This window comes from Bos javanicus, chromosome 3 (assembly GCF_032452875.1).
Source record: "Bos javanicus breed banteng chromosome 3, ARS-OSU_banteng_1.0, whole genome shotgun sequence".
NCBI classification, from domain to species: Eukaryota; Metazoa; Chordata; class Mammalia; order Artiodactyla; family Bovidae; genus Bos; species Bos javanicus.
The window spans coordinates 98,358,553-98,430,641 of record NC_083870.1 but is presented as its reverse complement, the minus strand read 5'-3'; the positions used below and the strand labels follow the sequence as shown (position 1 = coordinate 98,430,641).

At 40.4% G+C, this 72,089-nt stretch overlaps 1 protein-coding gene across 3 annotated transcripts; it reads left to right on the top strand.

The window, feature by feature from the left end:
- Positions 1–28,726: 28,726 nt before the first annotated feature.
- LOC133244624 (selection and upkeep of intraepithelial T-cells protein 9-like) lies at positions 28,727–65,677 on the top strand. 3 transcript variants are annotated; one of them, XR_009735458.1, is made up of 7 exons: positions 28,727–29,506; positions 34,420–34,616; positions 54,357–54,638; positions 56,546–56,650; positions 58,798–58,893; positions 64,763–64,885; positions 65,276–65,677. XR_009735458.1 is itself a non-coding variant. In XM_061412055.1 (7 exons), exons 3-7 carry the CDS (start codon positions 54,410–54,412, stop codon positions 65,302–65,304), a joined length of 582 nt encoding a protein of 193 aa, XP_061268039.1. In that variant the 5' UTR covers positions 32,312–32,480; positions 34,420–34,616; positions 54,357–54,409; the 3' UTR covers positions 65,305–65,677. The 3 variants fall into 3 exon arrangements, 1 of the variants encoding a protein (XP_061268039.1); XR_009735459.1 differs by lacking the exon at positions 28,727–29,506 and adding an exon at positions 30,323–30,902; XM_061412055.1 differs by lacking the exon at positions 28,727–29,506 and adding an exon at positions 32,312–32,480.
- The last annotated feature ends 6,412 nt before the right edge of the window (positions 65,678–72,089 follow it).

The following is a 72,089-nucleotide window of genomic DNA, read 5'->3' as shown; positions in this document are numbered from 1 at the left end:
GAATACCAGACCACCTGATCTGCCTCTTGAGAAATTTGTATGCAGGTCAGGAAGCAACAGTTAAAACTGGACATGGAACAACAGACTGGTTCCAAATAGGAAAAGGACTACGTCAAGGCTGTATATTGTCACCCTGCTTATTTAACTTCTATGCAGAGTACATCATGAGAAACACTGGACTGGAAGAAACACAAACTGGAATCAAGATTGCTGGGAGAAATATCAATCACCCCAGATATGCAGATGACACCACCCTTATGGCAGAAAGTGAAGAGGAACTCAAAAGCCTCTTGATGAAAGTGAAAGTGGAGGGTGAAAAAGTTGGCTTAAAGCTCAACATTCAGAAAACGAAGATCATGGCATCTGGTCCCACCACATCATGGGAAATAGATGGGGAAACAATGGAAACAGTGTCAGACTTTATTTTTCTGGGCTCCAAAATCACTACAGATGGTGACTGCAGCCATGAAATTAAAAGACACTTACTCCTTGGAAGGAAAGTTATGACCAACCTAGATAGCATATTCAAAAGCAGAGACATTTCTTTGCCAACAAAGGTTCTAGTCAAGGCTATGGTTTTTCCAGTGGTCATGTATGGATGTGAGAGTTGGACTGTGAAGAAGGCTGAGAGCCAAAGAATTGATGCTTTTGAACTGTGGTGTTGGAGAAGACTCTTGAGAGTCCCTTGGACTGCAGGGAGATCCAACCTGTCCATTCTGAAGGAGATCAGCCCTGGGATTTCTTTGGAAGGAATGATGCTCAAGCTGAAACTCCAGTACTTTGGCCACCTCATGTGAAGAGTTGACTCATTGGAAAAGACTGTGATGCTGGGAGGGATTGGGGGCAGGAGGAGAAGGGGATGACAGAGGATGAGATGGCTGGATGGCATCACTGACTCGATGGACGTGAGTCTCAGTGAACTCCAGGAGTTGGTGATGGACAGGGAGGCCTAGCGTGCTGGGATTCATGGGGTCACAAGGAGTCGGACATGACTGAGCGACTGATCTGATCTGATGGACTTAACACACTTTTTTTTTTTTTTTTGCTTATGCTTATCCAGTTGTCCTAACAACATTTGTTTTTTTTCTCCACCAAATTACCTTTACATCTTTGTCAAAAATCAGTTATTTATATATGTGTAAATCTGTTTCTGGACTCCTAGTTCTAGTCCATTGACCTGTATACCTATTTGGATTCCAATGCCACACTTTTGATTACTGTAACTTTTTAGTAAGTCTTGAAATCAAGTATAATTATCCCACTGGTACTATTCTTTTTCAAAGTTGTTTTAGTTCTTCTCAATTCAGTCGCTCATCATGTCCAACTGTTTGCGACCCAATGAATCGCAGCACGCCAGGCCTCCCTGTCCGTCACCAACTCCCGGAGTTCACTCAGACTCACGTCTATCGACTCAGTGATGCCATCCAGCCATCTCATCCTCTGTCGTCCCATTCTCCTCCTGCCCCCAATCCCTCCCAGAATCACAGTCTTTTCCAATGAGGTGGCCAAAGTACTGGAGTTTCAGCTTTAGCATCCTTCCTTCCAAAGAAATCCCAGGGCTAATCTCCTTCAGAATGGACTGGTTAGATCTTCCTGCAGTCCAAGGGACTCTCAAGAGTCTTCTCCAACACCACAGTTCAAAAGCATCAATTCTTCGGCTCTCAGCCTTCTTCACAGTCCAACTCTCACATCCATACATGACCACTGGAAAAACCATAGCCTTGACTAGATGGACCTTTGTTGGCAAAGTAATGTCTCTGCTTTTCAATATGCTATCTAGGTTGGTCATAACTTTCCTCCCAAGGAGTAAGTGTCTTTTAATTTCATGGCTGCAATCACCATCTGTAGTGATTTTGGAGCCCAGAAAAATAAAGTCTGACACTGTTTCCATTGTTTCCCCATCTATTTCCCATGAAGTGATGGGACCGGATGCCATGATCTTCGTTTTCTGAATGGTGAGCTTTAAACCAACTTTTTCACTCTCCTCTTTCACTTTCATCAAGAGGCTTTTGAGTTCCTCTTCACTTTCTGCCATAAGAGTGGTGTCATCTGCATATCTGAGGTCATTGATATTTCTCCTGGCAATCTTGATTCCAGCTTATGTTTCTTCCAGTCCAGTGTTTCTCATGATGTACTCTGCATAGAAGTTAAATAAGCAGGGTGACAATATACAGCCTTGACGTAGTCCTTTTCCTATTTGGAACCAGTCTGTTGTTCCATATCCAGTTCTAACTGTTGCTTCCTGACCTGAATACAGATTTCTCAAGAGGCATTAGTTCTTTTAGGTCCTCTGCATTTACATGCATATTTTAGAATCAACATGTCAATATCTGCAAAAAGGTTTTGGGATTTTATTTGGAATTTCATGAGTCTATAGATCAATTTGGAAATAATTGACATTTTTAGCTATGGTTAGTCTTCTGTCTTATGAACAAGATATATCTTCATTTATTTAGGTCATCTTTACTTTCAGTAATGTTTTGGAGTTTTAAGTGTATTTTTTTTTCATAACGTTTGTCATATTTATCCTGAATTATTTAGTACTTTAAATACTTTGTAAATGTTTTAAAATCTTTATTTCTGATAGTTTTTTGGTAGCACATAGAAATACAGTTGATTTCTTTATATTGATCTTGCATCCTGCAATTTTGTTAAACATACTTATTAGTTATAGTTGATTTTCTGCACATTCCACTAGATTTTCTATGTAGACACTCATTTTGCCTGCTGCTGCTGCTGCTGCTAAATCGCTTCAGTCGTGTCCGACTCTGTGCGACCCCATAGATGGCAGCCTACCGTCCCTGGGATTCTCCAGGCAAGAACACTGAAGTGGGTTGCCATTTCCTTCTCCAGTGCGTGAAAGTGAAAAGTGAAAGTGAAGTCGCTCAGATCGCGAAGTCGCTTCACGATCCCATGGACTGTAACCTACCAGGCTCCTCCATCCATGGGATTTTCCAGGCAAGAGTAATGGAGTGGGGTGCCATTGCCTACTCTGTCATTTTGCCTAGGAATGAGAATAATTTTACTTATTCCATTCAGTTTGGATTCCTTTTATTCTTTTTATTTAATTATTTTATTATATAATGTTGAAAAAAGTGGTGATCCTTTTTTTTCTGATATTTTAAACTTTTTACCATTAAGTAGAATGCTAAGTATCTTTTTTGTGTGTGTAGATAATTTGTTTTGAATTGAGGAAGTTCCCTTTTGTACCTAGTTTGTTGAGTCTGTATCCAGATTGATTGGATTTTATAAGCATGTTGGGTTTTTGTTAAATGCTTTTTCAGCATCTATTAAGATGATCATGTATTTTTCCTGTTTTGGTCTGTTAATATGATAAATTGCATTGATTTAAAAAATGTTTAATTATAATAAAAAACACATGAATAACATTTACTGTCTTAACCATATTAAAGTGTTAATTACATTCACATTGCTGTGCAACAGATCCCCAGTATTTGCAATGATTTCTGAATGTTAAATCCACCCTACATTCCTTGGGAAAATTCCTCTTGACTATAATATATTATCTTTTTTAATATGTTGTTAGGTTTGATTTGCTAAAATTTTGTTTAGGCTTTTTCGGCTGTGTTTTTGAAAAATATTGGTTTACAGTTTTCTTTTCTGGTGATAGCATTTTCTGGTTTCATTGTCACAGCAATGCTGGCATCAAATAGTGAGTTGGGAGGCATACCTTCCTTTTCAGTTTTCTGGAAGAGTTTATGTAGAATTGGTATTGCTTCTTCCCTAATGTTTGGTAGAATTCACTAGTGGTTCCATGTGGCCTAGAGTTTTCCTTGTGGGAGAGTTCTTAAACTACAAGTTCTATTTCTTTAATAGATACAGAGCTATTAAGGTTATCTATTCTTTCTTGACTAAGCTTTGGTAGTTTGCATCTTTTAGGGAACTGGTCCATTTCAGCTGAATTGTCAAATTTATAGGTATAAAGTTATTGAGAATGTTCTCTTATTTAAAAAAATATCTGTGGAATCTGTGGTGATATTACATCTCTCATTCTTGATTTTATAATCTGTGTTTTTCTTTTTTTTCCTTATGAAGCTAGCTGAGAGATTAATCAACCTTATTGAACTTAAAGAAACAGCTTTTGGTTTCATTGATTTTTAAAATTGTTCTAGTGTTTTTTATTTTACTGATTTCCACACTGAACTTTATTATATTATTTTATTTCTTCTTACTTTATGCTAATTTGTTCTTTTTTAAAACTGCTATGCCTTCAAGTTAACTAATCTTCTCCTCTGCCATGTTTCAGTTCAGTTCAGTTCAATCTCTCAGTTGTGTCCGACTCTTTGTGACCCCATGAACCGCAGCACGCCAGGCCTCCCTGTCCATCAGCAACTCCCAGAACCCACCCAAACCCACATCCACTGAGTCGGTGATGCCATCCAACCATCTCATCCTCTGTCATCCCCTTCTCCTCCTGCCCTCAATCTTTCCCAGCATCAGGGTCTTTTCAAATGAATCAGCTCTTCGCATCAGGTGGCCAAAGTATTGGAGTTTCAGCTTCAACATCAGTCCTTCCAATGAACACACAGGACTGATCTCCTTTAGGCTGGACTGGTTGGATCTCCTCATAGTCCAAGGGACTCTTAAGAGTCTCCGCCAACACCACAGTTCAAAATTATCAATTCTTTGGCGCTCAGCTTTCTTTGTAGTCCAACTCTCACATCCATACATAATTACTGGAAAAATTATAGCCTTGACTAGATGGACCTTTGTTGGCAAAGTAATGTCTCTGCCATGTTTAATATATCCTAAATTCCACAGCATTTTTCATCAAAAATGTATTTTTCACATCTAGAAGTTCTATTCGAGTCTTTTTGATAGCTTTCATGTCTCAACTTTTTGAATACATAGAATACATTAAAACAATTATTTTGAAATCTTTGATTGCTAGTTTTAACATCTGTCTCAGTTCTTGGACTATATTGATAGATTGATTATTCTCCTTATTAGGGACTGTGTTTCCCTGCTTCATTGTATGCCTGGCAATCCTCAATTAGATGCCAGAAACAGTGACTTTTACTTTGTTGGATGGTGAATCATTTTTGTTCTTATAAATCTTCTTGAATTTGTTCTGGGATACTACTTGGGAATTATTTGCTTTTCTTGGGTCTTACTTTTATGATATATTTGGTATACCTGCAGCAGTCTAGGGTGAATTATTCCCCACTACTGAGCAAAACCTTCTTGAATACTCAAACCCAATGCTCAGGAGTTATGATTCCTTTCAGTCCGGCTAGGGGAAGATGCAGTATTCTCAGCCCTGGGTGAATGTTGGACTTTATTTTCTAATCTTTTCAGATAATTTTTTTCCTTGGCCACTATATTTCTTCACCTGAATTTATTGATCAGTACCCTCCTGAATATCAGAGAGGTGGTCCTTTGCAGATCTTTGGGGTGCTCCCTCTGTTGGCTCTTCCTCTGTTACTCTATCCTATGAATTCCCACTTGGTGATCCAACTCTCAGCATCATCTCTTTCATTCAGAGTTTTGTTCTCTGCATCACAGCCTGAAAACTCTGAAGACATCAAGCTGGGACAATCATTGACTTACTCCTTTGTTTCTTGTCTCTCAAGGATAACTATCTTTTGTTAAGTGTCTTGAAAAATTGTGTGTTTTTAAAAATATTTTATGTTTCTATTTTATGTTTTGTTTGTTTAAGGCAGGAGGGTAAATCCAATTCCAGTAATTTAACTGACTCCACTACAATGAGAGAATAGAAATCAGAGGAGAAGGTGACAGCTCTGGTGGCCACGGACCAAGTAAGATGGCATCCAGATGGAGAAACACTGGGGGCAAAGATTGTTTCTAGGACAAAGGGAGACACGGTTACCCCCAACTTGGGGTTCTCAGTGGTGGAAGGCGTCGCATAAAAATGAACGTCTCCCTCTAAAAACACAACTCCACACCCCATACTATTTAATAGGAGACTGACACATTGCCAGAACCCAGCAACAGCAGAGAGAAACAGGTCAAGGCAGTGTGAGAGCAGGGACCTCTTTCCACCAGAGATAAGAAGCCACTTATTTAAAGTGACCTCCTCTTTTCCTTTTATTCTCCCTTCTTCCCTTCTCATGGGAGGCACTAGACTGAGAAAAGAAAGGAGAAGGAGTAAAAGACAAGGAGACAAGAAGACAAGGTCAAGTCCCCTTCCCACTCTCGGAACTTGAGTTACAAGTCTGGCAAGCTCTGAAGAGGGGAAAAGACTTGGATATAATATTGAAGTTGTAAACTGGACTGGACTTGAGTAACTGACATTGATAGGAAAGTGATGGCTGGAGTCTGCTTGGAGGTTCCTTGGGCAGTGAGACCGAGAGGCTGGACAGAGCTAGTTAACTGAAGGGAAAGGAGAAAATAAATTGATCTTTATTTATACCTCCAGTGAATTGAGGCTTCTCAGTAAACTGGCTACATCTGATCTGTTAGCAATAGCTCCCAAATATTGAGACAGGCACTATACTGAGTGATGTACTTACTATATTTGTGCTTCATAACCAACAAGATAGTTATCATTTTATTTCCTCCATTTTGCAGGTGAGGTGAACTGAGACACCGCTTGTTTGCCTAAATACAGAGTGTAGAAATTTCAGACCTGAAATACTGATGGGAACAATTTCGTGTGCATCATTCTGGTCTAAGGAAAGCCCATTCTACTCAGCTGCACTGCTCTTACACACGATACTCTCCTAAACACTCAGCCGTGTTCAGAGTTTGTTCCACTTCCCCAGGCTATGTTCTGTTGACCATTTCCTAGCGAGACCCGCCCGGTCAGCTCAACTACAGAGATGGAGGCAGATGAGCAAAGGGGATATTATGGGAAAACATTCATTTTAAGAAGACGAAATGTTGGATCAGGGCTCCCGTCTGAGTGAGAGACATCAAATAGGTGGGTGGCCTTGGACAAGTCATTTCATTTCTTTGTGCTTTGTCTTCCTGACATGTCACACAAGGACAGTAATTGTCTTAGTCCTTTTGGGCTACTGTAACAAAACACCACACAATGGAAGCTTGTGAACAACAGAAATTTATTTCTCACCATTTTGCAGGCTGGAAGTCTCAGGTCAGGGTGTCAGCGTGGTGGAGTGAGGGCCCACTTCCAGATCCAGACTCCTTTTGGTAGCCTCACCTGGCAAAAGGTACTGGGGACCTCTCTGGATTCTTTCATAAGAGCACTAACCCCATTTACCAGGACTCTGTCCTCAAGACTGAGTCACTTCCCAAAGGTCCCACATACTCATATCATCACTTTTTGGGGTTAGGGTTTCAACATATGAATTTGGGGGGACCATAGCAGTAATAGTATCTAGCCCATAGCACTCTTGTGAAGAATAAGGTATGCTGCTGCTGCTGCTGCTAAGTCGCTTCAATCATGTCTGACTCTGTGCGACCCCATAGATGGCAGCCCACCAGGCTCCCCCGTCCCTGGGATTCTCCAGGCAAGAGTACTGGAGTGGGTTGCCATTTCCTTCTCCAATGCATGAAAGTGAAAAGTGAAAGTGAAGTCGCTGAGTCGTGTCCAACACTCAGCGACCCCATGGACTGCAGCCTTCCAGGCTCCTCTGTCCATGAGATTTTCTAGGCAAGAATACTGGAGTGAGGTGCCATTGCCTTCTCCCGAATAAGGTATAGACAAAGCTATACCTTTGGAGGAGTCAGTATAGACAAAGCTCTTGATCAATATCTGGCCCATGGCCTCCTCTATCCAAGGGTTAACCATTATTGTTATCTGTCCTCTATTACTAGGTAACTTCCTTTCCCCTGCTGAAGGAAAATGTATGAACGCACCCAAACATAGGCATCTAACTTTTTTCTCTGTATTTTCAGGTCTTCTCTCTCATGTCCATCATCACCCCAAGAAACATATCTTTACTTAGCAAAACCACTCTCCCCACTCACAAGAGCAAGAAGGGGGAGAATTTTTGCTCCTCCTGGAAAGAACCCACATCTGACAGTGGATTTCTGCCCAGCTTCCCTGAGTATACTTCTGGTTGCTCTGCTGGAGGCTGTCAGAGTGAGTAGTTAAGCCCATCTCTGCCTGGTTACCCAGATGAGAAGCTCTGGAGTCTTGTTCCATTCCCTCTGCAAGGGCCTGAGTAGCCAGGTGGGTCCCTACAGCACCTTCCATGTGCGCTAGGCGGCAGGTGCTGCATCTGAAAAGCGGGTGGAGCTGCTACACAACCAGTTTTCCTGGCGGCACCAGAATCCCCTGCGAGATCTGTAACAACACAGATGCCTAGGCCCCAGCCCAGGATACTGGTGCTGTGGGTTTGGTGTGGGGCCCAGGCATATGCATTTTTTAAAGGCTGCACAGGGAATGATGGTTCAGCTGGTTGCAGAGACCTGCATCTGGAAGCCCCTGCTTTAGTGTTCCAGGGAATGGCAGCCACACATGAGCATGAAGGGCAGCACAGATCACCATGCTGGGCTCCTGGGCCTCAGCGGGTGAGGGCTTTTACAGCATGACAGAGTTGACAGGGACCTGACGGCTCACTGATGCAGCCCAAAGTAAGGATCAGGAGACTGAGGCCAGGAGGGCTTGCCTGCGGTCAGAGCCCTGCTCTGTGGTGACGATGCTGCACACTTCCCCGCAAGCCCAGGGACCCAAGAATAATTTTGAAAGCTACAGAAAGACTCTCCTGCCTGAATGAGTGTCTTTAGCTGCTATTGGAACATCCCCAACTCCCCAATAATTCAAAACTCTATAGAACATGTTTTGACCTGAACTGGGATTCACCCCTCGGTGTTCTGGTCCCACAGACCATGTTCTTAATTGCAATGCATCTCTGCCCTTCCTCCAGGACCCGGGCAACTCTCCCTGCCTCCCACTCTGTACCCAACTCTGCTCCTGCCCTGTCTTCTCGCAGTCCTTGGGCAAATCAAGACTTCTCTGGGTGTCAGCTTCCTCCTCTGTGAGACAGGGATAATGATTGCATGAGAAAATGTAGGCACTGCTGTGTGTAATTGTAGAAAAGAGTTAAGGCTTATCTTGCCTGTAAACCCTCTCTGACTTTCAATACTGGTTTCCTAGAGGCCTAGGACCTTGGGAAAATCTACATCCTAAACCCCTAAGTTTATAGAAACTGAACCCAGAAAGCTGAATGACTGTGAGAGGGGAGTTCGAATCTAGGTGAACTCACTCTGTACCCCTGTCCTTTCGTCCATATCACAGGCACATGGCCCTGCAGCCCTTCCATGGAACCTCTTAGTATTATTGTTTCACAGATTCCTGACTGCTAGCTGGTCGTCTCCCCTCACTCCTCTTCCCACTTTCCTTCTGTTAGCCTTTACGGAGCACTCGTGTTAGTGTGTATTAGGCGGTGTTGGAGAATCTCATCTATAATATATGCTAAGTAAGTGTTTGATGGTGGTTTATTTATTTCCAGTTAATCACATATCCTGGAGAAGGAAATGGCTACCCACTCCAGCATTCTTGCTTGGAAAATTCCAGACAGAGGAACTTGGTGGGCTGCAGTCCATGGGGTCGCAAAGAGTTGGACATGACTGAGCACACACATGCACACAATCACATATTTAGCAATAAGCACTTGTTTTGTGCTAAATTCTTTTCAGGGAAGCTGTGAGGGATCCAAGAGAAGCAGAGAAGGACATGATCCATGCCCTCTGTCCTCAAGGATTTGGCAGAGTTTGAAGGGAGCACATACATAAGCACACGCAACACAGACACAGACAGATACACATACACACACACCTCAAGGACACTAAGCGTCAGGCAAAAGGTGTAGGGGCTACATGTCAATACTGCTGTGTTCAATGGTGGTGATGGTGGGAGGGTAGGCAATCTGGCTTGCGGTTGGGAGGCTGCTGTCCTGTGCTCCCCCCACCTCTGTGATGGTGCTCCCTCAACCTACTCTCTGACTCCCCTTCTCTTTTAACCCCTTGTCTGCCAGGTCCCTCAGGTTTCTGTCTTCTAATCTTTTCTTAGTCTGTGTGGTTCTATGTGGTTTCATCTGTTTCCCTGAGTCAATGATCATCTACTTCTTTCTGCTTCTGAATCTGTATCTGCAGAGAGAAGAGGCTCTGTGAGTTCCTGACCCTTGTATCCACCTGCCTCCAGAACACCTCTGACCTGATGGCTTAACTGCACTTGTCCCAAACAACGTTTCCCTCCCAACCGGCTTTTCCTCCTTGAGCTCCGGAAAACCTGGAAGTCATTTCTAACGCCTCCCTCTCTCCTCTGGCATCCCGGTGATCATGATGTTCTTTGAATCACAGAATCTTGGAACTATAACAATCCTCACAGATTCTTTTTTCTCCAACCCTTCTTTTCTCACCTGGGCTATTATGACAACCCTTACCTAACTGCTCATGCTCACTCATCAGTCCTCCACACTGGATACAGAGAACTCTTCTCAAAAACAAACAAGAAAACAAAACCATTCCATCATTGACAGCCCTTCAGTGTCTTCCCTCTGCCTGCAGGGTGAACATCCTGCTCTCAAAAGTGGCCTCTATAACCCACGTTATAAGTTGAGTTGTGTCTCCACCAAAAGCTGTGGAGATCCTAAGCTCTGGTACTGCAGAATGCAAACTTCTTGGGGAATGGGGTAGTTAAAATATGTGCATGCTCCGCTGTCCATGGGATTTCCCAAGCAAGAATGCTGGAGTGGGTAGCCATTTCCTTCTCCAGGGGATCTTCCTGAACCAGGAACTGAATCTGCCTCTCCTGCATTGCAGGCAGATTCTTTGCCATCTGTGCCACCAGAGACGCCTGGTTAAAATGTGATTAAGTCAAATGTGTTAAGATGAACTCATATAGAAGGAGGATGAGCCCTTAATCCAATATGACTGGTGTCTTTCTAATAAGGAGGAATTTGGACACAGACACAGATGGAGGAAGGCCATGTGAAGATGAAGGTGGAGATTGGCGTTATGAGGTCCTGGGGCTGCTACCAGAAACTGGAAAAGTCAAGAAGAGAAACACTCCTAGGTACTGTGGAGGGAGTGTGGCTCTGCCAAAATCTTGATTCTGGACTTCCAGCCTCCAGGATTGTGAGACAACAAATTTCTGTTGTTTTACCCACCCAGGTGGTGGCACTTTGTTACTGCAGCCCTAGCAACGTAATACTGCTTGTCATAATCCATGTATCAACTACTAACCTCCAAATCTCTTTCAGCTTCATCCGCAGTCTTGTCCCCATTATCTCAGCCACATCCAATTGCTTAGAGCTCTCTAAACTCACCAGACACACATCTCTGCTCACGCTGGTCCCTTGGCATGAAGGCTCGTTCCCCTTCCTACTCCCACCTCTCCTCCAGGCCTCACCTCTCTGCTCCTTCAGGGCCTTACAAGAATTCCCAGGCCCCGTACTGGGTCATGGCCTCCTTGAGAGCAAAGAGTCTGTTTCTCTTTTTTCTTTCTCTGTGGTGCCTTAGCACTGAATCTGACCAGCGTGATGTGACAAAAATCTGAGTTGGGTCATTGTTCTCCCACAGTTTATAATGTTGGTGGGCAGTGGGGTTCAAAATACTCCTTCCTCAACCCTCACTGGGTTGCCAAAGAGGATGCTACCCTGATTTCATACAATACTCGCCAAGAGCGAATCAACTGCAGGCCATGACTTCCAGGAAACCTCCCCCCAAACTGCCAAATTCTTCTCCCCATGCTGTTGCCTGGCTCTCGAGCAGGCCTGAGGGAGGGGGACCCAGGGCAAGAGATTTCGCTTGTTCCTTTGAGGTCAACACCTAATCACTGTCCCTCTTCAAATGAAAAATGGGGAAAACACTAGCTAACTATTGTTTAGTGACCCCAACCCCCACCCCTTTAAAATAAACACTCTTTTCAATTAGGAAGATTTGTCACCGGGGACAGTAATTCCGTGTCCTACCAAAACAAACACAGTTGTAATTAGTTTTATCCAGGAAGAAAATTAACTCTGTTTATCTTAGCATAATTAATCATTGACCCTTTCTGTCCAGGCAGCTTGGGGGAGGGCGCGGGAGTGGGGGGTTATGATCTACAGCAATGGGGCATTCCAGGACCCATCTATCTCTCCTCTTGGTTACTCAGCTGTCTGCATGAGTTATTTGAAATAATATTCCTGGCCAAGAGTTATGGAGCTGCCTCAGAGCTCGATTTGAAGAAACACTAAATAAGGCTATGATCTTTATGGTTTCAGTCTGCTGAGAATTTTAGATGAGTATGCATCAGATGGGCATGAAGGCCTGCTGGGGCCCCAGGATTTACTGGACTTCTGTTGTGCCTTTCATAGTGACCTCTGCAAGTCCTGAGGGTGAGAAAGGAGCTGCGGGCAAAGGGTTTGGTTCTTGATGATGGGGGTGAGGCTCTTGCTTCAGTGAGAAGGGCATAAGCTTTGAGGTTAGAAGAATTTGAGTTCTACTCCTAACACATCTTCTAGCTGTGTGACTTGAGGCAAGATACCTTATCTTTTGAAGATAGTCACCTCCAAAATTTAAAAAAAAAAAAAAGGTTATGGAGAGATCAAGTTTAGTAACTGATACCCTTGGGGATTTGGTAAGATTAGAAGTGAGGTATGCCAAGCCACTAGCCCGTTGCCTGGTACTAAGAAGTTGTTCAATAAACACTGGTAAAGTTTGTTATTCTTGTATGAACTGAGGATTCAGGGGTGGAAGAACATACGGAAAGTCTTCTCTCTATATTTTAAAAGTCCCTGCAACTCACGGAGACCCTACTGTGTGCTGGACTTTGCGTTAGGCCCTGAAAATAGAAAGAGGGTCTAATCACAACCCACCTTATGGAGTTCACAGCCCACTGGGGAGAGACAGACACACCCAAACATTCTCAATCTGTTAACCAAATGCTAATCCAGAGATGTGGAGTGATATCATCGTGGTGGAAGAGAAGCAGAGACTAGCTGAATTTGATTTCACAGCCAGTTAACATGTAATACCTCAATTAACCCTCATGATAATTCTAAAAACAGACACAATGGAGGGTGACCTAGGGACAGCATAATTCAGGCTCACAGATGTTAAGTCATTGTACCCAAACTGCATGGCTGGAAAGTGGTGCAGCTGGGATGTGAAGCCGACTTCTCTGACGTGGAAGCCTGGGCTTTGTCAGTTTCACCTCGGTCGGAGGTCCTGGCTGAGTTTTAATGGCTGGTGTCCTGCTTCAAGACCCCGAGTCAGGGGATTAAAACAGCGTGCTCCCTAGGGCTGGTGTCAGAAGTCTCCGCGATTAAAACTGCAGCTTCTTTGGCATCAACCTCTTCCAAATAAAAATCTCTTGCAGGGGGATCATTTTAAATAACGATCTATGGTGATTTTTACGTTCTTGTCATCTGTCAGAATCATAAAAATCTACTTTTTTCATAATGTTGACATGGCTAATCTCAGAGAAGTGCTTGTCCTCTATACTTGGGGACAAGAGAACTGTGAAATCAAGGAGACCAGTGTCCCGAGATGAGAGAGTCAGAGAGAGAAGATGGGTGGGGCGGGACCCCTTGAGAGGGGCCTGGTGAGCTCCCGCTGGGGTGAGGGGCTGCCAGAGGCGGGGAGATGGATCACACCTGCACTGAGCACTAGGTCTCCTCCTTATTTCCAGAGCAGCAGAGAGCTGCAGAGGTAGTTTTGGAAAGTGGGAGAGCTTCAGGTTCTGCCCACTGCAGACAGGGAGCAAGGCAAGCTTTAGTGATGTGCATGTTGCTGGCAGGATGTGGGGCTTTGGCCTCCCCAAACTTGGCAAGGAATCAGAGTGGGGACCAGTTCATTTTTGGTGCTGCAAAGGAGCCCATGGAAGAGAGCAGCCACAGATTTTTGAGGGCACAGAGGATGTTTTCCTGGGCTGTGGTGATGCCTGGCTTGCAAGGGTGGGCACCCCACACATCCCAACAAGTCACACAGGCTGACCGGCTAGAAAGAATTATATGCTGTGTCCCTTTTTGCCAGCAACAGGCTGTGCATGCTTGGACCACTTCCTCCCCTCCTAAGTGCCTTGGTTTCCTCATCTGTAAAATGAGATAACAGTACCTCTCTTGTCAGACTTGTGAGGACTAGATGACTATATTGTACACATTATCTCACTTAATCTTCGCAGCAGCTTCTGAAATAGGAATGCAATTATCATCAAATTTAGTTGAGTGAGAGGGTTCAAATGACTTTCCCAAGGTATATAGGTTTTAAGTGGCAGAGCCAAGGTTTAAACCCAGCTGTGTCTGACTCTAGAACCTTGCTTTGGCCAAGTTCCATGATGCCTCTTTACTAGGAATGAATGGATGAGTTCCCGCACAAGCAGTCACCCAGCCTTGGAAGTTTTTCTGACAACGGTGATTGCCCCACCTGTGATTCACCCCCGGCAGCACACAACCCTGGCGGATGCCACTTCCTTCACAGGGGCCCTTTCACTGCTGACAGCGTTGGAGGCTGTGTGGCACAGCAGTTTCAAGCACAGGGTGTGGAGTCAGGCTAAACTGATTATAATATTGTTCAGGAAGTTCTGGGACTGAAGGACTCTACATGAGGCAGACACTCTCTGATGACGGGCTACCCCAGGATCCAAGATTTCTTGGGGACACAGAAGTAGGTCAAGACAGAGCTTGAAATCTCCATCAGAATTACTTACACTCTCCCCAAAAGGCTGCAGCCAAGAGATAAGGGGCTACATCACTGAAACCAAAAATGGAGTCTAAGTTTCGTAGGAAAGGATGGGAGGTGGGTCTCACAGAAATGTTTTTACATTTAAAATCTTCCATTTACAACTTTATACGCAGGATTTGAACATCAAGAAATCCAGACAAGACATTTTTCTCACTGATGCTCTAAGAAGCCGTTTGAACTGTTTCTCCAGTGACCCTCTTCAGTCCAGCAAACATTTATGGAGAATGTATTGGGCACCAGGCACTATCCTGGGGATACAGAAATGAAACTGGGACAGACCCTGTGCTTCAGAGAGTTTTCTCTCTGTGCTTTCAGAGAGCTGCACGGCATGGCAATGCGTGTGTGTGTGTGTGTGTGTGTGTGCATGTATATTGGGTGTGCATGTATATTGGGAGGGTGGGGAAGGGAGGGAAGGGGCTGTTGCACAACATGAGAACTGTGTCCTCCTACAGTCCTGGGAGGAACTAGTCACTCCATCTGCTGGTCAAGATTAACTGAGGTCATGCCTGCTGAGAGTGGGCAGGTGATTTTTCATTTGGAAACTGGTTAGTATCTACTGGAGAAAACTCTTGGAGATGGACTCTTTTCGTAAGAGGTTTTTGAGGACTTCCCTGGTTGTCCAGTGGTTAAGAATCTGCCTTCCAATGCAGAGGACACAGGTTCAATCCCTGCTCGGGGAACTAAGATCCCACATGCCATGGAGTAACTGAGTCCATGCAACCACTGAGCCTGCACACCAATACAAAAGACCCTGCATGCTGCAGCAAGACCCAGCACAGCCAAATAAATGCACTTAAAAAAAAATCTTTAAAGAAAGAGGTTTTTGAGATCAAGAGAGCTGAGCTCTGTGGGTATTGGTTAACAGAAAGACACCCACCTGTGGGTTGGGAGAGGTCACGGGGGAGTAAGAGAGGGAGAAGCCGCAGGGGAAGGGGTGGCTGGTGGATTTGGTCTGACTTTATGTCCAAGCTCCCAGCTATAAACATCTAGTCTTAGGGAGCTCAGTCTTTTGCACTAGTCATGTGAGAACCATCTGAGAACTGGATGCGACCACCAGGTGAACGGGAGTTAACAGGCTGACTGAAGCGCAATGAACCAGTCTCCTTCAGATGTGGAGACCACACATGGGAGGAGAGTTTACCAGGATGGGAGGGATTGGTTGGTTAAAATCTCAAGGAGAAAAGACTCTGGGGGCTGTGTCTCTGATCCAAACCTCTGAGGGCTGAGGCAGAAGCAGTGGTAGAGGGCCAAGCTTTAGCTGAGTAGAAGGACAGCTGTCCTAACCGTGGGCTGCCTGGGGAGGCACTGAGTTCCAAAGCTGGCAATGTTCAGTGGATCCTGGAGGCAAAAGAAAGCTCATCAGTGGGGCTGGGCAGGCAGGGAGTGTGGGAAGGGAGAGCCATGACGCTGCGGATCCCCTGACAGAGGAGGAATCATCTGGTGGAAAGATTGGTGATAAACAGGTCCAGTTGAGACACTGTTCATCTCATAACTGGAGAATGTAAAGTTTACAGTTTAAAGTTTAGAGTACAAGCCTACAGAGGAAGCTAACTGGCAAATTCCTACCTTCCCTAGAGATGTGGATACTCTGTGCCCCAGGACTTCCTGCATGATTTGGCCTTTTGGGAAAGGCAAGAGAATATGATGCTTTCCTAGTCCATTTGGGCTGCTGTAACAAAATACCACATCAGATGAGATCAGATCAGATCAGTCGCTCAGTTGTGTCTGACTCTTTGCGACCCCAAGAATCCCAGCACGCCAAGCCTCCCTGTCCATCACCAATTCCCGGAGTTCACTGAGACTCACGTCCATCGAGTCAGTGATGCCATCCAGCCATCTCATCCTCTGTCGTCCCCTTCTCCTCCTGCCCCCAATCCCTCCCAGCATCACAGTCTTTTCCAATGAGTCAACTCTTCGCATGAGGTGGCCAAAGTACTGGAGTTTCAGCTTGAGCATCATTCCTTCCAAAGAAATCCCAGGGCTGATCTCCTTCAGAATGGACTGGTTGGATCTCCCTGCGGTCCAAGGGACTCTCAAGAGTCTTCTCCAACACCACAGTTCAAAAGCATCAATTCTTCGGCGCTCAGCCTTCTTCACAGTCCAACTCTCACATCCATACATGACCACAGGGAAAACCATAGCCTTGACTAGACGGACCTTTGTTGGCAAAGTAATGTCTCTGCTTTTGAATATGCTATCTAGGTTGGTCATAACTTTCCTTCCAAGGAGTAAGCGTCTTTTAATTTCATGGCTGCAGTCACCATCTGCCCTGATTTTGGAGCCCAGAAAAATAAAGTCTGACATTGTTTCCATTGTTCCCCATCTATTTCCCATGAAGTGGTGGGACCGGATGCCATAATCTTCGTTTTCTGAATGTTGAGCTTTAAGCCAACTTTTTCACTCTCCACTTTCACTTTCATCAAGAGGCTTTTGAGTTCCTCTTCACTTTCTGCCATAAGGGTGGTGTCATCTGCATATCTGAGGTGACTGATATTTCTCCCGGCAATCTTGATTCCAGCTTGTGTTTCTTCCAGTCCAGCGTTTCTCATGATGTACTCTGCATATAAGTTAAATAAGCAGGGTGACAATATACAGCCTTGACGAACTCCTTTTCCTATTTGGAACCAGTCTGTTGTTCCATGTCCAGTTCTAACTGTTGCTTCCTGACCTGCATACAAATTTCTCAAGAGGCAGATCAGGTGGTCTGATATTCCCATCTCTTTCAGAATTTTCCACAGTTTATTGTGATCCACACAGTCAAAGGCTTTGGCATAGTCAATAAAGCAGAAATAGATATTTTTCTGGAACTCTCTTGCTTTTTCCATGATCCAGCGGATGTTGGCAGTTTGATCTCTGGTTCCTCTGCCTTTTCTAAAACCAGCTTGAACATCAGGAAGTTCACGGTTCACATACTGCTGAAGCCTGGCTTGGAGAATTTTGAGCATTACTTTACTAGCGTGTGAGATGAGTGCAATTGTGCGGTAGTTTGAGCATTCTTTGGCATTGCCTTCCTTTGGGATCGGAATGAAAACTGACCTTTTCCAGTCCTGTGGCCACTGCTGAGTTTTCCAAATTTGCTGACATATTGAGTACAGCACTTTCACAGCATCATCTTTCAGGACTTGGAACAGCTCAACTGGAATTCTATCACCTCCACTAGCTTTGTTCGTAGTGATGATTTCTAAGGCCCACTTGACTTCACATTCCAGGATGTCTGGCTCTAGGTCAGTGATCACACCATCGTGATTATCTGGGTCATGAAGATCTTTTTTGTGCAGTTTTTCTGTGTATTCTTGCCATCTCTTCTTAATATCTTCTGCTTCTGTTAGGTCCATACCATTTCTGTCCTTTATCGAGCTCATGGGTAGCAATATAGATGACAGAAATTTCTCAGTTCTGGAAGCTGGAAGTTAAAGATCAAGGTGCCAGCTGGTTGGTGTCTGGTGAGGGCTTGCTTCCTGGTTCATAGATGAGCTGTCTTCTTGCTGTGTCCTCACATGGTGGAAAGACAGCTCTCTGGGGTCTCTTTTATAAGAGACAGCTCCTCCCTCATGACCTTATCACCTCCCAAAGACTCGCCACACTGGAGGTTAGGATCTGAACAAATGAATTTGGGGGGAAGAAAAACATTGTCTACATCAGATGAGGAAAAGAAAGAGGGGAGAGGGACTTCCTTGTGATCTGATGGTTAAGACTGTGCAATGCTAATTCAGGAGGTGCAGGTTTGAGCCCTGATGGGGGAACGAAGGTCCTACATGCTGTGCTGCTCAGCCAAAAGATTAAAAAAAAAAAAAACCAGGATAAAAATGGGGGTGGTGGGAGAAAGGGCAGGGGGAGGGACAGCAGAAGGTAGCATCCAGTGTTTAGTGGGCACCTACCAGATTTCAGGCACATTCACACCTTGGCCACATCGACTCCTTGTACAAGCTTCTGTGTTTCACAGATGATGGTCTGAGGTGGACTGTCAACCAGGAAGGCTCCAGGTAGGCCTGGCTGAAAAGCCTGCTCAGTTCTGGGTACGTCCTGCCTTCCTCGGGGTGGGTAGCACAGCACCTGAAATGTTGCCAGAGGTCATTTCTTGACCCCTCCCCCCAAACTGGCTTCCTGTAATCCGCTTGAAGTGAAGTGAAGTGAAAGTCGCTCGGTCGTGTCCAACTCTTTGTGACCTCATGGACTATACAGTCCAAGGAATTCTCTAGGCCAGAATACTGTAGTGGGTAGCCGTTCCCTTCTCCAGGGGATCTTCCGAACCCAGGAATCGAACCAGGGTCTCCTGCATTGCAGGTGGATTCTTTAGCAACTGAGTTTGTTATCTGCTTGCCCTCGCCTTGATTCCTCCAAACTGTGGGTCTCTGCAAAAAAGAATGGGGCACTTGGCTCCCTCTTGTGGTTGGATTAGTCAGAAGATGGCTTGGAGGAGCAATGCTTGTCAGGAGCACTGAAAAAATCACTGCAGTGAAAAAGGTTTGTTGTAATTGTTTAGTTGCCCTAGAGTTAACTTGGGATCAGTAGTATGGCTGCCTGTGGCCCAGGGGTAAACTTCATTCATTCATTCAGATGTGCTCTTTCTGGGCTGGGCACTAAGGGTAGAAGATTAACAGTTTCTGAGTAGATGTGTATGTGCATGCTCAGTCACTCAGTTGTGTCCGACTCTTGCAACCCCATGGATGGTAGCCCGCCAGGCTCCTCTGACCATGGGATTTCCCAGGCAAGAATGTTGAATGGTGGAATGGGTTGCCATTTCCTTCTCCAGTGGATCTTCTAGACCTAGGGATAAAACCCATGTCCCCTGCATTGGCAGGCATGTTCTTTACCACTGAGCCACCTGAGAAACGTTTGGCTAACAGCATATTCCAGCAGTGGAGTTCTCTGGCACACAGTAGGTGTGCTAATCTGAAGAGTCACTGAATGAAATAAGACTTGGAGTCCAAGGTGGGCCATTGGGGAGGTCGGGGGGGGGGGGGGAAAGCACACCTAAATATTGAAAACTGTTTCATTCAGCAGACATTCTGAGGACTTCAAGCCTGGCAGGCTAAGGGAGGAGCCAGGATATATGGGAGTTTTTGCAACAAAGGCCAGATAGTCTGAACATCAAACGATTACTGTTAATTAAAGAAAACCAGATATCTTGAGTTAAGGAGTTTAGTGCTTTTCTGTGCATGGGAAGGTGCAAAACTCTGGGCTTATTGAAATCATTCCTTGGATATACACCTTAGCTACCCAGGGCCAGCATCCTATCCTTTTCCACCCTGAGTTCCCTCTGAGTTCACCAGTGGTGGGGAGGGCAGGGCTGCTGTAGCTGAGGACTTAGCTGCATGCAGTCCCTTTGTCTCCGCCAGGGCTTACCCGATGGTTCAGCGGGTTAAAGAATTCACCTGCAGGGGACACAGAGGACCGGGGTTTGATCCCTGGGTCAGGAAGATCCCTTGGAGGAAGAAGATACCTTGGATGAGGAAATGCAACCCACTCCAGTATTCTTGCCTGAAAAGGTCTGTGGACAGAGGGGCCTGGCAGACTAAGGGTTGCCAAGAGTCGGCCATGACTGAACACACACACACACACACACACACACACACACACACACACACTGGACTTCCCTCAGGGCTCCCCCTCAGGGCAGCTTTAGTGGCTTGATGGCTTTCACATCCTCTGTTTACTGATAAGGCAGACACAGGGTAAAGGGAGAACCAATGAGGGAAGAGTGCCAGCCTGGCAGAGCTCGAGGCTCCAGACTCTGCTCTCCAGCCACCCCTGGGAGCCCTACACAAATCAGTTACCCTCCACCGGAGGGCCTCGAGCCTCCGCCTGCAAAATCACAGAGTTGATTTATGTTGGTGCTGTTCATTCTAGGCTGTACTTATTAATCACCTGGGAAGTTTGAAAATATCCTGATAACTGGGCTCTCTCCCTAGAGATTCTGACTTAATAGGTCTGAGGTGGGGCCTGTGCATTGCTATTTTTTAAAATTTCCCCAGGTGATTACAGTATGTTGCCACGGCTGAAAAAGGCGTGGGTTATTTTTCCGAACCCCCAAACTCCCATTGCCTGTAATTCTGAGATTGCTTTTAAGGTATTTCACTAAATTTAATTTGTATCCTGTAGTAGTAGATGATGTTATTTCACCATTAGGACAATGGGCTGATATTTGTCACCAATAAACCTCAAGATAGTTCTGGATGTTTGTGTCTGTGGGGTAATCCCATCAACGGGCCATGAGAATATGATTTATCCCCCGTGCCTCTAATGTAATTAAGTGTGCATTAAAAGAAGGCTGCGCTGCTGAGATGCAAATTAGTGATGGCAGTTTACCTTCAAATTGCCGTTTTGTTAAGGTTGCCATTGTGTTGTTTCAAGTGCTTAAAAGTGCATTATTCATGTAGCAAACACAGGAAGTCCACCGGGAGAGAAAGTACAACACACTCAAGAGACATTGGAGGCCTCTGGACTTTGTCACGTCCATAAGAACTATTACTTCATTCCCTCCCCTGTTTGTTCTCCCTGTATCCTGTGCCAGAAACAGAACAGTGGTGGGGAAAAGGGAAAGAGAAAGGAAGAACGGTCTGCAGCTTGGGCAGCTGCTCTTCAGATGCACCACTTCCAGCTAGTTCATATTAGAAATATCCAAAGGGTAAGTGTTGTTTTGAGACATGCCTCCCTGCTAGAGAACCTCGTGCATTGAAGGGGAGGAGCGTGTGAAGAACATTTCAGAATTCTGAGCTGCGTCTGCGTCTGGCAGCCTGGCCTGCCTCTCTGCCCTGCAGTCTCTCCCTCCATCCTGAGAGCGCTCTGGCCGAACCAGAGAGTGGGTATCACAGAGAGGATGCTACAGGGACCCGGATGAGCCTGCTTTTAAGTGAAATGAGCTCTAGCTTCAGTTTTATAGAACCCCCACTGACTGAGCACTACCATCATCCAGATGCAATGTTTAAATGATCCTCTTCGCCAGTCTGAGGCATCAATAAGGTTTACAAGACGTTTCACTTCTTAATTAATTGTTCAAGTCTACCCTCCTAGAATATCTACCTCCCTTGAGGTCCAAGAGTATCAAGAACTTTCGAGAACGTCACGTAGCACAGAGGGTGGAGTGATGCTTCCAAGTGCAGTCCGTCCGTCAAGGAGACTGTAATCTTCCTGGAGATTCCTCAACTCCAGGCAAGTTTATCTCCTTCTTTTAAGTGGTCAGATCTTGGGAGGTCTTGCAAAGAACAGTCTTTGTGAACCTGAAGGTGTTCTATCACATCCCATCCCACATCTCAGTGTGTACTTGGTGCCTTTCGTTTGTGATAACTAAGAGGTGTGTCTAAAGTGTTCAAAGGAAAACCAAAGATCTACTTCAAGGTGATAAAAACAGTGTGTGTCAGAAATCACTGGCAATTTCTCTTGATGAAAAAAATCTTAAGTTCCGTGTCACTTGGCAGTCTATCATACATGTGTACATAATTTAATCCTGTCAACAATTTTGCAAGGTAGGTGAGTTAATCTCAAAGCTTGAATTTTTATTATTATTAGAGTGATAGAAAAAGCTAATAAGTTCTTACCACTTTCTTTGTTTCAAGAATTGTGCTAGGTCCTATATAAATAATAAATACTGTCTCTAATTCTTACCATAAGACCACAAGGTAACTATTATCATTCCATTTAACAACGTAGAAAATCAAATCTTAGTAATTTGCTCAAGATTAGGTAGTTTGCACTTTGGGTAAGTAGCAGAGCTAGGATTCAGTATTACATCCTGCTGAGTTTCAAGCCCATGATCTGCACTGCATAATGACCTGCCTGCAAAGGTTCACCTGTTCTGGAGATGGTGGGACATGGTTTTCAGAAGATCCTGTCCTGACAAGGGCAGGGAACACTTTTCAGAGACATACAGTGTGCTCCAACCAAGGGGACCGGAGGTTGCACAGTGCCCCTCCAGCCCCAGGGCTGACTGGTTGTGAGTCAGCAGGCAGTCTCCTTGTTGATCAGTCTGGATCAAAGAATATGTTAAAAAATATTTGTTGAAGATTGAAAGTGCTCTGACTTGGAACTGAATTGATGATAAATAAACTATCTTAGAAAAAGTCAGAGAAAGGGAGGTTGCTGTGGTCTGCAGTGGTCAGGGAAAATGGAGGCAGATGTTGACCCAAGATGTGAAAAAAATTCCTTAATGACATCCATCAGACTGCCAGGATTAGGGGGTCTCTGGGAGCATATCTCTGTTACTCCTTTTCTAACAGCAGACTTTTAAAAGCCTGCCCTGTGAATTTTACCTCTAGATGGCACTCATGTATTTTTTAGCCTTTGCAGCTTGGCTTTCAAAGGAACTCAACCAGCGGCTCCGGCCAATGTCTGTCCGAATTTGCATCCAACTATGTTTCTCTAGGTCAGGATGTCCACTGATGGTTAATAAAATGCCAGAGGGGGGAAAAACATGTTTTTTAATCTTGTTTATTCTTACTTCATCCATGTACACCTCCTCTCAGCCTGTTTTGTTTTTGTTCAGTTGCTAAGTTGTGTCCCACTCTTTGTGAAACCATGGACTGAAATACACAAGGCTCCCCTGTCATTTGAAACTGAACAGCCTGGCATCCTGTATGATACATATTTGATCAGATGACACAGATGCTTTTGAGACAGTCTTTCTGGTGATTCCACCACCTCTCTGGATCCTTGCAGAGCATCAAGCCTTGGACTATGAGGCTGAGAGAGGATAAGATCCCAGCACAGCCCTTCCCTGGAGTAAAATAACTGTTTTGTCTCCAGTGACAAGCAGAGAAAAACTGTCTTCTTCAATTCCATGTTTATTCCCCTTTACTGTTACTCATTCTACTCTTGAAACATAGATCAGTAGACAGGATGAAAGTAAGGCTGAGTCAAGATCACAGTCATGAATATCGTGTTTGGAAAGATCATGAAAAGCAGAGACTCTGAAATATACCAAAAGATGTAACAAACAACAAATCAGGAGTAAAGGAACAGGAGGTGAGGCAAGAGCCGTTAAAGACACCCTGTCATCTTTAATTCTCTAGCCATGGAGAGAAGCAAGTGGATTTGAGGTTAGATGAGAAGTTGTGGGAACAAAGCGTAGCCTGGGCTGGTTGAATTTTGTGCTGGAGTCAAAGCATCTCTCCTTCTCCTCACCCTGCTCAGTGTCTCATGGTCATGCCCTTATTCAATGAATATCCGAGCACCTCTCCTGTTACAAGAATTGGTAGAGGCACTGAGGATATAACTGTGAGGAGACGAAGGTCCAATCTCTGGGTCAGGGAGATCCCCTGGAGAAGGAAATGGCAGCCTACTCCAGTATTCTTGCCTGGGAAATCCCATGGATAGAGGAGCCTGGCAGGTTACAGTCCATGGGGTTGCAAAGAGTCAACCTTCCGAGGAGCAGTGGGTCCGGGGCCTGGCCCAGCCCTATGCCCACCTTTGTTGTGCTCCCAAGCAAACCCTGATGCTCCTGCCACAGAGGAGACTCTTCTGAGAGGTTCAGTGTCCAGGGAGCTCCTGTGTACACGAGGTGAGCACAGATTCCACATGGGTGTTTCAAGGCTTGGAATCAAAAAATCATGTTCTAACACGACTAGGAAGAGTAAGGTGTCAAATATCCTGTCTCGGGTTTGTTCTAATTCCTCACCATGGATTTGTATACCTAGGACCACGGATCTTTGCTGTGTCATCATAATCACGTCTGATGTTCATCCTAACTTATGATTCATATTCTGTATCTGAAAATAGTCCCAGTATTAATAATACCTACACACAAAACAATTTACTGTTATAACTTATATCATCACAAAACATTAACAATCTTCTGTAGACCAAGCAAATATTTTTAACCATAACTGTTGTGCATAAAATTCACAACCAGAATCCCCCAAATCAAAAATATTTGCACAATAAAAATAATAATTTAAAATATCTGGGCTTCCCTGGTGGCACAGTGGTAAAGAACCTGTGTGCCCATGGGGGAGATGCAAGAGAGGTGGGTTCGATCCCTGGGTTGGGAGGATTCCCCTGGAGTAGGAAATGGCAACTCACTTCAGTATTCTTTCTGGGAAAATTTCTTGGACAGAGGAACTTGGTGGGCTACTGTCCAGGGAATCACAAAAAGTTGCACATGATTGAGCACACATACAACTTAAAATACATAGACATATATACACTCACTTTCATACACTTCCAGAATTGTGCTTGGGGAACCCATTTGTTGAGTGCCAGTGAGGGCATATTTTTGCTAAACTGCTGCTCCAGGTATTTTTGTTTGCAAAATCTCTCACAGTAGGGCACAGCTGTATATTTGATGAGCAGAAAAGAAAAATATGCTTGTGGCAACCAGAAAGTTTAAAGGTCTTTCCAGTTGTATAAAATGGACCTGCAGAAATGTATAAGCGTTCTCAGGATGCAAAGTTGGAGCTGAAATGTGATATCGAAGCAGTTGTAGAAAGTGTGCAGCAACTATCTCATGAGGTCAAAACTGGTACCCAGATATGCAAGAAATGTTCAGGACATGTAGCTTGTTGGCTTTGTTTCACATGTTGCATAATCTGATCTTGTGTGAATTTCACAAAAGATTCAAATTGTTCTGCTAGATTGGTGTTGAGGATTTGCTCATACTCCTCCTGAATTTCATCTTCATCATCTTTTAAGAGACACTCATATTATGGCACCCCACTCCAGTGTTCTTGCCTGGAGAATCCCAGGGATGGGGGAGCCTGGTGGGCTGCCGTCTATGGGGTCGCACAGAGTTGGACACGACTGAAGCGATGATAATAATAATAATAATAGCAGCATATTATTCCAATTTGTCAGAGTAGGTGGGCTCATCCTTCTTCATCCATGAGAAAGCTGGAGAACTGTGAGTACTGTCAGTGCTGAGGAGTGAGGCTGACTTTCCAAAGTACAAGCTTCTTTGTGAACAACTTCTATATGTCTCCATCTTCAATAACAACTATATTCTTTATTTTTTTTATTCTTTATTTTTTAGTTGGAGTATAATTGCTGTACAACAACATGACTCAGCCATATGTATACATATACCCGCTCCCTCTTGAGCCTCTCTCCCACCCCACCCCATCCCATTCCTCTAAGGTCATCACAGAGCACCAAGTTAAGCTCCCTGTGCTATACAGCAGCTTCCCACTACTAGCTATTTTACACATAGTAGTGTATATATGTAGAGTATATATGTCAGTGTTACTCTCAATTCGTCCCACCCTATCCATCCCCGGCTATATCCATGAAGTTCATTCTCTAGGTCTGCATCTCTACTTCTGCCCTGCAAATATGTTCACCAGTACCATTTTTCTAGATTCTATGTATATGTGTTAATACACGATATTTGTTTTTCTCTTTCTAACTTACTTCACTCTGTATGACAAACTCTAGGTTCCACGGTTAAGAAACTGCACTTCCATGGCAGGGGTAACAGATTCAATCCCTGGTTGAGGAACTAGATACATAGCTAGTTGGAATGGGGTCTGTGTCTGAAGCAGCGACAGTAGCAGCAGTGGCTTGGCATTCAGAGACAGGAGGCCTGAAGTGGGCAAGGGCTCGCCACTGTGGGGAGCCAAGGCTCAGCAGCACCACCTTGAATTCCATGGGCTGCTTGGATGTCACCATGCACAACATTCCAGGGACCATATCAATAAAATTAAAAGTTTAAATAAAATTGAAAAATTTCTACACACAGAGATTTGACCAAATCAGCACAAAATGACGTAAAAACTGTGAATGATGAATGCCAAAAATCATAAACCTTTCGACCAACCCATAAAGTAAATTTCAAAAGCAAGCGATTTTAATGTGTGTGTGTGCTCAGTCATGTCTGACTCTTTGCAAACCCATGGACTATAGCCTGCCAGGCTCCGCTGTCCTAAGGATTCTCTAGGCAAGAATACTGGAGTGAGTTGCCATTTCTTTCTCCAGGGACTCTACCTGACCCAGGGATCGAACTTTTTATAGTCTACAAAATATTTAAAGAGGAAGTGATGCTGGTGAAGATTCTTGAGAGTCCCTTGGACAACAAGGAAATCAAACCAGTCAATCCTAAAGGAAATCAATCCTGAATATTAATTGGAAGGACTGATGCTGAAACTGAAGCTCTAATCCTTTGGCCACCTGATGCAAAGAGCTGACTCATTGGAAAAGACCCTGATGCTGGATAAGACTGCGGGCAGAAAGAGAAGGGGGCGACAGAGGATGAGATGGTTGGATGACATCAACAATTCAATGGATGTGAGTTTGAGCAAACTCCAAGAGATAGTGAAGGACTGGGAAGGCTGGTGTGCTGCAGTCCATGGGGTTACAAAGAGTTAGACACAACTTAGAGACTGAACGATAAAAACAAATGCAAAGATTATATTAATACATAAAAAAATTAAGACTTGTGAACACTCCAATATAATATTTATATCAAACTTGATAAAATCAGTATAAAACAGAAGAGTGACAGGCTATTAATGACCCAAGTTGTATGAACAACATGCAATTGCTGATATTTAATCATTTTAACCTAGAAAAATGACAATTTTATGTAGATCAACATAGATCAACATATTCTAAATACATATTAGCAAATCAAACCTAGTCTATGATCAGTTGAGGCAGTCTCTTTTCTACCATGACCAGTTAGTAGTCCATCCCAGAGAAGATGGGATTCCAGGCAGATCTAGGGCAGGGATGTGAACTGAAATAATCGAGCAGCATACAAAAATGAGGGAATGTCAGTGCCAGGGGAAATAGATGTTATTACCAATCATTCCTTTCTTTTTACCTTTCAGTCACTATAGTCACATCCAGGAATGACCTGGATTCTCTTCTAGGCTCTGTTTATATCCTCCTTTCAGTCCAACCTCTATCTGGCAAGGGAATTTCTGCTATGCTCCTTTAAACTCCCCACTTACCATCCCATCTTACACGATATTTCAGCTAGAGCAAGGCTTACTTACGATAACACACCGTTCCACATATGTTAGGTCTGCAGAGACCTTGTGAAAACTGTAATTCCTGCCCTTAAACTTTACCGATTGTCTTCCTCATCATTGGATTCTACTATGGAAGGAAATGTGTTGGAGCAGTGGGTTAGAAGTAACATGTCTCTCATGCTTCCCTCCCTTTTTCTTCTTGAATATTCAGAAGTGTTTCCTTTTCTAGCTCTCAGGGGAACCAGAACTCAGTAGTGTAATGGTGCAGGCAAAAAGACGTAAGAATAAAAATCTATTTCTCTTACATGCCCTAGATTCGACTATTTAGACGCATAATTATTATCATATAAGATGTAATTGCAAAAGGAAGAACTTACCATTTTAAGAAATCTTTAAAAAGTAAATAGAGACACAGACATAGGGAACAAACTTATGGATACCAAGGGGGAAAGGGGAGTGGGATGAATTTGGAGATTGGGATTGATGAATATATACCATTGATACTATGTATAAAATAAATAACTAATGAGAACCTACTGTATAACATAGGGAACTCTACTCAATGCTCTGTGGTGACCTAAATGGGAAGGAAATCCAAAAAAGAGGAGATATATGTATATGTTTAGCTGATTCACAAACTGTACAGTAGAAACTAACACAGCATTGTAAAGCAACTATACTCCAATAAAAATTTAATAAATGGTCCATGCTTCCATGTTTATTCAGAGTTATTGTGTTTGGTATAAAAGCTATGATAATCAAGCTTTTCTGGCTGAGTGGTGAGCAGGACTGTAGTCCCTAAGTTTCTTTGTCTCAGATGAATGCAGGTGGGATGTCAAAGTCACACACGTATTCCTTCACATTCATACTTAACTAACTCAGCAGTGACGTTTGTTCAGCAGTGTGGTAGTTTGGTTACATTAACAGAAGACTTAGTTCCATTTAATACAATAACACTTTGAGAACAGAATCAATATTACTTTTTAATAAAGCCTTGCTGCAGGTCACGCAGCACACAGAAAATCGATGTCAAGATTATAACCTAGGCCAGTAGGCCAGTGTGACTTAATCTGTTATGCTGCTCACCTTCTCCAGGTGTGTGTGGGTTTTACAACATGGACCACAAGGGCATCAGAATTTGAAGTTCCCCCAGTAGGGATCCTGGAAGTCAGTAAGAGAAAAGGGTAGGATCTAGTTCAGATGAGGATGTTGAGCAGATAGTTATTATATTTCAGCAGGCTGGCAGGGTTCAGGATCCAGCAGCTCAGAGAATCAACTGAAATAGCCCCAAAGAACAGACTGGGCAGGGAGGTTGTCATTGCTGGGTTCTGTTCTCTTTTGTTTGCTAGATGAACCTCCACATCTAAATCGATTGTCAACAATAGGCTAGAATAGGCTTCATTGTGATGCTACGTGAAGGGCTCACTGGAACAAAGCTGGGCTTGGGTCAAGGCAAGGGTCAGTGACCTGACCACGAGGAGGGCACTACTTCCCTCCATGGCTGACTTTATATGGCTCCTTGGGTAGATCACTGTTTCCAGTGTTTGGTGAAACACCAATCTAGACGTTGCTGTAAAGATATTTTTTGATTCAATTAGCATTTAAATCAGTAAACTTTGAGTAAAGCAGATTCTCCTCAGTGATATGGCTGGGCCTCATCCAACCAGCTGAAAGCCTTAAAAGACCAAGTTCCCTGAGAGTCCATACTCCTGGCCTGCCCTGGATCTCAGACTTGTCAGCCTACACAATTACATAAGTAAAATAAATCTCTCTCTATATGAATACACATCTGATCGGTTTTGTTTCTCTGGCAAACCTTGACTAACCCACTCCCTGGAAGAAAACTTGACTCAGCCCTGTGGAAATCACTTTCCACCATGTGGGTGTCACTAATTGCTACCACTTAATTCTCCCACAGTGGACCACGGAGCCAAGGGGCAGAGTCAGCATTCTGCAGGCTTTCTCAGAAGTCACACTCTTCCTTTCAGGTAAAAATCCATTTTTCTTTTTTATTGATATTATTCAACCAAGGTAGTACTACTACTTTTAAGTTTCTTACCTTTGACATTGACCAACCTTCACACTACTTCTACTCATTCATTCAAGATAACAATGCCTGGCTCCAGCCTAGGCTTTGAGACAGTCATATCTCTCTTGCAGAATAGTTGTTAGGTGTGTCTAAAACGCTGAACATTGTAAGACTTATAGTAGGCACTTGATAGGTGTTATTAGCAATTATTATGCTTCTGTTCAGTACAGGTTCTTGTACAGCCTTATGGGGCTTCAATAGCCCTAAGAAGAAGACTTCCAATACTCCTGGTTTCAAAGTTCTTTGACCTTTACTGCAAAATCTTTGACTTGAATTCCTCTTTGTCCACTCACTCCCCAGCAATATCTTCTATTTTGTTAGTTTAAGAGGGGAGCACGTTCTTTAAAGCTCCCCATCCACTTATCACAAACTCCTTTTATATATTTCAGCACAAGAAAATGTCTATTTAAGAAAACCATTCCTGTGATTTCCACGAGAAGGAAATTTCCCCGAACACGACTGGCCTCTTTCCCCATGACTTTCCTTTGCCCATCAGAAGGGAACAAGGTGTTATGATCTGTTGATGGCAACATCAGCTCACATTTTTCTCAATTTGCATGGAGATAATTTCTCAAAAGTCAATTACCACAGGGATTAAATCTCTTTCTTAAACTCATACTAGAGTAAAATTCTAGACAGTGCATTTGTTCTTCAAACATTAATCTCCTTTCAGGTGGTTGATCCTGTGATGATATGGGTTGGGGAGGATGGTTGGGCAGGGAGCACTAACAAGCTCATTTGGTTCTTACATTAAGCCAGCAATTTTGTTGGTGATAAGGAGCTGAAATTACTAGCCTTCTTAGAGCTCAGTTGTCATCATCAGAAACTACTCCACCTGTCTGAAATCTTACAGTATAAAATAATAATTTCTGACAGTACCTTTACACCCACAGGTTTTCTCACATATTTTCTTATTATAACTGTTCTTTTATCTCATTAAGACCTAGCCCTGAACTGCCTCTGTGCTTTGTCATAATAACCTGGAAGGGGCTATTGGATCTGCTGTCTAGAGTCCAGTGGGCTTTATGAGTTAGAAATCTCTAAAAGGTCACCGTTGAGAGACTGAAAGATCCCTGACAGACACAAGCAAGACACAAAAGGGAAAGCTCCAAAAGGGGAAAAATGTCTGTTTGGTTGTGACCATGTTATGCCCTGAGATTCTTTAAGCATGAACCACTGGAACTCTGATGGGCAAGCATAGTGATTAGAAGTGATAAGAAGTCACATCCTGACTCTGGACTCAAACTTTCGATATACCTAATGTCTTCTAACCTCTTGACCATAACTGACAACAGGTCAGAGTCAAATCCCTTCTCTGATTAATTCCTTCTCTTTACCCAAAATGTGAGGGTTATTTTACTTTCTTTAGGATTTCAGAAGACAGTGATAATTGATGATACAAATTTCCAGTTCCAGAAGCAGGAGAGTTATACCAGACAAACAAAAAAGACCAAGTCAAGCTCTGTAATGTGATACCAGAGAGGGGATTTCCTTCATTTAGGAATTTGGCTGATGCTTGGATATACCTATGCTACTGTTGACTTGCCTTGGCTTGACTAGAGGATGCTCATTTGAACCACTCACCGAGAGTAAGCTGGCTGCTAGTGCAGTCCTGCCTCACTCTGTTCTCGCTGCACAGCAGCAGCAGTTACCAAGGTGGTGTTTCTGGGAACATAGAAAGAGGAAGGATTTGTCAAAATTTTGGATGGATTAAGTCATAGGTGGGTGGGTAGTCTAATCCTCTTCCAATCTAGGTTCCATTCTATAATTTTTTAAAAAATGAAACAAAGATGAATATTTTTAATAATAAAAGGTATAATTCACAAAGAAGATAGACATCATAAATGATGATACACCTAACAACAAAGAAACAAAGACACACAAAGCAAAAATAAGAAGAGATATAAGGGAAAAACAAAAAAATATATAATCATAGTGAGGCATATTAAAATTTCTCTGAGAACTTTTTATCAAGTGCAGAAAAAATAATAGGAGCATCTTGAATTTTGTCATTAATAATTTAAATATAGTAGATTTCTGTTTATATTAATTTTATATCCTACACAAATATATTTAAAATTTTGAATCTCAAACATTATTATTAGATGTCCATAGGACATTTAGAAAAACTGGTAAAAAGATAAACATTACTAAACTTCAAAAGGTAGAATTTTTTGTGATTCTGTTATGCATATACACATGTATTATTTTTTAAATTATTTTCCATTATAGCTTATTACAAGATATTAACTATAATTCCCCATGCCATACAGTAAACCTTTGTTGCTTGTCACATATCTATTTTTTTAAAATTAGAAATCTAGCATTCTATTCATACTAAGTCAAACAAGTAGAATCAAAGTGTTATAAATTTTTTAGTTAGGCAAAAATTCAGAAGTTTTCTAAAATGTATATTATATATATTATTTGTATATATGTATACTAGAACTTTTCTACTGCCCTTGAGAAAGACTTGAGTAAGAATATTTAAAAAAAAAAAAAGAAGAGATGAAGAAACTGGAGAACATAAACAAATGAAATGGAGTACTGAATATGAAATAGAAAGAGTGAAGCAAGCTAGATAAAAGTAAAAGATCCTCATAGTCCAGTTGTTTTTAAACATGGCTGCTGATTAGAAACATACCTGGAGCTCTGGTCTGTTTTTCCTTACATTATTTTCTCCTGCTCTGCTCCATGAAGGGAAGTTTGCTACTGGTTCATTTTGGGAAAATTCACAATGAAAAACAATGAGTTCCGAGACAAAGAGATGCTGGGAAAAGCAGATGCAGAAATCATGGTGGCCTTGTTTTTATCCGTTTGGTTATGGACACTAACAGCAATAGGAAGTGCAGGAGAAGTGTATCAGGTTCAGGGTAAGAAAAAGGATTACTTATTCTTCTTTAAGACAATGATTCATTCTGATTTTTCCTTACGACCAGGTTCATTTAACCTGGTCTTTCTTAGATTTAAGTGCCTGCCATCTTTAGAAATGGGCTTCCTTGGTATCTCAGTGGTAACGAATCCACCTGCAAAGCAGGAGATGCAGGATACATGGGTTCGATCCCTGAGTCGGGAAGATCCCCTGCAGGAGGGCATGGCAACCCACTGCAATATTCTTGCCTGGAGAATCCCATGAACAGAGAAGCCTGGAGGGCTGAACTGAAGCGACTGAGCACAAGCACAAGCATCTTCAAAAACGTAGAAGGCCAGGAGTCGGTGCGCCACAGGGTAATGGACACAGGTCACTACAGATAGGACACGTTCATATTCCATTAATGGAGAAAATGCAGATATAATATATATATGTGCATGAGTGCTAAGTTACTTCAGTCATGTCTGACTCTGTGTGACCCTATGGACTGTAGCTTTCCAGGCTCCTCTGTCCATGGGATTCTCCTGCAAGCATATATATATATATATATGCCTATATATGTATATATAATACATATTTTATATATATATGATTTCATATCTGACATATATGACATAGTTCTTAGAATAGCAAGCCTTCTAATCAACTCTGATTTCCCGTATTTCAAGTACAATTTTACCTAGTCCCTGAGGAAGAAGTTACATGGAGTATGCTTATAATACCTCCCCAATAAGAGAGAAAGAAGGTACTGCTGCTACATTGCTCATGTCAGAAACTAGTTATGAAGCTATAAATAACATTTATAACTTTTCCTCTATCTAGTCCATATTCCATTTCCCCTCACTTCTGAGTATTGGGGCTCTTTAGTTCAGTTCATTTGCTCAGTCGTGTCCGACTCTTTGCGACCCCATGGACTGCAGCATGCCAGGCCTCCCTGTCCATCACCAACTCCCAGAGTTTACTCAGACTCATGCCCATTGAGTCAGTGATGCCATGCAACCATCTCATCCTCTGTCATCCCCTTCTCCTCCCACCTTCAATCTTTCCTAGCATCAGTGTCTTTTCAAATGAGTCAGTTCTTCACATCAGGTGGCCAAAGTATTGGAATTTCAGCTTCAACATCAGTCTTTCCAATGTGGGGAGACACTAATCTTTATTCCTAAAGCATCTGAGTCTTTAGCAGTCTTGCCTTTATTACTGTGGTCTTTAATTAGCATGTACTACTGACCTTGAAGTAATTAGATGTATTCAAGAGAATCCCCTGGATTCTCTCTGCCTTGATGGTATCTGTTTCCCTTTAATATTCTTACTTATTTATTTATTTGTCTGTGTCAGGTCTTAGTTGTGGCATGAGGGATCTTTGATTTTCCTTGCAGTATGCAGGATCTTTAGTTGTGACATGTAAACTCTTAGTTGCGGCACGTGGGATCTAGTTCCCTGACCAGGAATTGAACTCGAGACCCCTGCATTGGGAGTGTGGAGTCTTAGCCGTTGGACCACCAAGGAAGTCCCTTGTACCCTTATTTCAATATCTTTTTATTTCCCTGTTGATTGGTGGCTCAGCTGATGAAGAATCCACCTGCAGTGTGGGCGGGTTTGATCCCTGGGTTGGGAAGATCCCCTGGAGAAGGGAAAGGCTACCACTCCAATATTCTGGCCTGGAGAATTCCATGGACTGTATAGTCCATGGGGGTCACAAAGAGCTGGACATGACTGAGGAAATTTCACTTTCAGTGGCATAGAGAGCCCAAGTCATTTAGGTGGCAATCTCCACTTACATGTCACCAGGCAAACACTGCTTACTTTTATGATGTTATTCCTTCCTTGAGAAGGTCTTTAACCTAACATAGTTCAGAATTGTGGGAATAGAAAGCAAGAGTAGGAATGTGGATTATTGGGTGTGATAGTAAAAGAAATCTCTTCTATCTTTGTTTCTCTAGTCTTAAACCTAGATATTTTGGAAATGGAATAAAAAAGCACCACTTGCAAGTCATTGGTTCAGAAAAAGAACGGCAATTTATGAAGTAGCGTTGCAGCTGTGTGCATAGTGCTTTCCAGCTAGCACCGTAACAAGAGTCTTCAATAGGCCATTCCAGTGATCTATAACATCAGCTGCTTCTGTGTGAAGGAGAATATGGTAAGTTCCACAGATCCCATAGGTAGGAACTCATCACTCCACTTCTTTTATGGTGAAATAAGTTCCTCAATTAGAAACTATATTAATACTTTGTAAGGAACACCACAGTGACAATAAGGCATTGTTGCGTCTGTTCTTGGTGATGCTGGCAGAACCACTGTAGCCAAGGAAGGCAAACACACGTAGGGATAATTATCCCATCCAGTGAAAACAAATTTTCCTTTTCTTTAGGGTGGCAGAGGTCCAATACAATAAATTAGTGGAGAATGATTTGTCATGCAGGACATTAGCTGAAGATATGGGGCTTAATGTTTAATCCTGGGTATTGACAGTTGGGAGATCAATGGTTCCAATAGGCAGAAGCCATGCGGAGGGAAAATCCATCTTGTTGAGCTCATGCATTACCCCACATCCCACTGCAAATACTTGAGCCTATTAAACAAGTACCAGTGTTGCTCATAAAAGAGACTGATGGATGTTCACAGGATGGGCACCTTACTCACGTGGCTAATTGAGGGCTTCCCCTAATAGGCAACGTTGGATGACATGCAAATAACTCGCAAATGTGCTCATACTTTGTGCTCATTGTAAGAGGTGAATTCACACATGTAACTTCTCAGTCGTCACTAATCTTACAACTTGGTTTAGTCCACGATTCTGACCAGGTGGTGTTCATGAGCCAGTGTAGATCTTTATGATTATCCACTGTCTCCTTATCAGGCTACTAGTGTCTATTAGAGTCCAGGAACAGCCCAGAAGTTGGTTCCCTAAAGGAGAATAGTTGTTTGTAGAAAATGGGATGCCTTTTATCCAAATTTGTAGATATTTACATGATGATTTACAAAAAAGAAGAACTGAGTTGGGCAATTGGATTTCAAAGCTCAATATGAAATTACACTAATTAAAACAGTGTTCGACTGCTGTAAAGACACACAGATGGATCAGTGAAATAAAATACAGTCTAAAAATGCATCTAAATTTTTTGTTCAAATTTTTTGACAAAATTTTTTGTCAAAAATCAGTTACTAACATATGTATCAATCCCTCTGACCATTATATATCTATAATGGTTTTATAATATATCTTGAATTTAAATAATATAATACATCTTGAATTTAAATGATGCCTCTAACTTTGTTCTTTTAAAAATTGTTTGTCTATTCAATATCCTGAACTTTCCCATATCATTTTGTATGCACTATGTCAATTTACTCCTCAAAAACCTGCTTGGCTTTTGATATTAAGCTTGGTTTCTGTATAAACTTTGGAAGGAGTTTCTTGAAAGAATTTCTCTCATGTTTTCTTCAATCATCAGCAGCTACTATTTTGCACTTGAGGAAGGTCCTGTGTACCTTAGGGAAGAGCTCTCTCACTTCTTATGCTCTGTCCCCAGTTTTTGGTATACTATTTCCATGCAGGAAAAATTAGTGTTTTATACTGACTTGTGTATAATCTTTTGTAAATATAGTGTTAATTTTTTATAGGATTTAAAAGTCCTTATTTCTCTTTACTTTTTCTATCAAATACTGAAAGAGAAGGGTTAAAATGTGCAACATAGTTGCGGATTTGATTATTTCTCTTTTTAGTTTGGTCAGGTTTTGCTTTATGTCTTTTGAATGTCTTTAGCTAGAAGTATACACATTTATGATTTCTATGTTTTCTTGATAAATTGCATTTCATCACTTTGTACTGTTCCTCTTTATCTCTGTTAATATTGTTTGTTCTGAAGTCTATGTTGCCTGATATTAATATAGTAAGATATTAATATGTTTGCTGTTCACAAAGTATATATTTTTTCAAGCATTTACTTTTAAACTTTTTGTGTATTTATATTTAATTTAAAATTATAATAATATAATGATATGATACCTCACTTTTATCTAGTTTGAAGTCTCTTATATTTTCCTTTTATACCTTGTTTTATGCTAGATGAGCATCTTTTAGCATTCTACTACTTTCTTATTAATTATGGATTTTTAATGGTTGCATTTGCTTTGAAATATACATCTTTAACTTGTCAAAGTACACTTTAAAATATCATGTCAGTTAATGTATAACATAAGAAACACCCAAGAGTAGACTTCTGTTCTCTTCTCACCCCATTTTTGTGCTACTGTTATTCTTTTTTATTTCTGCATGTTATCAACTGTATTATATATAAATATATTTTTACATCAGAGAAGAGAACGTGATTTTTTATTTCATAGGGATTTAAAAAATTCCCTATTTGATCTTATCTTTCTTAGCTTATTATGACTGTTTCAGTTCAGTTCAGTCGCTCAGTCGTGTCTGACTCTTTGCGACCCCATGAATTGCAGCACGCCAGGCCTCCCTGTCCATCACCAGCTCTCGGAGTTCACCCAGACTCACGTCCATCGAGTCAGTGATGCCATCCAGCCATCTCATCCTCTGTCGTCCCCTTCTCCTCCTGCCCCCAATCCCTCCCTGCATCAGAGTCTTTTCCAATGAGTCAACTCTTCGCATGAGGTGGCCAAAGTACTGGAGTTTCAGCTTGAGCATCATTCCTTCCAAAGAAATCCCAGGGCTGATCTCCTTCAGGATGGACTGGTTGGATCTCCTTGCAGTCCAAGGGACTCTCAACAGTCTTCTCCAACACCACAGTTCAAAAGCATCAATTCTTCGGCTCTCAGCCTTCTTCACAGTCCAACTCTCACATCCATACATGACCACAGGAAAAACCATAGCCTTGACTAGATGGACCTTTGTTGACAAAGTAATGTCTCTGCTTTTGAATATGCTGTCTAGGCTATGTTAGGTCACTTAATTTAGAGAAATTTATTTGAAATCATATTTGTATTTTTCAGTAATCAGCCAATAGTATTTTAAGAAAGACAATTAAGAGAGAAGAAGATGTCTTAAATTTACCCACCCATTTACTATTTCTAGAACTTTTCTCCTCTGATAAATTGGAATTTACATATGGAATAATATTCCTTCATCCTGAAAACTTCATTTTATACTTCTGGTAGCCTAGAAATGCAGGCAAAGAATTCTTTCTGCTTTAATTTTTCTGAAGATTTCTGACTTACATTTTAACTTGATACAGAGGTTAAGGCTGACTTTTTTTTCTTTCTTGCAGCCTGTTACTCATTTCTGTATTCTTATGTCTTGTTTCACTTCTATTAAGAAGTCAGTAGTGATTCTCATCTTTTGGCCCCTGTAATTAACATGTCTCATTTCTCTGGCTACTTTTATTTTTAAGCAATTTAGTCATTATATGCCTTGGAGCGTTTTCCTTTGTATTTCTCCTGCAGATAGCTTTTTCTTCCCCATTGTTGAAATGATTATTACAGAGACTGCTTCTAGCCTTCTTCTTATGTCAGAAACATTCTCTTGCATGTCACCTTGACAATTTCAAAAGAATTTCTTAGAGGTATATATCCAAATATGTCCTTCAGTTCAGTTCAGTCACTCAGTCATGTCCGACTCTTTGTGACCCCATGGACTGCAGCATGCCATGTCTTCCCATCCATCGACAACTCCTGGAGTTTACCCAAACTCATATCCATTGAGTCAGTGATGCCATCCAGCCATCTCATCCTCTGGCATCCCCTTCTCCTCCTGCCCCCAATCCCTCCCAGCATCACAGTCTTTTCCAATGAGTCAACTCTCTGCATGAGGTGGCCAAAGTACTGGAGTTTCAGCTTTAGCATCATTCCTTCCAAAGAAATCCCAGGGCTGACCTCCTTCAGAATGGACTGGTTGGATCTCCTTGCAGTCCAAGGGACTCTCAAGAGTCTTCTTCAACACCACAGTTTAAAAGCATCAATTCTTTGGCTCTCAGCCTTCTTCACAGTCCAACTCTCACATCCATACATGACCACTGGAAAAACTATAGCCTTGACTAGAGGGACTTTAGTTGGCAAAGTAATGTCTCTGGTTTTGAATACGCTATCTAGGTTGGTCATAACTTTCCTTCCAAGGAATAAGCGTCTTTTAATTTCATGGCTGCAATCATCATCTGCAGTGATTTTGGAGCCCAAAAAATAAAGTCTGACACTGTTTCCACTATTTCCCCTTCTATTTCCCATGAAGTGATGGGGCTAGATGCCATGATCTTCGTTTTCTGAATGCTGAGCTTTAAGCCAACTTTTTCACTCTCCTCTTTCACTTTCATCAAGAGGCTTTTGAGTTCCTCTTCACTTTCTGCCATAAGGGTGGTGTCATCTACATATCTGAGTTTATTGATATTTCTCCCAGCAATCTTGATTCCAGCTTGTGCTTCTTCCAGTCCAGTGTTTCTCATAATGTACTCTGCATAGAAGTTAAATAAGCAGAGTGACAATATACAGCCTTGATATACTCCTTTTCCTATTTGGAACCAGTCTGTTGTTCCATGTCCAGTTCTAACTGTTGCTTCCTGAACTGCATATAGGTTTCTCAAGAGGCAGGTCAGGTGGTCTGGTATTCCCGTCTCTTTCAGAATTTTCCACAGTGTATTGTGATCCACACAATCAAAGGCTTTGGCATAGTCAATATGTCATAAATACTTAAATCCTTAATTTAATGCTGTTAAGAGATTTCAGTGGCTTTCCTGGTGGTTCAGACTGTAAAGAATCCACCTGTAATGCAGGAGACCTGGGTTCTATCCCTGGATCAGGAAGGGTATTCCCTTGGAGAAGGGAATGGCTACCCACTCCAGTATTCTTGCCTGGAGAATTCCGTGGACAGAGGAACTGGGAAGGCTACAATCCATGGGGTAGCAAAAAGCTGGACATGACCAAGCAACTAACACTTAAAGTGATTCCAGAATAGATGGGTTTATTTTCACTCCCACATGCCCAGTGTCCTAATCCTTATCAGTACTCAGTGTTATCCAACTTTTAAATTTTGCTTATCTAATGGGTAATAAGTTGTATCTCCTTTTGCATTTATATGCCTTTATCTGATTACTAGCAAGATTATTAATTTCTCGATACAAGTTTAGATAGTCAGTTCTACCCTTTGTGGATTTCTTATTAACAAATTATTTGTCAGATTTTGTCTTGTTCCCCTGTGATTTGCAGGCATTCCTATCTAGGTATTGATCCCTTGATATCATTAGGCTTTGAAAATATCATACTGTCATGTCAGACATCTGCTAACTTCATCTATAATGTCCTTAATTTAGCATAGATATTTAAGGTTGTCAAATTAATTTTTCCCATACAGTTTGTACTTTGGGGTTCTATCAAGAAATACTTTGCACCCCAGTACCTCAAAGACATTATCCTGAGTTTTTACTTGCATGCTTTTTTCCCATAGAGGGAACAAATTTTCCTCTGGAACCCCTTTTTTCAACTGATATGTGATTCCACCTGTTTTTAGTCAGGGTTTTGGCAAGGAACTACAAGGCAGATTCAAATGACATTCTGAATATCATCAAATGAAGAACATGTTTATTTAAGAGTGATTGGAATTATGTGAGTCAACAAGATCCTCAAGATCTGGCTACTGTTGGCTACTGTTGGAACTTGTCACCCCTCATACATTAATGACAAATGACGAAGAGTGTTGTCGGAGCCTGGATGATCTGGAGCTGTGGATGATGGGCTATGGGCAGGAGCTGTAGTTGTAGGGGGATGAGCCCCCTGATGCGTGGCAACAAAACAGGAAGGGAGCAAGGAAAGAGATGCTTTGGCCTCTTTCTCTTCTCATCCTTCAGTCTCCCATGACTCTCATAGGCCAGAAGGGGAAGGACCCCAGGTGACTGACTTGGTAGAGAGCAGCTCTGCAAGCTGGAGAATAAAGGAAAGAAGGAGAGAATGGATCTGAGGGGACAAATGGAGAAAGACCTACATACACCACTTGCATCAAATACCGCATTTACTTTTCTCATCTCTCTAGTCTGTTCCATGTGGATTTGTCTTTTTGCACCAATACCACCCTGTGTCTTTTTACAATGGCTTTATTATATATGCTAATGTCTAGTACAGTGAAATTAGAAATATCTCTCTTTACTGTTTTATGATTATCTTTGTTATTAGTGAATGTTAATTCTTCCACATTATTTTGAGGTTAAGCTACCCTATTACTCCTACCCTTCTGCTACCATTGTATTAGAATTTTATGGTCTGTAGACTAATATGATGGCAACTTTTATCTTTAATTTTATTTTATTTTTAAACTTTACATAATTGTATTAGTTTTGCCAAATATCAAAATGAATCTGCCACAGGTATACATGTGTTCCCCATCCCGAACCCTCCTCCCTCCCCATACCATCCCTCTGGGTCGTCCCAGTGCACTAGCCCCAAGCATCCAGTATCGTGCATCGAACCTGGACTGGCAACTCGTTTCTTACATGATATTTTACATGTTTCAATGCCATTCTCCCAAATCTTCCCACCCTCTCCCTCTCCCACAGAGTCCCTAAGACTGTTCTATAAAGTGTTAATATTTTCCTCCTCCCTGAACATGATATTGTTATCCAGGTTTTTAGGTTTAGAAAAATATTCTTAAAATTCCTAAGCAATCTCACACATTATTTAACTTAAGCTAGAGAAAAGTACTATTCTTGAAAATTTGTATTTCTCTATTTTCTTATTACTTTCCATGTAAATTATTTCATCCACGTTTGTTCATTTTTCTCCTTCCTTTCTCATACTTGTGCTACTCTGACAGCTTCACTTTCTGATCATGTTAGATAAAAACATTTAATTATTTAGATTTATTTATTTATTTTTTGAATTGTATACTAGTTATATTTTTAATATTTTGAGGGACCTCCACACTGTTTTCCAAAGCGGCTCTACCAATTTACATTCCCAACAACAGTGTACAAGGGTTCCCTTTTCTCCAAGTCCTCCCCAACACTTATTTGTTGTCTTTTTGACAACAATCATTCTGACAGGTATGAGGTGATATCTCATTGTGGTTTTATTTTACATTTTCCTGATCAGTAATGTTGAACATTTTCACGTGCCTACTGGCCATCTGTATGTCTTTGGGAAAATGTCTATTCAGGTCCTCTGCCCATTTTTAAAATCAAGTTGTTTTAATTTTTTACACTGAGTTGTATGAGTTCTTTCTATACTTTAGATATTAACCCCTTATCAGACATATAATTTGCAAATATCTTCTCTCATTCAGTAGGGTGCCTTTTTATTTTGTTGATGAATTTTCTCACTGTTTAAAAGATTTTAAGTGCTGTTTATTTATGTTTTTCTTTCCCTTGCCAGAGGAGACAGATAAAAAAACAAAAAAATTACTAAGACTGTGCCAGAGTGTAAAAGAGAAATATTGCAAAGATTTTTTTTTCCTCATTAAAAATAATGTTTTTGGAGATTTTTAAAGCTAGCCTTTATCAAGGAAGATCCTTTCTATTTCCATTTTCAAAGATTATAGTCAGAATATTCCCTTATATAATATTCTTTAGACCTCATAGTGTTATTTCTCCTTCATACTGCTGCTAAGGCACGTCAGTCGTGTCTGACTCTGTGTGACCCCATAGATGGCAGCCCACCAGGCTCCCCTGTCCCTGGGATTCTCCAGGCAAGAACACTGGAGTGGGTTGCCATTTCCTTCTCCAGTGCATGAAAGTGAAAAGTGAAAGTGAAGTCACTGAGTCATGTCCGACTCTTCGAGACCCCACGGACTGCAGCCTACCAGGCTCCTCCATCCATGGGATTTTCCAGGCAAGAGCACTGGAGTGGGTCGCCAGTGCCTTCTCCTTCATAGATAGTTTAAATTGATCCAGATGACATGTTACATAATAAACATTGTTTCATGCTTTACTTTCAAGGGGAGGCAAGTCAAGTTGAAACCTGTGCTTGCTTGAGAATTGTTGCATCCTAATGGTAAAAATGAGTTTGAACAAGCAGCCGTACACATTGGGTGAGACCGCCACTTTCGCACTTCTTTTGTGAGGGGAATATACATTTTAGGCTGGAAAACTAAGCTGTTGCACACAGGCATCCACTGGGGTTCTTACAGAAAGCCCTGTGGGTTCCCATGTGACCACAGCACATCTGCTTGCAGTTTCTGTGACAGCAGGAGCCCAGCTGATCCAGGTAGAGGTCCGCAGGCATTTGGGTGAGGTCCTTTCTGAAGAGCCTGGAGTCTTTCTTAGATCTGTCTTTTATTTTGGGGAACAAGTAAATGAGAAAATTTGAGATGCTTCTCTTTGGTTTATTTCCTTCATTACTCCTTTGCTTGACTATATAAGCTGCATAGGAAGCTACCCAGTATTTTTGATTTTAGGTCCTTTTTATTCTGTCTGGGTTTTGTTTTGATGTTTATTTGTCTTTGTTTTTGTTTTTGCTCCTTTTTCACTTCTTTTCTTCAGAGTAATTTGCTTTAGAGGTTAAGAAAAGTTGTATGTCCAGTAGGTCTCTATTATTTTAAAGAGTAGACTTATTTCAACTTCCATTAGAAATGAGCTTAGAAATAACTCTATGTATACTGAGTACCAACAAGTATGTGCTACTCATTCCTTTGGATTGATGATAATAATAAAAAAACATAGATCTGTTCAAGGTATCTCTAAAATAGACTAAACTAATTGTTCCATTTCTAGATAGAGTAGAAGCCAAAATTGTGCCTTAAGTAACTAAGTCTCTGAAAATTAAAAAAAAGTTGTAATGAGGTGATTTACTTTATATGTACATATTTGCATATATATTAATATGCTTCATGTCTTTTTATAAATCATAAATGTAAATCTCCCACACACATAAGATATAATTTCAGTGATTCTTAGCCTGCATGTTGTTTAAGAGTGGGTGAGATACATTCGAAGTATCTGGAAGGAAAGTAGGTCTTTAAGCAATTTTGGTAAGCTGGCTCACCAGTCTTGAAATGCTTGCCTTTGGTCTTTCATTTTAAGAAAACTTTAAAGATAAATATTTAATTTGTATAAATATTATTTATAATATATTTGCATTATACAGAATAACAGTAAACTGAACAACCATGTAACTGCAATCCATTTAAGTAAAAAGACATGTTTCATCATTAAATGAGGTAAAAAAAGACCCAAGTTAGTTTCCAAGAGACAGCTTCCTAAAGTTAAGGACCAGGCTTCTATTTTACTTTCTGCTCCATCTTCAGCCTGTGGCTTTCACCTCAAGGTCCAGGTTCTATCTTAGGTATAGCCAAAGGATGGGCTTCAGTCTGGCTGTAAAGAGGAAGGGAAGGTTTCTCTTCTGAATTTAGGGATTAAAGTAAGTTCTTTATAGTTCTATTTACATCACACTGACCAGAAATCAGTCCTATAGCTCACCTGGCTGCAAGGAATCTGAAAAGTGTAGTCTTTGAGTTGTCCAAGTTACTCAATGAACATTGGATAGTCTCTCTAAGTAAGGAAGGGTTTGTCTTTTTTAAAAGACAACAGGCACATGTATACCTGTGATGGATTCATTTTGATATTTGGCAAAACTAATACAATTATGTAAAGTTTAAAAAAAAAAAGACAACAGGCAATTTGAATGACAAGGATTAATTAATATATTTTAGATATTGAGCCTTTTGAGCTCTAGTTGTTGTAAATGTTTTATCAGGACTTGTCATTTTGCTTTCTTTATATCTTTTGATATAAACACACTTAAAGTTAATGAAGTTGAATTTAACATTTGCCATCATTTTATTCGGTCTGAGGAATTTGTTCATATCCCAATTACATGAAGAGTCTGTTGTTACCAAGTGGTCTAATATTTGCATAGATTTGGTTTTTACGTCCGTGTCTTTGATCTATGTGTGGTGTGAATGGAGATTCCAAGGCTCTGCTTCTCTGTGCATTGTTTCTTGTCTCAGCACCATTCACAGAACAGCAATTCTTTCTTCAGTTTGCAGTCCTAGTGTTATCCTGGATCAGGTTTCCACGTTTGAGTATAATATTGGAAGAAGAAAAAAAAATCTTACTTCTTATTTCTTGTATCTGATTGAGCCAAGATTTTCTGCCAGGCAGTTAGCATACTTTTATAGCTGAGCTTTTTTCTGCAGGCCCTCTGGGCAGCTAGTGGGGAGTCCAGCTCCCACCTCTCTGATGTGGCATTTCCTTTGAATGTGGAAGTAGTGGATGGAGCCGAAGGTCGTAGATCCAGGCAGACCCTGCCTGTAATAGAGGAATTATGAATGTTTTGCCAAAACTGGCCTGTTGCCCATAGTAGAAGGCACACGAGTGTTTCCATTAGGAAGTGAGGCAACATCAGAGGCAGAAGACGGGGCTCTGAGTGAATGGCTTAAGCCAAGAGGCAGTTGAGGCCAAGTGAATCTGGGATGTGCGTAGCTGAGTTCTGTACACTGTTCACGCTCTTGTCTACCACAGCTGCCCTCCATAGTAGTCATCTAATGAAGGCATGAGCCACGGTAAAGGCACAGGGAAGAGGGAGGAAAAGACCTAATCTCAGTGGGTCTGACACCTGTGGTTTGCTAAGTTATTCAGTGGCACATCAAAGAAAATTCCCTCAAAAGGCAGGATTTCAAAATTGTCTCTGTTTATCATTTTCCTATGTTACCCACAATTGCTATTTCATTTTCCAGGTGTGATGGAGCCTGCATTTTCCTATGTAACTGGATACTCTGTAGCCATTCTCTTACAAATGGTAGTACTCCCCTCAGGTAGGGTTATCTACTTCTTTTTCATGGTAAGTTAGGTCTATAAGGGAAAATAATGAAGATAAAGGACACGGAAGGAAATGAGGAAACTTTTCCATTGCTGTTCTCAGATTCTACCTTTTCTGTTCTAGTCTTGAGGATAAAAAATGAGTGTTAAAACAACTTATAAGACATTAATTTAATTTCTGTGTCTTCCTGAGCCCCAACTCCATGCCACAGTGCTGCTATGATGTACCAACAAGGGAGACTTCCCTGGCTGGCTGTCCAATGGTTAAGAATCTACACTTTCACTGCAGGGGCTGCAAGTCTGATCGCTGGTCAAGAAACTACGGTCCCACATGCCATGTGCTGTGGCCAAAAGAAAAACAAAACAAAATAAAACTAGCCATATGTTTAAAAAAATAGTGATGTGCCAAGGAGAAGAGACAGATACCTGTCCAACATCCACCTTTGGGAGCCTCAAATTCTCACTGGCAAATCATAATAAATAGATCCCTTATGTTTAAGAACAAACCATGGTCATTTATGTGGTAATATGAATTGTAAGTTTAGTAGGACCTCAGATAAAGAAGTTGGTATGAAGTGGAGCTGTTCACAAATTTTCTTAGAACAATAGGCCTTAAGTCTGATAAATCAGATACCTTATAGTGAAAAGGATAAACATTGGTGGCAGAGAAATGAACGAATCTGGTATACTTGAAAGGAGGGAAAAGTAAGATTATAGGAAGAGCTGTGTGATAGCTTCATAGCAAATTATCTCCAAGATTAGTGATTTGGAGTAACCATTTTATTATATCTCATATCTTGTTGGTCAGGAATTCAAGTCAGTGCTCAGCTGGGTGAATCCTCTGTTCCATGTGATAGACTGAGGTCTCTTTGTATATTCAGCTTGTGGGCAGAGTGGTGCAAAGAGCTCAAGGCGGCTTCATTTATATGTCTAGCATTTTGGCAGAGTAGGCTGGAAGGCTGGGGTCCCTTGGCACTGTCAACTGGCATGTTAACACATGGCCTTTCTGTTATGATGGTTTCAGGGTCATCAGACTTTGTATATGGCTACTGATGGCTTCCAGAAAGAATGAAAAAAAAAAAAAAAAAGGAATGAGACTTGCTCATTTCTAAGACAGACCCAGGAACGATTACAGGTAGTCTTCCGCCATATTCTATTGAGCAAAACAGTATCAGAGGACAGTTTTAAAAGGAGGGGAAACGGGCACTTTCTGTTCATGGATGGAGCATCAGAAAATTTGTGGCCATCTTTAATGCACCAAAAACTGATACTGAAAAAAGCAGCTGGTGTATTTGATAAGCAAAGGCTGTTATTCAGCCATAGTGGTCCACATCCCTCCTCCCAATGGTGTGAGCTATTCACATTCCTTTATTAAATATTTATGGAGTACCTCCCATCTTCAGGCAATGTTTTATGCCCTGGGGATAATACAGAGCATTTTTTAAAAGACAGAGACTCTGTTGTTGTACAACTTACGTATTAGTTGGTTATAAGAGAAAATAAAGATAGGAATTTAAAATATCAGCAATAATAAGTGCTATGAAGATATGACTAGGGGAAATGTTAAGCGAGTGGTGATAAAATTTTTCCCTAAGAAGTTGACATTGAAGCTGGGACCTGAGAAGTAAGAAGGAAGCAGGGATGGGAGAGTGTGAAAGAAGAGCACTGTTGTCAGGGGGAAGGTATCTTTGAGAGCAAAGTTGAAAAATCAGAAAGGACTTGGCATCAAGAGCTAGAAATTAGGCCAATGTGTCCAGAGCAGACCTAGATAAAGCTTTCTCCTGTGGCCTTCAGAATAAACCCTTGACCTCCGACTTCCTCCACAGAGCAGTTCACTGTGAGCAGCTCCAGGAGCCACCAGGTGGCCTGGGGGTGGCCGTGCTGAGCTCAGCTGCCAGCTGTCCCCACCACAGAGTGCAGAGCACACGCAGGTGGGCTGGTTTCAGGAGTACTATTCCCAGCTGGTTTACCTGTACAAGGACAGGGAAGAAGTCTCTGGAAAAAGCACTTACAACTATGTGAATCGCACAGTGCTCCTGAAGGACACCCTAGGAGAAGGCAAAGTCACCCTCAGGATCCATAATGTCAGTGTTCTCGATGGGGGACAGTACCACTCTTTCTTTAAAGATGGTGACACCTCTGAAGAGGCCATCATGGATCTGAGGGTAGCAGGTTAGGACAAAAAAAGTAATCTCCATGTTTCCTTGGTAACACTACCCTGAACCACTTCCGGAGATAGTTTGCTTATTTATATATGTGCATAATGTATGTATACATACATATGTGTATGTCCTTGCAAACATATAGACATACAAGTATTTATCCTTATATAAATATTTATATATCCATAACTTCTTTCCAAATGCTAATACAGTATATACTTGTCTTGCAACTTGTTTTTTTAACCTAATAGTGTAAACTGAAGTCATATCAGTGTATTGATTTTTTTTCCTAGCCCTTTCATGGTTGCAAAGTTTTCCATTGTGTGGACGATTCAGAATTATTTTACCCATATCCTGTTAAAGGACATATAGGTTGCTTTCAACCTTTTGATAAGCAAGCAATACTCTATTTAATTATTTAAATAAATTACTACATATGTAATTTCACACATGTCCAAGTGTATGTCTGTGTTTAAAACTTAGCATCAGTTTGTCAAATCACACATATACTCACACAAACACGTGGACACACACTCACTCATATTGTTTGGGCTTTTAATTCAGTTCAGTTCAGTTCAGTCACTCAGTTGTGTCCAACTCTTTGCAACCCAATGGACTGCAGCATGCCAGGCTTTCCTGTCCATAACCAGATCCCAGAGCTTACTCAAATTCATGTCCACTGACTCTGTGATGCCATCCAACCATCTCATCCTCTGTCATCCCCTTTTCCTCCTGCCTCAATCTTTCCCAGCATCAGGGTCTTTTCCATGGCGTCAGTTCTTCCCATTAAGTGGCCAAAGTATTGGAGTTTCACCTTCAGCATCAGTCCTTCCAATGAATATTCAGGACTGATTTCCTTTAGGATGGACTGGTTTGGTTCCCTTGCAGTCCAAGGGACTCTCAAGAGTCTTCTCCAACACCACAGTTCAAAAGCATCAATTCTTTGGCACTCAGCTTTCTTTATGGTCCAATTCTCACAGCCATAGATGATTACTGGAAAAACCATAGCTTTGACTAGATAGACCTTTGTCAGCAAAGTAATGCCTCTGCTTTTTAATATGCTGTCTAGGTTGGTCATAGCTTTTCTTTCAAGGAGCAAGTGTCTTTTAATTTCATGGCTGTAGTCACCATCTGCAGTGATTTTGGAGCCCAAGAAAATAAAGTCTGTGACTGTTTCCATTATTTCCCCATCTATTTGCCATGAAGTGATGGGACCAGATGCCATGATCTTAGTTTTCTGAATATTAAGCTTTAAGCCAGCTTTTTCACTCTTCTCTTTCACTTCCACTAAGAGGCTCTTCAGTTCCTCTTTGCTTTCTGCCATAAGGGTGATGTCATCTGCGTATCTGAGGTTATTGATATTTCACTCAGCAATCTTGATTCCACCTTGTGCTTCATCCAGCCTGGTATTTCGCATAATGTACTCTGTATATAAGTTAAATAAGCAGGGTTATTTAATATATATAGCCTCAACATACTCTTTTCCCGGTTTGGAACCAGTCTGTTGTTCCATGTCTGGTTCTAATTGTTGCTTCTTGACTTGCATCCATGTTTTTCAGGAGTCAGGTAAGGTGGTCTGGTATTCCCATCTCTAAGAATTTTCCACAGTTTGTTGTGATTTACACAGTCAAAGGCTTTGGCCTTGACTCAATAAAGCAGTAGTATTACTCAATCAATAAAGCAGAAGTAGATGTTTTTCTGGAATTCTCTTGCTTTTTCTATGGTCCAATGAAAGTTGGAAATTTCACCACTGGTTCCTCTGCCTTTTCTAAATCCAATTTGGATGTCTGGAAGTTCACAGTTCACATACTATTGAAGCCTGGCTTGGAGAATCTTGAGCATTACTTTGCTAGTGTGTGAAATGAATGCAATCGTGCAGTAGTTTGAGCGTTCTTTGGCATTGCCCTTCTTTAGGATTGGAATGAAAACTGACCTTTCCCAGTCCTGTGGCCACTGCTGAGTTTTCCAAATTTGTTGGCATATTGAGTGCAGCGCTTTCACAGCATCAACTTTTAGAATTTGAAAGAGCTCAACTGGAATTCCATCACCTCCACTAACTTTGTTCATGGTGATGCTAAGGCCCACTTGACTTTACATTCCAGGATGTCTGGCTCTAGGTGAGTGATCATACCATTGTGGTTATCTGGGTCATTAAGATATTTTTTGTATAGTTATGTGTATTCTTGCCACTTCTTCTTAATATCTTCTGCTTATGCTAGGTCCATACCATTTCTTTACTTTATTGTGCCCATCTTTGGATCAAATCTTCCCTTGGTATCTCTAATTTTCTTGAAGAGATCTCTAGTCTTTCCCTTTCTATTGTTTTCATCTATTTCTTTGCACTGATCATTTAGGAAGGCTTTCTTATCTCTCCTTCCTATCCTTTGGAACTTTGTATTCACATGGATATATCTTTCCTTTTCTCCTTTGCTTTTAGCTTCTCTTTTTTTTTCTCAGCTATTTGTAAGGTCTCCTCAGAAAATCATTTTGCCTTTTTGCATTTCTTCTTCTGGGGTGTGGTTTTGGTCACTGCCTCCTGTACAGTGTTACAAACCTCCATCCATAGTTTTCAGTCACTCTCTCTATCAGATTTAATCCCTTGAATCTATTTGTCACTTCCACTGTATAATTGTAAGGGATTTGATTTAGGTCATACCTGAATGGTCTAGTTGTTTTCCCCACTTTCTTCAATTTAAGTCTGAATTTGGCAATGAGGCGTTCATGATCTGAGCCACAGTCAGTTCCTGGTCTTGTTTTTGCTGACTGTATAGAGCTTCTCCATCTTTGGCTGCAAAGAATATAATCAATCTGATTTTGGTATTGACTATCTGGTGAAGTCCATGTGTAGAGTCTTCTCTTGTGTTGTTGGAAGAAGGCGTTTGCTATGACCAGTGCATTCTCTCACCAAAACTCTGTTAGCCTTTGCCTTGCTTCATTCTGTACTCCAAGGCCAAGTTTGCCTGTTACTCCAGGTATCTCTTGACTTCCTACTTTTGCATTCCAGTCCTATATGATGAAAAGGGCTTTTAATTAGACTTCATTAAATTGACAGAGAAATTTAGAGAGAACTGATATTTCTTTCTGCACCTGGTACAATTTATTCTCCTGCATCGGTATGAACTCTACAGGATCCTAATCCATAGCATCACTTTCTATGTTGAAATTTCTGTGTTGATAGGTGCCAAACTCCTTTAATGAAGGGTCTCTTCTACTTTTAGGGAACTCCAAGCTGCTCATTATTTTCAAATTGCCTCTAGGTGATCAGAAAAGGTCTCCAGGGGAAAGGCCAATAACTGTCTGGTATCTATACGGGTATGGAGTGGGGTTGATGTACCAAGATCTTCACCCTCCTGGGCCTCTAGTTTCCAGTCCTTTCTCTTTTACCCCCAGAAGTTCTCTTAAAAAAAAAACAAAAAACACACAGTCATGAGTTACCTTCCTGACAAGCTATGACCAAAGGCAGAAATGGCTACACCCTTCCTGAATTCCAATCCATTACCTCTCCATGGACTGTAGTCCGCCAGGCTCTCTGTCCATGGGGATTTTCCAGGCAAGAATACTGGAGTGGGTTGCTATGCCTTCCTCCAGGGGATCTTCCCAACCCAGAGATTGAACCCTGGTCTCCTGCATTGCAGGTGGATTCTTTACCATTTGAGCAACCAGGAAAGCCCAAAAATACTGGAATGGATAGCCTATCCTTTCTCCAGGAGATCTTTCCTACCCAGAAATCGAACCAGAGTCTGCTGCATTGCAGGAGGATTCTTCACCAGCTGAGCTACCAGGGAACCCCTATACCTCTCCAAGTCCTGTAATTTCTCTGTCTTGTTAGACATTCGAGAAAATCTTAGGGGATGAGTTTTTGTTATTTCCTTCACCTTTGGGTTGTCTTCAGCAGAAAGATTGGTTCAAAATACTACATCATCATCACTAAAGACACCATTGATATTTTTAAAGTTGTATTTATTATTTGTATACTTGTCTACTCCCCAAAATAAATTGATTCCATTTCTGTGCTCAAAGAGTGATGCAAATTTCAAAATAACCACTATAGAGATGGGGATACCTACTGGAATTTGGTTTTAGCTTTGGATTTTTAAAAATTATTTTTCTTTTTGTATTGAGGTATGCTTTACATACAGTAGAGTGCACAAATCTTAAAGTAAAGCTCAGTGAATTTTTACATATTGGGATACCCATGAACTTGCCCTTCAGATGAAGATATTACCCAGATGGTTCCATCTTGCTCCTTTGTAGTCAATACCATTCTCTTCCTACTGAGGGAAACAGTCCTTTAACTTCTATCACCATAGATGAGTTTGCCTCTTCTAGAACTTGATATAAGTGAAAACATACATTTAATATTTACGATTACCATTACCTGCTCATCATTATTCATTTATGTTGTTACTAGCAAAAGTTTGTTCTTCTGTATTTCTTTGTAGTATTCTATGTTATGACTGAACACTTGGGTTACTTTTGGTTTGGGGCTATTAATGAATAACACTGCCATGAATATTCTTGAAAATCCTTTTAGGTGGACATTAGTACTCATTTCTCTTACAGTGTTAAGTAGGAGTGAAATTGCTGGGTCATAAATATATGCTTAATGTTAGTAGATACTAAAAATTTTCCACAGAGATTGGACCCATTTACCTCCCTGGAGCCAACCGTGTAGAAGACCTCTGCCATCCCCCTGTCCCTTGGTAATGCTGGTCCCAGTCCTGTGCATCGTAAACATGTTTACCCCAAACATTCTGTTGGGGGTAAAGTGGTATCTCATTGAGATCTTACTTCGCCTTTCTCTGAGAGCTGGTGATGTTGAGCATCTTTGCATGTATGTGTTGACCATCTGAAGATATATATATATGCCGGAGTCCAGCTCCAGCAGCCAGGGATTCAACCTGAAGTGGTGAGTGGTGTTGGCGAGAAACTGAGGCAGCCCCTCAGTTTTCTTGGACTGCCTATTTATTTCAAGCTTATGATTCTCTTTTATACTTTTACAAAAGCATTAGGTCAGAGGTTTGATATTTTTAGTTCCCACTGACCCAGATTTGTTGTCTCCATAAATCATTGTTGCCCCTCAAAAGGAGTTTTTGCCTCAGCGATTCTCTTATCTACTTTTTCTCATGTATCCTTGTGAATACACTGTAACTCATGCTAATGTCTGGGCTGCATACCACATTCCTCAGTTTATTTCTTATCTTTCTAAATCCTGTTTGCCCCTAGAATCCTAAGCTCACTATTTCTTAGAAAGGGCTTCTAGCTAATAATATCTCTAAAGTCCCTAATTTTTATAAGCTATAGTAGAATATGCTAACATTACAGCATCCCTTAAATTTTTAGCTTCTAACTATTTTAATTATTCCTAAGCCCTAAATTCAGGAAACTCCTTTGCCATAAACACTTTCCTCACAAATAGGCGTCAGATAGCAATCCCTCCCATGATCTCAAGCTGTGGCCTGTGTGTTTACCCTGGAACACTTTTTTGTAAAACTCCTTGAACAAATGTCAATGATTAACTTTATGAATTATTCTCTGAGCAGAGCTGCAGAAGGCTTTGTGCCTTGTCATGCTCCTCTCAAGAACAAGAAGCACCATAATATTCCTGTTCAGTCAACTCAGCCGAGGAGAGGAAAAGACATGTCAGAATTACAAGGCCTAACTCCTTCATCCCAGGACCGTGCCTGGGAATGAGGAGAGGGATCTGGGGCCATGCCTCCATTTTGTCAGTAATGCCTAATGCAGCTCCCGACATATATACATACATATATATGTATGTATGTATATATATATATATAAAATCAAATGCTTCAAATCTTTGCTAATTTTAACAACCAGGTTTGCTGTCTTATTGATTTATAGTATTTTAAAAATATATTTTAGACTCAGATTCTTTCTCAAATGTATCATGAACATCTTCTCCTAGTCTATAGCTTGCTTTTTCACCTTCTACCTGTTGTCTTTGGATAAACAGAAATTATTAACCACTGTAAAGTCTAATTTATGAATTATAAACATAATGATAATCTTTTCTTCTATGGTTCATACCTTTAGTGTCCTGCTATCCTGGATTTGGATTGGAGTATTCAGTTCAGTTCAGTTGCTCAGTCGTGTCTGACTCTGTGACCCCATGAATTGCAGCACGCCAGGCCTCCCTGTCCATCACCAACTCCCGGAGTCTACCCAAACCCATGTCCATTGAGTCGGTGATGCCATCCAACCATCTCATCTTCTGTTGTCCCCTTCTCCTCCTGCCCTCAATCTTTCCCAGCATCAGGGTCTTTTCAAATGAGTCAGCTCTTCTCATCAGGTGGCCAAAGTATTGAAGTTTCAGCTTCAACATCAGTCCTTCCAATGAACACCCAGGACTGATCTCCTTTAGGATGGACTGGTTGAATCTCCTTGCAGTCCAAGGGACTCTCAATAATCTTCTCCAACACCACAGTTCAAAAGCATCAATTCTTCAGCACTCAGCTCTCTTTATAGTTCAACTCTCACATCCATACATGACCACTGGAAAAACCATCGCCTTGACTAGATGGACCTTTGTTGGCAAAGTAATGTTTCTGCTTTTCAATATGCTGTCTAGGTTGGTCATAACTTTCCTTCCAAGGAGTAAGCATCTTTTAATTTCCTGGCTTAAGTGATTTTGCAATGATCTGCAATGATTTTGGAGCCTCCAAAAATAAAGTCAGCCAATGTTTCCACTGTTTCCCCATCTATTTGCCATGAAGTGATGGGACTGGATGCCATGATCTTCATTTTCTGAATGTTGAGCTTTAAGCCATCAAGAGGCTCTTTAGTTCTTCTTTACTTTCTGCCATAAAGGTGGTGTTATTTGCATATCTGAGGTTATTGATATACTCCCAGATTGGAGTACTACCTTGCCCTAATCTGCCCATCTGTATTAAACTTACGCATATAGCAGACCACAGAGAATCAGAGGAAACATTTATGTTTCAGCTTTTGAGTCTACAACAATAATTATAATGGCATTTCTGTCTTCTCCTTCAGCTCTAGGCTTGGATATACAGATTAATGTTCAAATTCCTGATGCAAAAGGGCTCATGCTGGAGTGTAACTCGGGAGGGTGGTTCCCATCACCCCAGATGGAGTGGAGAGACAGCAGGGGAAACATAATTCCACACTCATCAAAGTCCTCCTCAGTGGATGGAGCTGGATTATTGCACCTGAAGATGAGTGTTCTTCTCAAAAACAGAACCCACAGTCCTGTCACTTGCTGCGTTTGTAATCCAGTCACTGGTCAAGAGAAAAGGGCAGGTGTTATCCTACCAGGTGAGTGCTTGTGGCTTGGCTCTATCAAGGAGAAACTGTTTTCATCTATGTGACAGATGAAAGATAAAGCTGACTGAAATAAATAAACGTGAAATTGCTTTATAAACTACAAATTGCTCTAGACATGTAATATTTAAACCTTATTAAGTTCCCAGGAGCAGGGAAAACATAGGATGTGAAAGGGGATATTTCTTTAAATGGAAATAATTACATTAATTAGATAAAGAGCCCTTACTCTGTTTAGCATGTTAAGGTTTCAAAAATTATATGTCATTCAAATGCTAGATCCACTATTCTCTAGCTTTGTGAACTTTGTTCTTTGAGTGCAATATTCACTCTTTCTAGATTTCTAGATCCACTTAACCTTTAAGACCATTCATTTTTCTCGTTTGGAAATGATAGCATAGATAGATGGCATTTTGAATTTGAAATAAAACATTGCAAATGAAATGGCTTTACAAGACATAAAGCAAAACGCAGAACTAAGAGTGACTTAACAATTACGGATGCCACAAGTGGTCTTTATTACCACCTTATGCATAGATATACAGAACAGTTAGTAAATATCCAGCAACCAGGAAGTGACAAATCTAAGATTGGGGCCCAGTTCACATGGTGAGTGCCTACGATCTGAGCAAGGCTGTTTTTTTTTTTTTTTTCCTGACAAAGGGTAAGTGTGACCAGGGAAGTCAGAGGTGAACACAATAAACTGTGTCCTTTGTTCTTCGGCCAGTGACCAGGGACAGTCCCCAAAGAAGTCAAGGTGGATGGAAATGACAGGAGGCGAGAAAAGGCCCATTTAGTTAGAACAACAGTTCAACTGTTACACAGGAAGATTACTATCCCCAGCAGTATTTCAAACACAACAGAAATAGCCAAATAGTTTACGAGGCTCTCTGTATTCCTTGAGATACTCAGATACCTGGGCTCTTTCTACCTTACTGCTCTGCAACCTCAAGGGTTCTAGTCTTCCTTGCATGGTTAGGTCTGATTTTCATCATTACAACTTTATCCCAAGTCTTGGGGATGTAGAAAGGGAAGAAGCAGAAAAAAAGCAATTTTCTTTCACATTTGGAAGTTGCGTAATCACTCCAGTTCTATCCCATTGACTTAATATTAATTGCCACAGCTAACTGCCAAAGAGACTGACGTATAATCTTTCACTTGGTGACCACATGCCACTGTAGTAGTTAGAATTGGGGTTTCTGTCCACGGCGTTGCAAAAGAGTCAGACACAACTTAGCAATTAAATCACAACTACAGGTCACTGGCAATTGATAGTAATGATGGGCAAATGCTGGCATTACACTTTTCTGCACTTTGGGGAGTATGAGGACTTCCTTGATTTATTTCCACTGAGAAATTCGTAGCTTTACAAAATATTTTGAGAAGGATATTGGGTTTTCTTTCCTAGGGGAAGTTTTATCATGTCAGTCCTAAACTAGAGAGAATTTAAACTCTGAATGTTAGGTAACTCAGTTTTATTTCTAGAATTTCAGAGATTTTGTATTTTTTAAAACTTTCTAAAATTCATTGAGGCACGTCCTGATCCAGTTCCATGGCCATTGGCAGCCTCAAATGTTACATGTATTGTGGTGCCCAGGTCCCTGTCCTGTAATTTGGTTCATTTCATGGATTTGTCCCCTAGAATTAAAAGGAAAAAAGTAGGAAGTTATTCCCCCATCCAATCCAAGCCTGTCCCATCCTTGGCCCCCAAATTCCCTGATTTTAGTCTATCCCCCAGTCCAGCTTCATTGGACAGTAGCCTTCATCTGAGCCCGGTACATAGTGCAGAGTGTAATGGGGGCCTTGAGAGTGGGTCCTGCTTCCTTAGCAGCAGTCGTCTATGCCCAGGGGAGCCTTGTGATACCACTGCCCTGCTTATCACGTCTTTCTCTGTCTTTCAGATATCCTGTTCAAATCAAAGTGTGCGGGGATGTTATGTGAGAACTTATACCTCCTGATATATCTGATCATTTTACTTGTTGTTTCATGTATTTTACTCGGGACAGGTAAAAAGCTCTGAAGTCACCCCATTATTTACCTGATATCAAATGCCTAGGGAAGGCTCATACAAAACTGTAAGCCCACACCTCAGTGTATCCCACTCCTCTTTGTCAAAGAAGGTCTCAGTGTCTTGAGTTACATCAGGTTAGGCTGCCAGCTTCTCTCCTCGTGATTCTCCAGCACTGCTGCTGCTAGAGGGTCTATCACTGCCAAGACCTCCTGGTCCTTTCAGATACTGTTGCCCATCACTTGGGCCATTTTCTGAAATCTTAATGATAATAATCTGTCCTTTCCCATAGACAGCGATGGATCTTTAAACTTATCACTAGAATGGTTCAGAATACTTTACCTGATAACAAGAATAAAAGGAAAATATATGGACCAATGCCCAGATTTCTGTCCCTTCTCAGTTTGCTCTCAACACCACTTTTTCTCTTCCTATCAATTAACCTGAACATACACTCTTTTTCCCCATTAGAAGTAGGAAACAGGCTTAATTTAAGCGAACTGAAAACAGAGGGCAGTTGAAGTTATCAGATATGTTGGAGAATGCCTTTGGCCTTAGGAACTTCAGACCATGCAAGATGAGTAACAGAAGTGACTGCTTATGACATCAAATACTTTAGACTTTCTGAGAGAAAAAGGCTGTCATACATTCTAGGCTTTTCTGAAAGGAGGAAGAGATGGATCAGGAGACTTTGCGAGATTACCTGATATATGGTGAAAAAATGACAGAAACACAATTCACAAGACAGGTTCCTTTTGAGAGCTGACATGAAAATGAGACTTACCTATGATTCAGGAAATACAAGGCTAAAAAAGAACACAGGATTCAACTTGTCCAGCCTTCTACCCAATTCATAAATCCCTCTATAACCTTAAATGAGTATTTATCATATGTCAACTGATGAGACAAACAATAAGTAGTAAACCACTTACTAACTTACCCAAACATTCCTACAAGTTAGGCTGTATTTATTATCATCCTTCTTTAGATGAAGAAATTAAGGAGCAGAGTTTTTAAGCGACTTGGTCAGGCTCAAACAACCTATGAATACAGAGGCAAAATTGGAACCCAGATGTTTCAAACATCAAACACTTTGCTCCAGCCACCAGGCTCTTCTTCATGTTGATGCTGTGTCTTACTAAGACTATGCTTTGCTTATTTTACAATGATGGGGAGGTCACTGGCTTATTAAAAAATTGACTTATTTATTCAGCATATTTATATTAAACCTCTCCTAGATACTAGGTACTGTTCTAGATATTGACAATAAAGTACAAGAAAAAGCCAAAAAGTCTTTGCCCTTGTAGAATTTACTTCTAGGATGACATGAGAAAACTCTTCCTCTGGAACTTTCTTGTTGGTAATTTCTGCTATTTGTGGTTTAAAAAACAAAACGAAGAACTAAGACAAAAATAAAAGCAAATACTTTCTGGGCCTTCTCTATTCTAAGCCAAGCATTCATAGTTATTTGTTCCTTGCATAGTATATTTCAGGATTACCCAATAATCTTGTCATTTTCCTCTAGAAATGTTAAGAATCAATAAATGAATCTTTTTCATCTTGCTTGCTGTAGGAACTCATGGCTTAATAAGAAGAGTTGTCTAGTCTTGAAATGATCTTTCTTACATTGTAATAAGCTTCTTAGTATATAAATATTCAAGAAAAGATTAAATAGCTAAATGACAGAGATGCTGTGGGGGAGAGGCTTTCATTTTACCTTAAGGCTCTTACATCTGTTAAATTCTTGGCTTCCAAGGTACTTTTGTCCTGTTAGCTAATTCACAGTTTCTGCAAACTACCACTTTGTTGGTTCTATAAACTTTAGACCCTTAAGCATTTACAAGGTAATAGTGACCAGGCCCCTCCTCTTTCTAGTTCTTTTTCCGAGGCTGATCATGTGCTGCATTGTGCAGAGGGAGGTAATTCTTCCTAACCCTTCTCTATCTTCAGTGTAAATGCCTGTAATCCCAAACTTCAGCCCAACTCCTAATTTTTATGCCTGAGCTCTGACATAGGTTAAACACATGTGAATAGAAATAGCAATGAGAACTTTCCAAAGCTTCCTGTAACCAGAATGTTTGTTGTTATTCCAATGTATCCCCAAAGACCTATCTTCCTAACTCTCTTTCTTGTTTTTTTTTTCAGTTTCACAGAATAGATGGTTTGTTCTCTTTTCATTCTGTATCCCTTTCATGATACATGCTGGCATCTCACCTGTCTACTTGAAATTCAAGATTGGAGGTAAATGGGACTATGAAAATGGATCTCTCTTGCCTGGTACCCTTGTGATTAGTAGTATTTAAATAAAGCTGGGTGATCTTTGTAGCATCAACAGAATAAGGAGTTGGGGTTTAGGTGACTTGCCAGAGGCTTTAGATTCTGCTCCCTGAACTGATTGAGGCCCAGAGTTTTAGGCTGTATAAATAGCTGTATCTCTGCCTCCACTTATGATCATATTTGCTTGTGCTCCAAGGGAAAGTATATATTCCTTCAGGCCTTATAGCCATTTCATCCAAATTTATCAAATCCAGGCACTTATTTAAAAAACCCAATTATTATTTCTTTGAAGTGTCACTGATATACAGTATTGTGTTAGCTTCAGGTATATAGCTAAGTAATTAGCTTCAGTTCAGTTCAGTTCAGTCGCTCAGTCGTGTCCGACCCCATGAACTCCATGAACTGCAGCACTATGCAAAGTTGTGTCTTTGTGACCCCATGAACTGCAGCACTCCAGGCCTCCCTGTCCATCACCAACTCCCGGAGTCCACCCAAACCCATGTCCATTGAGTCGGTGATGCCATCCAACCATCTCATCCTCTGTTGTTCCCTTCTCCTCCTGCCCCCAATCTTTCCCAGCATCAGGGTTGTAATTAGCTTATATATATATATATATATATATATATATATATATACATTTCAAAATTATTTTTCATTGTAGGTTATTATAAGATATTGAGTATTTTAATAACTCCCTGTGGTGTAGACTAAATCCATGTTGATTATTTATTTTACGTATAGTAGTTTGTATCTGTTAATCCCATACACCTAAGTTATCCCTTTCCTGCCTCCTTTTTACCCTTTGGTAACCACATTTGTTCTCTATGTCTTTGTTTCTATTTTATATATAGATTCATTTGTATTTTTTTAGGTTCTACATATATCACATAGTATTTGTCTTTGTCTGATTTCACTTTATATGATATTCTGTAGGTCTATCCATATTGCTGCAAGTGACAATATTTAATTCTTTTTTATGGCTGAGTAATTTTCCTGTGTGTGTGTGTGTGTGTGTGTGTGTGTGTATCTCACATCTTAAACCAATCATCTGTGGAGGGGCACTTGGACAAAACCCAATTTTTTTTTTAAATTTCTTTTATTGAACTATAGGTTATTTACAGTGTTAAGTTACTTTTTGCTGTAAAGTGATTCAATTACATGTTTATATATATCTTTCTGTTGTAAAACCCAATTATTGATGTTACCTATAGATTGACTCCAAGTCATGATTCATAAGAACTTTTGGGTTAGAGATCATCTTTGAAAAATTAATGAAAAAATTAAAATGTAAAATTTTGCTTATTTTTATTATATATTCAGTTTTAAGACTGTTGAAAGCTATCTCTTAACCCTCTTTACTATATATTTAGGTGTCATTTAGAAGTGCAATTATACTATGCCATATGCCTTGTGATGCTAACATCTGAGAATTTAGCAATACTTTTCATTAGTTTGCAATCACTGGGAAATATTTACATAGAACAATGACTGTCGAAGTAAACAAAAGAATCCTTTTATTATTTGCTAGGGCATTTTCCAATCTATTACATATTTCTTAATTGCCCACAAATTAAGGACATTTTCATCTCCAGTTTGCATCTCCAGTTATAAATCATTTGCATCTCCAGTTATATATAAACTATTTGCATGTCCAGGTATATATAAAACATTTGCACCTCCGTTTACAAACCCAAGTCTCAAATCCTTACAAAGATGAACACAAAGGCCAACCCTATGAAGTTAATTAGAAAGTAGTAAAAGTATGTAAGACTGTACAAGATGAAATTCTAACAGTATGGGAGGTCTGAGTACCCTAAACCAATGTCAGACTACAATACACATGCTGCAATACCTGTCTATGTATCTACCTATTTATCTAACCTTCTGCTGCTGCTGCTGCTAGGTCACTTCAGTTGTGTCTGACTCTGTGCGACCCCAGAGATGGCAGCCCACCAGGCTCCCCCGTCCCTGGGATTCTCCAGGCAAGAACACTGGAGTGGGTTGCCATTTCCTTCTCCAATGCATGAAAGTGAAAAGTGAAAGTGAAGTCGCTCAGTCACGTCCAACTCTCGTGTGACCCCATGGACTGCAGCCTCCATTGTCTAACTTTCTAACAGCTACATATTTATCTATCATCTATCTAACATGTACCTACACACCATTGGTTTCAGATTAGCTATTGAGAAGCATTGCTAAAAGAACATTTTCAAACAGAAGGAAATATGAACATTAGGAATTATGGAAGAAAAAGAGAAATGGTGGGCTTCCTGTGTAGCTCAGCTGGTAAAGAATCCACCTGCAATGCAGGAGACCCTGGCTTGGGAAAATCCCATGGAGGAGAGCATGGCAACCCACTCCAATATTCTTGCCTGGAGGATCCCCATGGACAGCAGAGCCTGATGGGCTACAGTCCATGGGGTCACAAAGAGTCGGCCACGACTGAGCGACTAAGCAGAGCACAAGAGAAATGTTAAATAGTTGGGTAAACCTATTAGAATGTCCTTCTTCTCTTGAGTTCTTGAAAAACCATTGGCTATTTCTCTCCCTGTTGTCCTACGAATTGACTCTGGACAAAGTACCATCACTGGAAGTGTATAACAAATGGCTTGGTCTTAGTCCACTGAGGCTACTATAACAAAATGCCACAGATCTGGTAGCTTATAAACAATAGAAATTAATTTCTTACAGTTCTGGAAGCTGAAATGTCCAAGATTAAAGTGCCAGGAAGATCATATTCTAGTGAGGGCCTTCTTCCTATTTCATAGCTGGCACTTTCTCACTATGTCCTAACATGGCAGAAGGGACCCGAGGAACTCAGTGTGGTCTCCTTTATAATAACACTAATCCTATTCATGAGGGTTCCAACCTCATGACCTCCCAAAGGCTATACTTCCTAACACCATCACATTTGGTGTTAGGATTTTGACATACAAATTTTGAGAGGGACACAAAAATTCAGACCATAGCAATGGAAGTAAGTAAAAGACAAACAAACATACAAAAACAACCTTCAAAAATCTTTGATGGTAGAAAACAAAAATCAATATTGTCCCACTGGATTTTAATGTATCTAGATATAGATGTAATATATAAGACAACTACAACATAAAGTAGTGACAATTAAAGGGACCTAATTGTAGTGGTAAAATTGTGATTCCAAGTAGGTTGTAGAAAGTTGAATATGTATATTTTAATGTAATCATCAAAACAACAAAAAAAACCCAAAACTGTGTAAAATGATAGAATTTCAAAACACAAATGATAAATTAAAATACAATAATAAAAAGTTCAAAGTATCTCAAAAATTCAGTAAAGGGGAAACAGAAATAAGAAATAGGGACAAATAGAAATTAATTTAAAAAATGATGAAAACTTAAATCCAAAATATCAATAATTGCATTGAATATAAATGATTTAATTTGTCAATTTTTCTTTACACTTCTTTAATTTGAAGCCATATTAGGTATACACATTTAAATTTGATAAATGTTACTGATGAAAGAGAATATTAATCATTACAGTGTAGGTAATAATGCTTTCTTGCCTTAGTATCTACTTTGTTAAATGTAGTATAGCTACACTGGTAAACTTTTGTTTGCCTTGTATATCTTTGTTTAACCCTCAATCTTATAAAAATCTTTGTTTAAATTTGTCTGTGTGCTCATGCTTTTATATTTTTCTTGCAAAAAAATCATATAATTAAATTTTAATTTTTAAATCGATGATGATAATTGTCATTTAAATGGATCATGTATCCCTTTTGCTTACTGATGTTTCAAATCTCTAACAATATTTTGTGCTTATTAATATTTTGTGAACTTCTTCTTTTATGTATGTTTCCATTCTTGCATTCACTTTTGTTGTATATTTTTAGTAATTACATTTTTATTTTTATAATTTCAAACAATTCCATCTGTTTCCACTTATAATTGGCATATAATTTATACAGCATTTCTATTATCTAAGTGATTCCCTTAGAAATTATTAACATGTACACTTAACTTACCAAGTCCAAAGTGAATTAATACTTTAAACACCATTAGAAGATACAATGACTTTAGAGTAATTCAATAGCATTTAGCCTTGTTGAGTTACATACTATGGTTGTTGGGAATTTTAATGCTGTGTATAGTTAAGCCTCAGAAAAGGTTATTATAACCATTGCTTTATAGACCATTGTTTATTTAAGTTTATCTATATATTTACAGTTTTTTAAAAAACATTTATTCTTTCTTGCATCTCAGACTTTACAAATACTAACATTCTGACTGGCAATCTTTACCTCAACTTTATTTCTTTTTTTTTTTTTTTAACTTTATTTCAATAGTTACAGAATTTGGGGTTGGAAGTTATTTTCTTCCAGTGCATTGAATATATTATGTCAGTATTTTGGCTTCTATTCTATTGAGAAATCTGCTGTCAGTTTGACTGTGACTCTTGAAAGTGAACTTTATCCTCTGGCTGATTAAGAAATTTTACTTGCCTCTGTGTGTGTGTGTGTGCACGCATGTGTGCGCGCGTGTGCACTCGTGTACTGTGGGATTTAAAAATTTTTTCATAATAGATATTTGTAGGGCTCCCTGATTTTCTAGATTAGTGTTTTTCATGAGGTCTCAAAAATTGTCAACTACCATTGTTTCAAATTCTTCCCTTTTTCCATTCTTTAACTCTTCTTTTTTTACAGCTGTAGATAACTATCAATCAGAACTTTCTACTCCATGGTATGTGTCTCTTTCCTTCTCTTTTTTGTTTTCTGTTTTCTCTTCATGTTCGTATCTTCCCATTTATTAGTTTATTAGTTACCTCCTGAAATATGACTACTCTGTTTTGAAACCCACCTTCGAATTCTCTATTATAGATGTTATGTTTTAATTCCATCTATTTACTACTTTCCGCAGGTACCATGTCTCATTATCTGTACTGCATATATTTCTTACATTTCTGATATTTCTTGTTTATTTCAAGTTTTTAAATATAATATGCATAGTGTTTTATAAGATTCTGTCTTATAATTGAAATATCTAAAATTATTTTGAATCTGTTTTGGATTTATGCTTAATATTGTCTTTGTAGTTCTAATTCATTCAACAAGTATTTAATAAGGGCCAGACATATTTTTAAGAACAGGAGATTCAGCAATAAACAAAAAATTAGAAGACCCTGAGTGTAGATTTTAGTGACAACATTTGGAATTAATGAAATAAAGACTACTATCTCTAACTTTTCGGTTGGTTCTTCCAGGGTTTTATCACTATGACAGACTTTAAAGATTTGAATTGAGTGATCATGACTCCCTTTTATCACTGTCCATTTGTTATTTAAATAGATTGAGTTCCTTAGATATTCTGATTATATCCAGTGCATATTCAAATTTTGCCTTCCGCCACTGAGCTGCAGTTACAAATAATTTTGTTTTAGCCACCTGCACAGAGGCCCACTGTGTTATATCTATGACATTTCTGGAACATTTTGCATCTATATCTCCTAACCAAGCATATAAAAACAAATAAGAGTCTGTCTTCAGTTATCTGTGGATGAGTGAGTAGAGATGGAACTTCACAGTTTGCATTCAAGACTCAGTTCAAACTGCATGCGCACCCTGGTTCATCCAAACCAGCAAGTTGTATCTTGTCATAAAGCCTGGAGGTGCTGTCACAAACTGGGCTCAGAAAATACATGTAAATGAGGGCCAGAAGGCAGATTTTCCTTTATTAATGCTCCATCTTCTTATCAAGTGGGCTCTACACAGGTTTCCCTTATTTGTGCATCTTTTCCAATTCTATTTCATTTTGTTTAAAAAATACTTTTTAAAAAAATCCTCCCTCTTTTCCAGTCTCTGATTCAGATGACCTATTCCCATTGTATAGTAGTTGGATACGTGATATATGTGTGATCCTGACTGTGCTGATGATATTTTTCCCCGTACTCATTTCTTGTCTACTGCAGACCCTGGAAGGTAAGTGAGGCAGCAATGGGAGGAGCCCTGAGAATGTTATCTCCTATACCCCTAGCTGAATTGCTTGAGTGTTAAACCTGTACTCTTGTAAATTCTCTTACATGGTTAAATAAGCACAAGGAAAAAAAAAAAGTAGCTTGGGTTATTCATATGTTTTCTTATACATTAGCGAGCAGAACAAAGGCATTTTAGGGTTTAACCTCATGCCTTGTTAAGTGCTCATTCCATTAAATTCTAAAATTCCCCTTCCCTGATAAAAGAACACAGAAGTGTGAGAATAGGGGTTTTACCATTTATATTAAATAAAGAGTTAGTGTCACCAGAGAAAGACCTCAGCCCAACCACACTTAACTGTTGACCAATTAATTATTGAAGATTTTCTTTTCACAGGGAAGGCCCGCAGGGAAGGTCCTCTTTGACATCTGCATGGAACTCTTCCTTCACCTGAAGCTTATGACATGGTGATGAAGGCACTCATCCAGGGAGGAGTAGCATATAATCCAAATCATGAGCAATCTCCATGTAAGAGTCACATGTTAGCAAAAAGAAAGAGCAGATTCAATAGCATAAGAGCCAGAGCAACAAAAGCAGATTCATTTCATACCCTTCTGAATGCCATAATTCCAAACCCTAATTAATTACTCAGTCATTATACTTCTCTGGGACTAATAAACAAGTGTAGTTTCTTTAAGGATTTGGGGGTTACATAGTGAAGAAGAATGGAAATCACATTAATCTTCCTATTCTGCACTTTCATGAATAAAATATCCAAAAAATCCTACTTACTGGAACTTTTTCTCATTTTGCTTAAAGTTTGACATTTTAATTCTAGAGGCTTTTCTATTCATGTGGGCCATAGATACCTAAACATTAGTCTCTTTTATAATAATTCCTTCCAATAACAGATACAGGAAATAGAAAAGAAGTAGAGATATTTAGGCAAGATTACAGAGTCTGTATCCTCTATTCTTGTTATTTACTATCCACTGATTACACAGACAGTATTCCCAAGGCAAGTAATAAGCAGAGACATGGCTAGGAAAGTTGCCACTACATAGCACTGAGAACTTTCTACAAAAGAGTTAAACTTCAATAAGAGGAGACTGAGCCTGCTGCTGCTGCTGCTGCTAAGTCGCTTCAGTTGTGTCCAACTCTGCGCGACCCCATGGATGGCAGCCTACCAGGCTCCTCCATCCCTGGGATTCTCCAGGCAAGAACACTGGAGTGGGTTGCCATTTCCTTCTCCAATGCATGAAAGTGAAAAGTGTACGTGAAGTCTCTCAGTCATGTTCGACTCTTAGCGACCCCATGGACTGCAGCCTACCAGGCTCCTCCGTCCATGGGATTTTCCAGGCAAGAGACTGGAATGGGTTGCCATTGCCTTCTCCGAGACTGAGCCTACTGCCACTTAAATTTGAGTTGAGCTTCATACCATGAAGTAAAGTGGCACCAAATGTATTTAGACCCATAAACCCAAAAATGATCTACCCTGTTGACTTTCCCACTACAATTGTGTAGGAAGGCCAGTCCAACAGGGCACAGCAGTCAGGCAAAAAAAATCAGGACAAGGGAAAAAAAGACAGGACAAAAGTGTGTTTGTTTGAGTTTCCTGAGCCATACAGCAAATGTAAATTTCCATGTTATTCTCTCCATACATCTCACCTTCTCCTCCCCTCTCTCCATGTCCATAAGTGTATTCTCTATGTCTGTTTCTCCATTGTTGCCCTGTAAATAAATTCTTCAGTACAGAGGGAGTTTCAAAAGAGAGGGGATATATGTATACCTATGGCTGATTCATGTTGAGGTTTCACAGAAAACAGCAAAATTCTGTAAAGCAACTATTCTTCAATAAAAAATAAATTAATTTTAAAAAGAAATAAAGCAGGGGATTATAAATTTGATGACATTTAAAAAAGTGACTCTCTAATTGACCAGGTATATTAAAAGAAGAACAAAATAAAACTTTTAGAAATGACAAAAAAATAGCATGTTTGTCCCAGTGGAGACTTACATTAAGGCTCTGCTTCCTGCCAGAGATGAAAATGAAAGTCCACATGGAGGCGGAGGTAGCACACCATCCATACACTAAACAATGGCTCCAGAGAAATAGCATGCCAACCAAAGAAAGAACAAAGTAAGAGCGTGAGAGCCAGAAAAGGGCTGTGCTCGCTCTAACATAAGCTCCCTTTGTCCCTTTCTTGCTACTGTTCAAGGGTTTTCCCTTCTGTCGAAAGAGGATCAGATAGATTCCAAATTGGTCCTAATTTGCTGATGTCCAAAATACCCATCAGTTCCCCAAGCTTGTGAATCAGGAATTTCCTTTTCTGAGAGGTGTCAGAGTGTGTCTTGTCCTGACTTGTTCCTAAGTCAAGCAGTTTCAGAAGTATCAGGCTTCCTTTACCTGGACTGCAATTGCCAAAGAAATGGGTCATAGCTATGATATTTGAGTCAATGTTCTACTTTCAAATAATACCACTTAATGTTTTCCCTGAAAAATATATTTCAAATATTCCAACATGGAATTAGAACTATATCTGTCTTAGGAGAGACTCTATTCTCTTTTCAAAATTGTATATTCCAAGTTTATTGTAGGCAGTTCTCAGATTTTGTGGCTTGCATGATACTTAAAGCATTATCTTTGTTTGTCTCTATGTATCTCTCTATCTTTCAAGCCTTCTTGAATGACCCTTGTAATTTAAAAATGATTGCTAATATTGGTTTATGCACTAGAACTTAACTGTATAGAACATTACAATCAAAGGGGTTCTTCTTTCTCCAATTTTGTTTTATCTAGAAAATGTAGACCTTTATCTTATCTCCACTGTTTTGTAGATGTCATAGAGTACCAACGTAGCCTCTGGTGTACACTCCGCCCATATCTAACTAATTAGACTTAAACGTATACACCTTCAATATTACTCACTGCTTCTGTAACAAGTTTTCTACAATGATGGACATTCAACTTCTCATACAAAACATAGGATACTTGAAGACCATAGAACCAGCAGTATAAAACTTAGAGGAAAAAGCATTTTGGACCAAGAGCCTATACTTTTGTGTAAACCCAAATAATTGCCAATGTATGAGAGCAAATTAAAATTTCTATATATAGTCTAAGAACTCCTAAAATATATCACCTATGTATCTTCCTTGCAAATTTATGTGAGAAATTACCTAAGGCAAGTGCAATTGTACCATAATTAAGATCTCAAGCTAGGAGACTATATCATATATAGGAAAAGTGGTATGTTAAGAAACAACTAAATGTATCATAAAATCTAAATGTTTCCCTTAAATAATCCAAACATACCATAGTCAGAAATATAAAAGGACTAAAATCTTTGACTTACAAACTGAGACTTAAATTAGATGAAGTTACAAAATAGAAGATGGTTGGTTTTCAGGACATATGCTTTGATGGTTAATTTTATGTGTCAACTTGACTGGGCTAAGGGACCCCTAGATAAGTGACAAAACACTTCTGGGTATGTCTGTGAGTGTGTTGCCCAAAGAGTTTAAGATCTTAATCAGTAGACTGAATAAAGCAGTTAGCTCTCTCCAAGATGGAAAGACATCAGCCAATGTGTTGAAGGTCTGAATAAATCAAAGAGGTGGAGGAAGGGCAAATTCTGTCTCTTCTTAAGCTGAGAGGTCCACATTCTCTTGACCTCGGACATCAGAGATCTTGGTTCTCAGGCCTTCAGACTCCAGAACGTAACACCAATGACCATGGATTCTTAGGCCTTAGATTGGGAGTTACACCTTCAGTTCCCCTGGTTCTCAGGTCTTGAATTTGGACTGAATTATACCACCAGCTTTCCTGGTTCTCCAGCTTGCAGTTGGAAGACTGTGGTACTTCTACTGGTATCTGCAACCTATAACGTATGTCCTGTTATATATCTCTATATATATCCTATTGGTTCTGTTTTTCTGGAGAATAATGACTAGTTTATGCTTAAAATGTAATGATGAAAGCAGTTTCAGTGTAAAGGGATTAAAAAAACCTGGAAAATAGTAGCTGTATACTGATATTAGGGCTTCCCAGGTAGCACAAGTGGTAAAGAATCCCCTGGTGATGCAGGAGACTTGAGAGATGTGAGTTTGATCCCTGGGTCAGGAAGATTCCCTGGAGGAGAGCAGGGCAACCCACTCCAGCTTTCTTGCCTGGAAAATTCCATGGATGGAGGAGCCCAGCAGGCTACAGTACATAGGGTCATAAAGATCCAGACATGACAGTAGTGACTTAGCACGCACATGCATGCATACTGATATTAATACTTGTAATTATAAAGAAAATATAACTAATATAGATAAAGAGGATTACTATTGTTGTTCAGTTGCTCAGCTGTGTCCGACTCTTTGTGATCCCATGGACTGCAGCACGCCAGGCTTCCCTGTCTTTCTCTAACCCTTGGAGCTTGCTCAAACCCATGTCCATTGAGTTTGTGATGCCATCCAACCTTCTCATCCTCTGTTGTCCCCTTCTTATCCTGCCTTCAATCTTTCCTAGCATCAAGGTCTTTTCCAATGAGTCGACTTCACATCAGGTGGCTGAAGTATTGGAGCTTCAGCTTCAGCATCAGTCATTCCAATGAATATTCAAGGTTGATTTCCTTTAGGATTGACTGTTTTGATCTCCAGGATTACTACATAGCATTTTAAACTTTAGCCATTTTGGTTGGCATGTGGTGCTATTTCACTGGGTCTTAATTTATATTTATGTGATAACTACAAATGTCACTTAGTGAAATGTATTGGGAAAAGGAACACATTTAAACATGTTATACTTGTCTTTCACAGTACAAAAATCAATCCAAGGCAATGCATAAGTGTCTACATGAGACTTTAAGAGAGTGAACTGTTATGCTGTAATCCAAAATGCTAGATTACAGAAGGAAAAGTTTTATGGGGACCTAACACCTCAAAGAAAGATTTCTGGAGGTGGAGTTTGAATTGGACTTTTAAGATTATTAATGTTTTAGGCTCAGAAATTAGGAGAAATAAAGCAAGAGGAGAAGACAATTAGTGATGCTAAGGAATAGGCCTATTGTAAGAATGGCTTGTTTTTAAGCAGTCTTGCTTCTCTTAGGTCGCCAGTGACGTGAAAAGTTTCTCTGTGAGATCTGCATGGTGGATGAGAATTAGGAACATGTTAATACACTTTTCTGATGACAGAATTAAATGAGTCATAGAGTCTGAGTTCAGCATCTTTCTGAGAATATGTTGTATCTGGAAATCTTTCACTTTCCTGCAGGACTGAATTTTTATAATAGGAATATTTTGTTCAATATAGTTAGGTCTGAAGAGTAAATTGAAAAGGACATTTTTTCCTAGGGTTGTACAGGTACACAGATTATTCATTTCTTTTTCTCTAAGCCTGAAACCATCATGGTGTGTATTGCAATTCATATATTGATTTTAAAATATACGTATTATTACACTATTTTAAGTTGTTATACCTAAATTTTAGAGTCACAAACACTATATGTAAGTTAAGGACAATACTTAAAATGACCTAGGAAAATGTTTTTTACTGCCTCTTCCTTGGTCAGATCTGTAAATATTTCCAACTTTTAATAAACATCACTGTTGCTTCTTGGAGAAAAGAACTTCACTTGATTGAAATGCAATGTTGTTTTTCACAATTAAGATGTGTGACAAGAAAGTAAACGAGTCATTAAAATCACATTTCCTCATTGGTCATTACTGGGTTTTGATAAGCTAATTTGTATTGAAGTGTCAGCATTTTATTTGTCATCCTTGAAATATGAGATTCTACCACAATGCCCCATTACATTTTAGTAGTAGCCTCAGGTTAGATAAAGCACTAGTATAAAATTCAGTGATCTGAATTTTCAAGTATTATAGCCAGCACAACTAGTCACAAGGAGCGGATTTTTTCACTCTTTAGTAGTTAGCAAAGACGCAACATGAGATTTAGCTAGCAAAGTTTCTGATAAAAACAGTAATGGCTTCAATAACCCTGTATCTATCAGGTATTTATCCCCATAATCCTCTGTTTTGATGGTTCTCGAAAAATATTTGTATTACAGAGAGCTCTTTTACCTTTACTACCCCCATAGTTTTATTTTCTTGTATCATCTAATTTTATGCTTTCATATATTTCTGTTAAGTTGATAATTTCATTATCTCACTAGTTATGACCTGAGAACAGATCATGATACACTTGCCAGCTAGCTGTCTTCACCACAGACGTGTCAAAATCAGTACTCAAAATTGATATACATTTCCCTTCAGTGCTCTTAATTCTGTTTTCCCACCTCCTGTATTTGTGTGTTGATTATCAGTATCTCCATGTTTATGATCTCTCAAAAAATACATCTGGGCATCGTTATTAACTTCTTTATTCTTCTCAGACTCTTTTCCTGCCCAACACATCCTCTTGTTTCATCAACACTGTTCACTTCTCCTTTAATATATGCCTTTTAGAAGTACTTCTCACTAATAAGAAATTGGAGAATCACATTGGGAACTCTGAGGAGGGCAAATGTATTAGAAATTTTGGAACAGGGAAAGGATAGGAATTGATACCATCTACGGCAGCAGCACATGAAAAATCTGCAGATGATAGCCCTGATGCCGCTGCTGCTGCTAAGTCGCTTCAGTCGTGTCCAACTCTGTGCAACCCCGTAGATGGCAGCCCACCAGGCTCCCCGTCCCTGGGATTCTCCAGGCAAGAACACTGGAGTGGGTTGCCATTTCCTTCTCCAAAGCATGAAAGTGAAAAGTGAAAGTGAAGTCTCTCAGTCGTGTCTGACTCTTCGTGACCCCATGGACTGCAGCCTACCAGGCTCTTCCACCCATGGGATTTTCCAGGCAAGAGTACTGGAGTGGGGTGCCACTGCCTTCCCCGAGGATAGCCCTACATGTGTTTAAAAATGGAGTAAATTACATGAAGAAGACAAAATAGAAGAAAATGATTAATAATGTATTATTACAAACCTTTATTCTGATGATAGAGACTGTTTATGGACAAAATTACTGAAAATCATATCAATCACACTGTATCATGGATAGTTCTTAGAAAAGTAAGGGATGCAGATTGTTGCCAAAATCCTATTCCTAGAGTTTGGGGTAGCGTAGGTATCAAATATCAGTGACAGTATATTCTGAGTCATAGACTAAAATAAATATATTTCTTGATACCTCAAGTTTATTTAAAAACAGAGTGGGTTAGAGATGA

Bases quoted from the DNA above. Each gene is read 5' to 3' on its own strand.
- LOC133244624 (XM_061412055.1), top strand. From the start codon at position 54,410: ATGCTGGAGTGTAACTCGGGAGGGTGGTTCCCATCACCCCAGATGGAG. The intron at 54,639-56,545 runs GTGAGTGCTTGT...TCTGTCTTTCAG, and splicing joins GGCAGGTGTTATCCTACCAG to ATATCCTGTTCAAATCAAAG. The intron at 64,886-65,275 runs GTAAGTGAGGCA...TTCTTTTCACAG, and splicing joins TCTACTGCAGACCCTGGAAG to GGAAGGCCCGCAGGGAAGGT.